The sequence below is a fragment of the Piliocolobus tephrosceles genome, chromosome 3 (assembly GCF_002776525.5).
Source record: "Piliocolobus tephrosceles isolate RC106 chromosome 3, ASM277652v3, whole genome shotgun sequence".
Lineage (NCBI taxonomy): Eukaryota > Metazoa > Chordata > Mammalia > Primates > Cercopithecidae > Piliocolobus > Piliocolobus tephrosceles.
In genome coordinates, this window is record NC_045436.1 from 50997464 (window position 1) to 51069552 (window position 72089).

The following is a 72089-nucleotide window of genomic DNA, read 5'->3' on the forward strand; positions in this document are numbered from 1 at the left end:
CTTCATAAGTGAAGAAGAAATAAAATCCTTTACAGACAATAATGCTGGGGATTTTGTCACCACCAGGCCTTCCTTACAAGGGCTCCTGAAGGAAGCACTAAATATGGAGAAGAAAAACTAGTACCAGCAGCTGCATTACATACCAAAATGTAAAGACCATCGACACTATAAAGAAACTACATCAACTAATGGGCAAAATAGCCAGCTAGCATCATAATGACAGGATCAAATTCACACATAACAATATTAAACTTAAATATAAATGGGCTAAATGCTCCAATTAAAAGACACAGACTGGCAAATTGGATAAAGAGTCAAGACCTATCAGTGTGCTGTATTCACGAGACCCATCTCATGTGCAAAGACACAAATAAGCTCAAAATAAAGGGATGGAGGAAGATTTACCAAGCAGATGAAAAGTAAAAAAAAAAAAAAAAAAAAAAAAAAAAAAGCAGGGGTTGCAATCCTAGTCTCTGATAAAACACACTTTAAACCAACAAAGATCAAAAAAGACAAAGAAGGGCATTACATAATGGTAAAGGGATCAATGTAACAAGAAGAGCTAACTATCTTAAATACAGGAGCACACAGATTCATAAAACAAGTTCTTAGAGACCTACAAAGAGACTTAGACTCCTGTACAATAATAGTGGGAGACTTTAACACCCCATAGTCAATATTAGATAGACAATGAGACAGAAAATTAACAAGGATATTCAGGACTTGAATGCAGCTCTGGACCAAGTGGACCTAACAGGCATCTACAGAACTCTCTACCCCAAATAAACAGAATATACATTCTTCTCAGCACCACATAGCTGACCATGCGGTGGTTATTTTAAAACTGACCACATAATGGAAGTAAAACACTCCTCAGCAAATGCAAAGGAATGGAAATCATAACAGTCTCTCAGTCCACAGTGCAATCAAATTAGAACTCAGGATTAAGAAACTCACTCAAAACTGCACAACTACATGAAACTGAACAACCTGCTCCTGAACGACTCCTGAGTAAATAAAGATATTAAGGCAGAAATAAATAAGTTCTTTGAAAACAATGAGAACAAAGACACAATGTACCAGAATCTCTGAGACACAGCTAAAGTGGTGTTTAGAGGGAAATTTATAGCACTAAATACCCACAGGAGAAAGCAGGAAAGATCTAAAATTGACACCCTAACATCACAATTAAAAGAACTAGAGAAGCAAGAGTAAACAAATTCAAAAGTTAGCAGAAGACAAGAAGTAACTAAGATCAGAGAAGAACTGAAAGAGGTAGAGACACAAAAAACCCTTCAAAAAATCAATGAATCCAGGAGTTTTTTTTTTTTTTGAAAAGATTAACAAAATAAATAGACCAGTAGCCAGATTAATAAAAAAGAAAAGAGAGAAGAATCAAACAGACACAATAAAAAATGATAAAGGGGGATATTACCACTGATCCCACAGAAATATAAACAACCATCAGAGAATATTATAAACACCTCTATGCAAATAAACTAGACAATCTAGAAAAAATGGATAAATTCCTGGACACATACACCCTTCCAAGACTAAACCAGGAAGAAGTTGAATCCCTGAACAGACCAATCACAAGTTCTGAAATTGAGGCAGTAATTAACAGTGTACCAACCAATAAAAGCCCAGGACCAGACGGATTCACAGCTGAATTCTACCAGAGGTACAAAGAGGAGCTGGTACTATTCCTTCTAAAACTATTCCAAACAATAGAAAAAGGGGGACTCCTCCCTAACTCATTTTATGATGTCAGCAACATCCTGATACCAAAACCTGGCAGAGAGACACAACAAAAAGAGAAAATTTTAGGCCAATATCCCTGATGAACATCAACGCAAAAATTCTCAATAAAATACTGGCAAACTGATTCCAGTGGCACACTAAAAAGCTTATTTACCATGAACAAGTTGGTTTCATCCCTCTGATGCAAGGCTGGTTTAACATATGCAAATTAATAAACATAATCCATCACATAAACGGAACCAATGACAAAAACCACATGATTATCTCAATAGATGCAGAAAAGGCCTTTGATAAAATTTAACACCACTTCATGCAAAAACCTCTCAATAAATTAGGTACTGATGGAATGTATCTCAAAATAGTAAGAACTATTTCTGAGAGACCCACAGCCGATATCCTGAAAGGGCAAAAGCTGGAAGCATTCCCTTTGAAAACTGGCACAAGACAAGGATGCCCTTTCTCACCACTCCTATTCAACATAGTATTGGAAGTTCTGGCCAGGGCAATCAAGCAAGAGAAAGAAATAAAGCATATTCAGATAGGAAGGAGGAAGCCAAATGGTCTCTGTTAGCAGATGACATGATTCTATTTTTAGAAAATCCCATCTTCTCAGCCCAAAATCTCCTTAAGCTGATAAGCAACTTCAACAAAGTCTCAGGATACAAAATCAGTGTGCAAAAATCACAAGCATTTCTATACACCAATAATAAACAGAGAGCCAAATCATGAGTGAACTCCCATTCACAATTGCTTCAAAGAGAATAAAATACCTAGGAATCCAACTTACAAGGGATGTGAAGGACCTCTTCAAGGAGAACTACAAACTACTGCTCAAGGAAATAAAAGAGGACACAAACAAATGGAAGAACATTCCATGCTCATGGATAGGAAGAATCAATATCATGAAAATGGCCATACTGGCCAAAGTAATTTATAGATTCAATGCTATCCTCATCAAACTATCATTAACTTTCTTCACAGAATTAGAAAAAAGGAGTTTAAATTTCACATGGAACCGAAAAATAGCCCGCATAGCCAAGACAATCCTAAGCAAAAAGAACAAAACTGGAGGCATCATGTTACCTAACTTCAAACTACGAGGCTACAGTAATCAAAACAGCATGCTACTGCTATCAAAACAGATTTATAGCCCAATGGATCAGAACACAGGCCTCAGAAACAATGCCATACATCTACAACCATCTAATCTTTGACAAATCTGACAAAAACAAGCAATGGGGAAAGGATTCCCTATTTAATAAATGGTGTTGGGAAAACTGGCTAGCCATATGCAGAAAACTGAAACTGGGCCACTTCCTTACACCTTATACAAAAATTAACTCAAGATGGGTTAAAGACTTAAATGTAAGACCTAAAACCATAAAAGCCCCAGAAGAAAACCTAGGCAATAGTATTCAGGACATAGGCAAGGGCAAAGACTTCATGACTAAAACACCAAACGCAATGGCAACAAAAGCCAAAATTGACAAGTGGGATCTAATTAAACTAAAGAGCTTCTGTACAGCAAAGCAAACTATCATCAGAGTAAACAGGCAACCTGCAGAATGGGAGAAAATTTTTGCAATCTATCCATCTGACAAAGGGCTACTATCCAGAATCCACAAGGAACTTAAACACATTTACAAGAATAGAGCAATTTCATCAAAAAGTGAGCGAAGGATATGAACAGACACTTTTCAAAAGAAGACATTTATGAGGCCAAGAAACATATGAAACAAAGCTCATCATCACTGGTCATTAGAGAAATGAAAATCATCCCACACCAGTTAGAATGGCGATCATTAAAAAGTCAGGAAATAACAGATGCTGGAGATGATGTGGAGAAATACTGTTTCTATTTTACAGTGTTGGTGGGAGTGTAAATTGGTTCAACCATTGTGGAAGACAGTGATTCCTCAAGGATCTGGAACTAGAAATAGCATTTGACCCAGCAATCCCATTACTGGGTATATACCCAAAGGATTATAAAACATTATACTATAAAACACATGCACACATATGTTTATTGCAGCACTATTCATAATAGCAAAGACTTTGAACCAACCCAAATGCCCATCAATGATAGACTGGATAAAGAAAATGAGGCACATACACACCAGGGCATACTATGCAGCCATAAAAAAGAATGAGTTCACATCCTTTGCAGGGACATGGATGAAGCTGGAAACCTTCATTCTCAGGAAACTAACACAAGAACGGGAAACCAAACACTGCATGTTCTTACTCACAAGTGGGAGATGAACAATGAGAACACATGAACACAGGGAGGGGAACATTACACACTGGGGCCTGTTGGGGGGTGGGAGGCAAGGGGAGGGATAGCATTAGGAGAAATACCTAATGTAGGTGACAGGTTGATGGGTGCTGCAGACCACTGTGGCACATGAACACCTATGTAACAACCTGCACGTTCTGCATATGTATCCTAGAATTTAAAGTATAATAAAAAAATTAAGAGCTATAAAAAAAGAGATGAAATAAAAAAGAAAGTAAAATCAAAGAAAAGAAAGTTAAACTCCTATCTTCCAATAGAGACAGGGAGGCATGGACCCTATTTTTCTTGATCATTACATTACAAAGGGATGGCTTCTAGGTTGTTGAGAAAGACCATCCTGGGTTGTAGAAGATAGACCTTAGAAGAAGAGAGAAAGAATGTACAATAGTAAGTTTTCTAAAGTACTTGCTGTCAGGAAAGGGACTCAGGGCCTGTAGTCAGGTTTTGGCCTGAACAAACAGTAAATTCTTTTGGCAGCATTGAACTGTCTTAGGAAGGCATTTTAAGGGGGCTAGGATTGTCATACTAGGGAAATGGCCTTGAGTTGATAGAAACTATGCTAGTGTTTGTTCAGGCCTCTTAGTGTGTATGTGTGTGTGTGTTGGGTGGAGGGGTGGTGGGTGGACAAATTGTGCTGAAAGTTGCAGTTGTTACAGGCCAAAGTTGAGGCCTAGTTGAGAAGTGGGCTCAGAGAAGCCTGACTAAAGTTTGGTCATGAAGAGGGTCTTTGTCAGTGGTCATCAGCTAAAACCCACAAAATATCACTGCTTTTTCCTATACCATCCTTTTGTCAAGGGGCAACTTTTGATGATTAAAGACAAAATTGGAGCTCCAAAAGGAAATAAAAAAAGAAAACCCTAGTTGCAAAGAAACATGCAAATTTCATCTTTTCTTTCAAGCTCATCTCTCTGTTTCACAGAGACTTTATTCCATAATCGTAGAAATGTATTAGGTTTGAAAATCATTATCAGGATGTTCAGAGTCGCCTCAAGGACACCTGAGGGGGGAACAATGTAGTTAAGTAGAAAAAGGAGATGCAGAGGACCAGGAGAATTTGTCTCTGGCATCTGTTCAAAGTCTTTTTGGTGTGACAGCATTACCTGTGGCACCCATTCCCTTACACTTTTAATATCCATTTCCATAAAAAGCAACATGTGTACTTTTCTGCCTCAAGTTACTCCTGACAGAGTTTGACTAGATCACTTGAACAGGGGTGAGTCAAAGCCATTTGTTATGTGAAGATGGAAGCAGCTGTTTACTACCAGAAATGTTATCCTGCCAGAGGAAGAAAACATGTCTCCTAAGTGAATATAAATAATCCAGGTTATGAAGAGCTTTATTTCCTGTCTATTTGGAATACCTAAACTACAGTGGACAAAATCCAGTAAGGTTGTTTTACTCAAATTTTGTTAAACAATTAATCTCAGTTATTGTATTTCTAATTTAAAAGAGCCACTATATGTGTTCCACAAGGTTTAGCTTGAGGTGTGGGGCACCAGCTGTGGCCTGTTGCTCATGTTCTGTGATTGCTGTGATTGACATTGTAGGAAAAAATTTAAAGAATATTGCCTTTGGTAAAGGTCTGATTCTGTATTCAAGAACCAGATACCTGAGTACTCTTATAATAACCCCCAGATGGCTTGCTAATCAGCCCTGCATTGACTCTGGACACTTCTTTTGTTCCTCTTTTCATAAAAAAAAAAATTTATTAGAGTAAGGATTAAGATGGTGGATAGGCGGTTGGACTAGCTTGCAGCTCCCACTCAGATGGACAGAGCAGCATGTGGAAACTCACATCGTGAACTTTTGCTCCAAGAACTACTGCAGGAACAGATTAGGAAAGCCGAGAGAATGTACAGACCCTTTGAGGGAACTGGATCACCACTGTGGGCTCCTTGAGATGCTGAAAACCTGTGTGTCAGCTTGCTTTCTTAGTGGAGAGGCTCGTGGTATGAGGCAAGTTCTCAGCCCTGGCCACCAGGTACGTGGAAATAGATTCAGTGGTGTTGTGGGGGGAATGGTGGGAGTGAGCCCCGGCTTTAGAACTGCGGGATGTATGGGAGCTGGGTGAGACCTGTGACTGCTGGCTTTCCCCAACTTCCCTGGCAACCTGTATGACTCAGCAGAGGCAGCCGTAACCCCCCTGGGAATATAACTCCATTGGAACGGGAACCACACCTTCATCCTCCACAGCAGCCACAGCAAACCCTGCCCAAGGAGAGGCTGAGCTCAGACACACCCATGCCTGCCCCCACCTGGTAGTCTTTCTCTACTTGCCCTGGTAGCCAAAGAAAAAGGTCTCTTGGGAGCTCCATGACACTGCCCACTGCCTGAGAAACCTGCATACTTACTCAGGTTTCCCTAGGGCAAGTTTCTGTCCTACCTATAGTACCACAGCTGATGTGCTCTTGAAAGCACCACTTCCTGGCTGGAGGCCAATTGACACAAAACCAGTGCATAAACAAAAACACAACCAAGAACCCTCACAGAGTCCACTTCACTCCCCTGCTACCTCCACCAGAGCATGTGCTGATATCCACGGCTACAAGATGTGAAGATGGATCACATCACAGGACTCTTAGCAGAAACTTCTCAGCCTGGAGCCTGGTAGCTCCACTGGATGGCTAGACCCAGAAGAGTGAAAATAATCACTGCAGTTTCGTTCTTAGGAAGCCTCATTCCTAGGGGAAGGGGGAGAACACCACATCAAGGGAGTGACTCATGGGATAAAAGAATCTGAACAGTAGCCCTTGAGCCTCAGATCTTCCCTCTGACATAGTCTACCCAAATGAGAAGAAACTAGAAAAACAATCCTGGTAACATGACAAAACAAGGTTCTTTAATACCCTGAAAAGATCATGCCAGCTAACCAGCAATTGGTCCACACCAAGATAAAATCTCCAAATTGCCAGAAAAAGAATTTAGGTTGATTATTAAGCTAATCAAGGAGGCACCAGAGAAAGGTAAAGTCCAACTTAAAGAAATGAAAAACATGATACAGGATAGGAATGAAAAATTCTTCAGTGAAAAAACATAGCATAAATAAAAAAAAATCACAACTTCCAGAAATAAAGGACACACTTAGAGAAATGCAAAGTGCACTAGAAATTCTCAGCAATAGAACTGAACAAGCAGAAGAAAGAACTTCAGAGCTTGAAGACAAAGCTTTTGAATTAACCCAATCCATGAATGACAAAGAAAAAAAGAATTAAAAAAATGAACAAAGCCTTCAAGAAGTTTGGGACTATGTTAAACATGCAAACCTAAGAATAATTGGTGTTCCTGAGGAAGAAGAGAAATCTAAAGTCATAGGTTATCTAAAGTAAAAACAAAGAAAAGAATCTTAAGAACTGTGAGGTAAAAGCATCAGGTAACCTTTAAAGGAAAACTTATCAGATTAAGAGCAGATTTCTCAGCAAAAATCCTACAAGCTAGAAAGGATTTGGGTCCTATTTTTGACCTCCTTAAACAAAACAATTTCAGCCAAGAATTTTGTATCCAGTGAAACTAAGCGTCATAAATGAAAGAAAGATACAATCTACCAGACAAACAAATGCTGAGAGAATTCACCACTATGAACCCAGCACTACAAGAACTGCTAAAAGGAGCTCTAAATCTGGAAACAAATCCTCCAAATACAACAAAATAGCAAAATAGAACCTTCTTAAGGCATAAATCTCACAGGGCCTATATAACAGTAACACAATTAAAAAAAAAAAAAAAAAAAAAAAAAAAAAAAACCAAAGTATTCAGACAACAAATTGCCTGATGAATAGAATAGTACCTCATATCTCAATATTAACATTGAATATAAATGGCCTAAATGCTCCACTTAAAAGATACAGAATGACAAAATGGATAAGAATTCACCAACCAAGTTTCTGATGTCTTCAAGAGATTCACCTAAGAAATAAGGACTCATATAAACTTACAGTAAAGAGGTGGAAAAAGATATTCCATGCAAATGGACACCAAAAGCAAGCAGGAGTAGCTTGTGGAAATGACCATACTGCCTAAAGCAATCTACAAATTCAATGCAATTCCCATCAAAATACCACTCTCATTCTTCATAGAACTAGAAAAAAAATTCTAAAATTCATATGGAACCAAAAAAGAGCTTGCATAGCCAAAGCAAGACTTAGCAAAAAGAACCAATCTGGGGGCATCACACTACCTGAGTTCAAACTATACTATAAGGCCATAGTCACCAAAACAGCATGGTACTGGCAGAAAAATAGGCACATGGACCAATGGAACAGAATGGAGAATCCAGAAATAAAGCCAACTATATATAGCCAACTGATCTTCAACAAAGCAAACAAAAACATCAAGCAAGGAAAGGACACCCTTCCTATTCAACAAATGGTGCTGGAATAATTGGCAAGCCACATGTGGAAGAATGAAACTGGATGCTCATCTCTCAACTTATACAAAAATCAACTCAAGATGGATTAGGGGCTTAAATCTAAGACCTGAAACCATAAAGATTCTAGAAGATAACATCAGAAAAACCCTTCTAGACACTGGCTTAGGCAAAGACTTCATGACCAAGAAGCCAAAAGCAAATGCAACAGAAACAAAGATAAAAAGATGGGACTTAAACTAAGAAGCTTCTGCACAGTAAAAGAAAACAATCAGAAGAGTTAACAGACAAGACACAGAGTGGGAGAAAATGTTCACAATCTATATATCTTTCAAAAGACTAATAAAACAAATCAGCAAGTAAAAAACAAACAATCCCATCAAAAAGAGGGCAGAAGACATGAATAGACAATTCTCAAAAGAAAATATACAAATGGCCAACAAACATATGAGAAAATGCTCAACATCACTAATTATCAGGGAAATGCAAATCAAAACTACAATGTGATACCACCTCACTCCTGCAAGAATAGTCATAATAAAAAGTAATAGATGTTGATGAGGATGCAGTGAAAAGGAAACAATATTACAATGTTGGTGGGAATGTAAACTAATACAACCACTATGAAAAACAGTGTGGCAATACCTAAAGAACTAAAAGTAGACCTACTGTTGATCTAGCAAATCCCACTGCTAGGTATCTACCCAAAGGAAAATAAGTCATTATAGAGAAAAGATACTTGCACACGCATGTTTATAGCAGCACAATTTGCAATTGCAGAAATATGGAACAAGCCCAAATGCCCATCAATCAATGAGTGGATAAAGAAAATGTGATACATAATACCATGGAATACTACTCAGACATAAAGTGGAAAGAAACAATGGTATTCACAACAACCTGGAGGGAATTGGAGACTATTATTCTAAATGAAGTAATTCAGGAATGAAAAATAAGACATTGCCTGTTCTCACTCCTATGTGGGAGCTAAGCTATCAGGACTCAAAGGCATAAGAATGATACATCGGACTTTGGGGACTTGGGGGAATGGGTGGGGAGTAGCGAGGGATAAAAGACTACACATTGGGTACAGTGTACGCTGCTGGGGTGATGGGTGCACCAAAATCTTGGAAGTCTCCACTAAAGAACTTATTTATGTAACTAAACACCACTTGTTCCCCCAAAAACCTATTAAAAATGTATCTATGGCTAGATAATGCAAAGAGGCTTTAATAACAAACCAATGAAATATATTAAGGATTTAAGAGAATTTATGGTATTACTTCTCCCATGGATATATTAATAGGAGTAGGGTGTCTAATTTGAAATTTTAGGCAAAAGATGCTTTTGGACTGGGATAGAGGAAGATTCCCTATAACCCTTTTATTTCATGTAGGTGGCTACCTTACTCAGCCCACCAATTAGATTGTCCCTGCTTTGGATGTAATATTCTAAATCAGGCCAGATTCTGTTTAGCTGGTCTCCTTCTAATCAAGCTCCAAATCAGGTCTCTACCACTGTAGATTTGGTGCTATCATATTTGGCTTTTAAACAATTGTGTCTAATTTCTTTTCCATTTTTACTTATACTCTTGATATATATCTTTGGCAAGTCACTGAAAAATGTTTCTTTGTAAATTTTGCCAAAGTCTCTGCCTCAGCTAAAGGGAATTGTTAGTTTAAAAAGACTTCTTGTTTTTTTGATGGTGATTCCTTTTGGACAGAGCAGGTAACTCACCTGGAAGAATTTCAGAAAGATCAATGGAGCATATGCTAAAGGAACAAATCTATTGAAGCATAAATCTACCATTTTTTTTTTTTTTTTTTTTTTTTAGTTTTGGATTTGAAATCTCTCTTTTTCTAACTCTTTTCCCATGATCTCTGTTAAAACAGCCAGCTCTTCACATCATTAGGAAACTTCATATTGGACTTTTATCTCAATGCTCAAGGCTAGAAGCTGCTGAAGGCTAGAAGACAGTGTGTTTTATTTTAAGTTTCTCCACATGGCCAATAGCAGGATGCTTTCTAACTGAACTAAATCCCTTTTGTCATTTATTGTTATGGTAATAGTAAGATCTGTGAACATTATGGAGTCTTCGGGATAAAAGAAAATATCATTTTTAACTTTCACTACAGTTGCCACTTGGGACCATGTGTTGTTCATTTTCTCTTAAGAAATCACCCACATAGATTAACTGCTCCATATGGCTTTGGAGAAATGGAAAATACTGATGGAAAAGGTGCTGGTGACCACAACAATACACTTGCAATTGCCATTTAAATTATCCCTTTGTAATCCTCTGTTTCACCTCACTGAGGCTGGTAATGTGGAAACCAAACCAAGTGCCCCCAGCGTGCAGCAGATGGATTGCTGAACTCCTTGCACCAACCCCATTGCCTCGCTCAATCCTTCTCATGTTGATGTGATCTTTTTATGGGCACAGAGTGCCACTGGGGGGCTCCTCATCCCTTCTTTATTTTCTGAGGCAGTGCAGATGTGGCATCAGCATTTGCTCTTGTCTTTCTTGTTGGAAAGAGCTCAGACATTTGCGGTTGTAGGAGATTGTGCTTAGTTCCTGCTAGTAAGTGGCCTAAATACTTGCTACTCAAAGCGAGGTCTCTACATGAGCAGAATCAGTATCACCTGGAGGCTAGTCAGAAATGCAGAATACCAGACTCTATCCCAGACCCAGTGAATCAGAATCTGTATTTTAATAAGATCCCTGGTAATTCGTACTCACATTAAAGTTTAAGTTAGAGAAGCACAGCCTTATGTTGCTTCGTTTATACGGCTTTGGTTGCCAGAGAAGACTCATAGGAAGTGCCACAGACATTACATTTCTGATTTGTTCCCTGGCCCTTGTGTCCTCAGGTAGGTAAGTGTGGTGGTCTACGTTCTGTCCTAGTTTGACAAGGTAAACCCTTCGATTTTGTGTTTAGGTGTTCTTACATGCCTAATAGGTGATCTTTGGGAAACAAAATCAATATTTGCCCACAAGTCATTCATTTTTGGGCCTGTTTCAAAAGAAGAAAAGGGTTGATGAATATGCTTAGCATCTGCCACAGCTTTTATAAAACTGAAAATCTTTTAGGTCAGCACAGACTCTGTGATGACTACTAAAGTGTACAAATACTCTTTGAAAAGGCACTGCAAAAAATTTTTACCTAAGGCATGCTGCTTTATTCCTTCAGTGAAGCAGCCAACACAAAGACCACTGGGGCAAGTCTTCAAAAGGGGAGGGTCTCTGCAGAAAGTGGCTAGTGGGATTTACAACAAAGGACTTCTCAAGATCAACAGCACTTTGCTGACATTGGAGAGGGTTGGAGGATTGAAAATATGATTAAAACAAAATTAAGACACAATAGCAATAGTGGAGAGATCCTGTGGGGCCTGTAATGGGGTCCTGTGGAAGGAGAGGAATACTCGAGCAGTTTTCCTGAGATTGGAATGGGAAGCTGTTGAAGTTGATGAACTGAAGTAGTGTTTCTTTCTTGCATGCTTGAAAATAATTATGATTTCCTCCCATAGATACCAGTACATATAATGTCTGTAATGTGACATATTTCTAAGAAGTTTTAAAATAATTGAATTGATTAGCTGTTATTGTATGCTTGAGTAAATATAGTTCCTTAAATTCAACTGTTTTTGCAGCTCCCCAGTTCAGTTAATATAATTTACATATGTAAACCCAGACACTGACACTTTAAGCAAACGAAATGACAACCTGAGATGTGCTCATTTAAGACTGGTTTTTATAATGCTTATCATATCAGTATGACAACATTCTCTACTTCCAATTTGGAGAATAACTTAAGGTATTAAAATTTTGAAGCTATTTGGGAAACAAAAATCAAAATAAGCCTGCATATTAAGACACAGCATCAGAATAGAAATACAAGTGATGGCAGATATCCCATAAAAACATTAGGGCCTCAGCATATGGTCACACACATTGTGCATTGCACAACTTCAGGGGTGACATTTACGTGGTCTCCATTGATGCCATTCCAGAGTTATAAATGTGGCATCTGTGAATATTATCATGATCCCAGTATGCTCTTCATAAATTTTCAGTCTTACTCATTTTTAGTAACATTTTAAGTTCTCTAATTAGTTTAGAGTCGCGTAAAGTTTATAAAATAGCTCCAAAACACTCTTTACATATTTTTCCCTTTAATATATGAAATCTAATGAAGTGAAAAACCAGTGTTTTTTTTTTCAAAAATGGAGGAATGTGCTGGAATGCTGTTTTGGAACCTCTTTCTCAGGATTACAATGTTCACTGGCATTTATACAAATACACAAGCTCAAATGGCATTATATAATAAAATATTTTATCAGTGCTACTCACTGTTGTGTGTTGATTGAGAGTATGGGGTATGGAGTCCATGCCTGAAATGGAATCTACCCTCTTTCACTAATGAGTTCTGTGTTCTTCTTGACCTTCTTTACTTGGAACATGAGGATGGTGATAGTATCTACCTACTTCATATAAGTTGCTATGAAGATTATATGTGATGATCCACATAAGCCACTATGAATAGCATCTGGGGTAGACTGTAAATAAACATTAGGAACTATCCATTTTAATCTAATAGCCTCAAGTTTGCACTAACCTATTCCTAATTTTGCTGGGAAGGTCTCAATCCAGCCAAGTTCACATTTAGCTTTATCATGGAAACAAAAGAGGACGAAATGATGATTTAAACCCTGCATTTACAGGTGGAATGTACTATGAGGGAAATGGTAACTTTTACTCCATTCATCCTCTTCTTCCTGGTGTGCGTTATAAAAAAATAGGATGAATGTCATTGAAAAGAGTTTGGGTATTTTCCGGGCCAATGTTTAAAACTTCTGCTTTCTTACTTCTTTCCTTTATCACAAGGTGAGTGGGAGCTGCCACCAAATATATCTGGTTATCCCCAGTTCACGGAGGAATTGTACTTCCCTGCCCACATGAACTTGGGTGATGCCATGTGGCTTGCTTTGGCCAATGTAGTGTGAGAACAAGTGATGTTTATGACTTTCAGGAAGAATTTTACTGCTTGATTAATTAAGCTTTCTCCCCACTTCTTCAGTGATTGTTTAAACACAAGCAAGTTGGATCCCTGAGAGGCTGTGAGGAGCAGAGGTCTATGATGGACACATAGCATGAGGCAGATATAAAACTCTGTGGTTTCAAACTGCTGAGATTTTGAGGGTTGCTTCTTATTGCAGCATAACTTGCCCAATGTGACTCCTTAGGGAAACTTGTGAGGGCAGTACACAGTGTTGGTTCTGAGGGATGCTGTGAATGAAAGTGGCAGATCATGTTCTGGAGATGGTCAGTGCGTGGCATTCCTTGTATATATTAATCTTCTGAGTTTTTTAACATTAGAAAATTTAGGTATTATGTTAATAAATTAATTTATATAGTGAGCCTTTAGTAATTAATATTACATATTAAAACATAATTCCATGTCTTAAAATTAAACATGGGGCCTCTAGTAAATTAATCTTGCCTAGTTAAGTCTAACTTTTTTTTTCTTGAGTTAAGAACAGAATAGTCTAACAGACTCTAGTTAGGTTGAATATTTGAATACATTTTAATATGTTTGAGGTTGAATATGTTTCTGTATATGGCCCTCAATCTCTTTCATTTCTAAAGAACTCCAAGTAAAACTGATTGAGGATAAAAAACTGCAAAAGCTACTAATTTTCTCAAGAGAAAATAGAAGAATATTAGAATACACACAAAGGAATTCTTTTTTATAATGTGACATTGAGCCAGCAATCAGATATAAATCATGATTGATTCTTATACATTATGTATGGTGTTGTGAGAAGGTGATGTACATGCAATGCAGCAATGATTGCTATATTCTGAACTGTTTTAAATCCACTCTAAAGAAAATAGAAAAGTGTCTCACAAAAAATCCTTTGAAAAGTAGGGAATTAAAAACATTACTAAAAGCCTAACAGGATTAGAAAAATATTAAAGAGTTTAGAAAGCAATTAAAGTATTGTGCATTTATTTCTAGGATAGAAAATTTGTATTTTATACACTTAAAATGTTATTCTATAGCTGATTGAAAGGCGTAAATAGACAAAACCATTGATTCATAAGCAGTAATTTCTCTGATAAACAAATTTCATTACAAACATAGACATAAATAATATGAAAAACTGAAGTTTTCAAAAGCTTAACTAAAAATATGAAAAAGAAGACAGGCAATTGATTTATCTGAAATTAAATTCTGTATTTCATAGGACATTTTAAAGTCCTGTATTCACCGATCATATCCATTTTGCTGTATTTTAAATAAAATTGTCTTAAGTTCCAATGTTGGTTTAAAAATTATTCTTAGCTGGGCATGGTGACTCATGCCAGTCATCCCAGCACTTTGGGAGGCTGAGGTGGGTGGATCACTTGAGGTCAGGAGTTCAAGACCAGTTTGGCCACTGTCTCTGCTGAAAACAAAACAAAACAAAACAAAACAAAACAAAACTACAAAAATTAACCAGGAGCAGTGGAAGGTGCCTGTAATCCCAGCTACTCAGGAGGCCGAGGCAGGAGAATTGCTTGAACCCAGGCAGCACAGGTTGTAGTGACCTGAGATCGTGCCACTGCGCTCCAGCCTGGGTGACAGAGTGAGACTCTGTCTCAAAAAATATAATAATAATAAAATAAAAATAAATAAAAATTATTCTTGATTATTCTGTTATCTCAGCAATAGGTGATAGATATATCTAGGGTTAGATGAATTTTTACTCTCACCAGTATATGCAGCTTTAGCTACCTATTAAGAATGGTACTAGCTTGTTTATTCAGTAACTCACATTGAGGATTTTCTGCGTCCCTGCTTAATAGTATGTTATTTATTTATTTTTGAGACGGAGTCTCAATCTGTCACTCAGGCTAGAGTGTAGTGGCACAATCTCGGCTCACTGCAACCTCCGCCTCCAGGGTTCAAGTGATTCTCCTGCCTCAGCCTCCTGAGTAGCTGGGATTACAGGTATGCACCACCATGCCTAGCTAATTTTTGTATTTTGAGTAGAGATGGGGTTTTACCATGTTAGTCAGGCTGGTCTCGAACCCCTGACCTCAGGTGATCTGCCCGCTGTGGCCTCCCAAAGTGCTGAGATTACAGGCGTGAGCCACTGTACCTGGCCAATAGTATGTTACTTTTACAAAGGGTATTTCATGTAATTATCCTTCCTCATTATAGGGGTGAGAAAACTGAATCTCAGAGAGAGTAAAGGAGGCATTGAAGGGCATTGGTACTGAAAAGCTTCTGTGGGCCATCTTCAAAAATGTGCAGCCTATTTCAGATCTTACTAGCCCACATATGTGATTTCACTGGATTAAGTGTGGATATGTAAAAAAAAGAGAGACAGAGAGAGAAATGGAACCCATCACCTGATGCCCTGTTCTCCTATCCTTTGACTCTGAGTAGAAGATTAATGCGTCTGGCCTTCCATACTCTTTGGGTGGAACTGTATTATGGCAGACATCATGTTAATGGCTCCTTTGGACTTCAGTCGGGGGTCAGACCCCTGTCTTTCCCATCCCAGAGACAAGAGATGGAATACTGGGTCCCAGGATAGCCTTCCAATAGGAGGCTCCAGTGTCAATTATGGCAGTCCAGCATCTGTGCCTCACTTGGTATAGAGACTTTTAAAAATTCAATTTCCATACAATCCACCTTTTTATTACGTTATACTCTCACCCTTCTTAATTGCCTTTCATTATTAAATTTGGACTCTCTTATGTCAGCTGACAAAAATTCAAGCTGTTGCATAGTGGAGCTGTGGGCTAGGTAACAATTCATTTTCAGCAGTATTGTCTTTTGTATGGTTGTTTGTCCAACGATTTGAATATTTGATTGCATTTTGTTTCATTATTATAAAAAAAGGAAAATGGAAGCCTAAAAGTGTTTAGCATAATTATAATAAAACAGAGATAGAAATTCTTTTACCTGCTGAAAGTGGAAATGTTAAATACTTATTGGCACTAAGATGATTTCTGTGTAACAACCCATATATTTGAAAAAATTAAAAAATGTACACTTTGTAAATATAATCATACTCCACTTAAAGAAGCCATGTTTTTTTAAGTGTGTGAAAAGGTGCCATGACCCAGATAGGTTTCTACCTCTCTTCCTCATGATAGCTGGTATGAATATAGAGTAAATTCCAGTGGAATTGTCTATACAAAATAAATTTGAAAAAATATTAAGCAAAGTGGCTGATCTTGATCATTTACAATTATTGAATGTAGCTTCATAAATACATTTATTTTTCATTTCTTCCTAATGAGAAAATAAATTCTGTAGGAGTAGAGGTGTTGTGTTGTTCGTAGTTATAACCACAGCACATAGAACAGATACTAGCCCAGATCAGGTACTCAGTAGACACTTGTGGAACTTGTGAGTGAGGAATTACTGTTTTACATAGTCATACTCATTATATGTGTCTTTGTATACACCCATACCTCCCTTACATTTTTTAATAAAAATATTATCCTCTAGCCTTAAAATAATTCTTTGCTTATTTTGCCATTTTTTTTTTTTACTCTGTGTTTTTAGGCACAATTACAGTGACTAGGAATTTATTGAACTTAAAAATGCACTAGATATTTGATGGCTGTGGTATACTGCCTTGCAATCTACTTTTTCCTACAGCCTTTCGTATACTTTATAAAATTCACCCAGACGTGTGTGATACTTTATAAAATTCACCCAGACGACGTGTTTAAAAAAAAAAAAAAAAAACAATTCCCTAGGTTTTGCTTCTGAATCTTTTTCTGAGTATTGTTATATCTGATGAGTCTGACTAAGCATTTCCTGGGTGAGTTCAGAGAGCATCCTGTCAGTTGGCTTTTGATTTTCAATAAAATTCAAGTTCTCACAGTTAGTTTTCTTCCTGTCCAAGGGCTTGTGGGCCAGTATAATTTCCATGGCCATTAACTGCTGTGCGGCTTCAGCAGCGCAATGTCATTGAGCGACAGTGCAAAAATGAGGTTTTATCACCTGTTCTAAGTTCTTTACTGCTCTAGTTTCTCAGGAGCATTCCATTTCATGGACAAGCAGCAAATTAAAAAAGCACACCAAAATAGGCCTCTGTGTATCTGTGCAGATGGGGAAAGGTTATACATATCACATAAAAAAGAACAATACAGCCCACACATTGAAATCTCATTGGCTTTCTATTAATTTGCCATGGAACTGTGGAGCAGATAAAGAAAAATATGAAAATAATGTTCTCAAATTTGAACCAGGTAGTTTGGATGCTCCAAAGTTGCTTTTTTGGTCCCATGAATCATTTTCAGAATTATATAGCATTGAATTGGCTACCTGAAATTGTTGGAATTAGATGAGGAAATATTATAGGTCAGGATATCATAGATTCTGAAGTTCAGCCTGACTTTTTCTTATTTCTCTCGTTTGAATTCCTTTTATGAAACAGAATTTTTTTTTTTTCATGTAAAACTACAGAAATCTTAACTGTACCCTCCCTGGACAATCTGTCTGCCTCTTTTCCCTGTGTCTCATTTTATCTTTGTTTCTCCTTTTTTCTTCCCTTTTCCATACAAGGCAGCCCATGTATGGCTGCTATTTTGCTGGGAAGATCATTGCATTGTCTATTTTCTTTTAACATTCAAATGCTCAACTTGAATTCCTGTCTGTTTAGACATCATGTAAGAATGGTACTCATCGGAGTTTCAAGACATGATTTCTTTTCTCTTTTCTCCACTCCTTTTCTCCGGCAGCCCTGCAAAATAGCTCATTGCTTTGCATTTCTAAGCATTCAAGTGTTTATAGACTCTAATGACCCTGATCTTTCACTTCCTTCTTATAAGCAGAAAATGATAGCTGAGCATGGCACAGGTCCCAGTGAACCTGCTTGGAAAGCAGCGGACAAGCAATGCCAGGGTGTGGAAAATAGCCGTAGGTATGCGCTTTGAAAGGAGCTGTCCTGTCAACTCAATTGCCACGTTTAATGGTATGAGGACTGTTCAACTTTATTTTCAAGGAGAAAAGAAATTTGAAAGATATATTTGAAAATTTTCCTGGTCAGTCTCTTTTTGAAATTCAGCCTAACAGCTCATAGAGGAAAAAAAAAAAAAAAAAAAGTAATACCTAATGAATTAAACAGCTGGGGCCAAAGGGGAAGGGAGGGTTACTGTAGTAGGATGATTATTCATAGAGACACAGAGCTAAATATCCATAGTAATTAGTATCTTATTTTTCCGTACACATTAACCCACAGGAACAGGCTCTTAAGAAGTACTGCTGTGGTAAGAAGAATGGATTAAAATCTACAAGATGCCAATTAGCATTAGACTTGTATTTCATTAGGGTTCAGGCTCACATTAGCTATATCATCCTTGGGATTCCTAGATGGGAAAATGTCAATGACTATGGCTATATTTGAAAAGTGTCCAAACTTGGAATCACTGTGGTGCAGTGGCTAGATAGACACATGGCTTAGATTCAGAATTGAAGATTGTGAAATCCAAATAAACACAGGAAGTGTGGAATTTGGGTCACTGTTGGGAGAGGAAAATCAGGCATAGATATTGACAAAAGTATACATAATCAGGACAGTATGTACATGCCAGGCTGGATTTTAAGCACTAGGCATGAGTTGCCTCAATCCTCACAACTTTTAGATGTGACGTTTATCCCCAGTTTACAGGTGAAGGAACATGCTTGGAGAGTTAGGTAACTTGCCAAGATCACACAGAAAATAAGTGGCAGGGCCAGGGTTTGAGCCTATCCTCTTAACTCCTACAGTGTCCTTTAAGTAGGTAAATACTTTGGCAATCCTTGTCTAGAGTTTAGAGAGTGACTGCCTCAGAGATTCATAGTGGAGGTGTATGAGTGAGGTCAGTTAGGAAACATTTGGAGGCCAGTAATGACTTACAATTTAAACTTGTTTACTGCTTCAGTAACTGCAAGTTCAGTGCTATTGTGGGCATCATGGCTGAGTCCATGATGGCTACAGGTTCAATTCCCTGTGATCCTTTTGGCTCTTCCCTTCTCTGAATGATGGCTGGTGGGAACGTGCTGCAGCAGTTCTGGATCTTATATCAGCAAAGAAGACTGGCCAGATGAAAAGTAAGGGTTGTTCCCTGGTGCCGTTCCGGAGGAGCAAGGCAGAACTTTTTTTATGCTTAGAGCAGACCTCTACCACAATTCAGGACTCTGAATCCAATCACATTGCTAATGGCAAATAGCGATTAATCCCATTGCTAATCCAGTTACTGACAAAGGGCATGGGATTATACGTGGACTATGAGGGGCTGGAGTGGGGCTAATCTTACCTGAGCCATATGAAGTTGGGGAAGTGGGGAGAAAACTTAGATAAATTTGCAGATCCCTAAGGGAGAGGAAGGAGGAATAGGAGTTGGGTGGCCACTCATTGGCTACTCTAGAGAGGCCAGATGTGGAACTACTGAGTATCACACAAACCCAGGGGCCCAGTTCTTAGAACTGGTCGATCTGGGTAGAGCTAGATTGAAAGTTCAGGTACTTGATTTGATACATAGCTCTAGAATGGAATAGAATTTCTTCTCTCTCTTCTGCCTGGGGAAAACTGGTTTGAGGTAGTGCCTTCCTATGACTACTAGAGCCAAGTTGATTATTACAAAAAGAGGCTGAATATTTAGCATGTCAAGTTGGCAGGACTGGTATACTTTGGATACCACATATAAATCTCTCTTTTATTTACTATATTTCTCAAAATTTATTTTTAACGTTGGCTTCTTAGGCTTTATATAGAGAGTGAAATTTTATCGATCAACTGATTTTTAGGGTTGTTCCTAAACTTAACTGTGAAGTTGGGAAAATGTTCCTTTGGTCTCCTATGTTGTGTTGTAGCACAATAATGACAAATACAGTGTCCTGTATGGCCACTGCTGCCTTTTACTTCTGTGGCAGATGTCAGTCATTTATCATGGTCCTGTTTCCTGCTAAGCATGGTTGTAGCTAGAAATTATTCTCCATTCAGTGATCAAGGGAGGCACTGCAGGGCTGGGAAGAGAAGTGAAAACTATTTTCCATAATTGTTTGAGGATCTCTGTCTCTGGGAGGCGGCATAGGAGAGTAAGAAGAACATGATATTTGGCATCAAACAGGCTTGGGTTTGAATCCAGGGTTTGCCACTAACTAAGTTGGCAAATTAACTTACTTTTCTAAGCCTGTTTCCTTCTTTGTAAAGTGAGATTAATAACACAAATTTTGTAGGCTATTTGTGATATTAAATGAGATGGAATATGTGCTATTCTTAACAGATTTCATGGATCTTAAATGTTAGTTCATGTTGCCTTTCTACTAAAACTTAGACCAAGGAGAAATTATGATGAACGTATTCTCAGCACCATGCACAATATTAGTGTTTAAAGGAGCATCCCTTTAATGAAAGGAATAAGCTGTCATAGTGTTTTATATATTACATTTAGAGGTTGAATATTTTGATCAGGGGCTTCACTCACTGAAACCACTCAGACTACCACTGATTCTGCCTAAGGACATGGCTTGATTTCAGTTTTCAAAATGCCAAACTTGGCAGAGACTCATGTTCTAGGGAATTACAGAGGGAAGAGAATCCATAAACTTTACCCTTGAGGAAGTCAAAACCGAGGTACACAATGACAAATAAACATACTGTAGAATGCAAATAACTGAAGCCTGGAAATAGACCTACATAGGCTAAATTATAGCTACATAAATGCATTCATTTCTAAAATATCTGCATAGGCAGGCAGATCAATGGAACAGAATAGAATCTTAAGTAGGTCCAAATACTTCAGGGAATCCAGTATATGATAAAGGTGGCATTTTAAATCAGTGAAGAAAGATGGATTATTTAATAGATGGCATTGAGACGTTTTCAGCCATTTAGAAAAAAAATAGTTCTGTGTCTACCTCCTTGCATTAAAGTACATTCTAGATTTGCTATTTTGAATTTCTACCAAAGCTTTAAGATAAAATGCAAAACTAAAAAATTTTATAAGGCATCATGAAAAAAATTTAAAGTAATCTTGGAGTGGGTAATATTTTCCTAAGTAAGAAAAAAAATCTAAGCAGATATTAGGAACAGAGGTAGAGGAATAAATTTTACTATAAAATATTAAATTTCTTTCATGGAAAACTACAGTAATTAAAGGCAAAAGGCAAAATTAAAAAAAAAAAAAAAAACCCTGGGCCAGATGCAGTGGCTCATGCCTGTAATCCCAGCACTTTGGGAGACTGAGGCAGGTGGATCATGAGGTCAGGAGTTCAAGACCAGCCTGGCCAACATGGTGAAACCCCGTCTCTACCAAAAATACAAAAAATTAGACGGTGTGGTGGCGTGCACCTGTATTCCCAGCTACTTGGGAGGCTGAGGCAGGAGAATCCCTTGAACCTGAGATGCAGAGGTTGCAGTGAGCCAAGATCATACCATTACATTCTAGCCTGAGCAACAGGGAGAGACTCGGTCTCAAAAAACAAAACAAAACAAAACAAAAGAACCCTGAACTTTGTACACATGCATCTTCATCTCCAACGGCATTCCAGAGAGGTTATACGAATTTGTACCACATCTGCACTCTATATGTACTATATCCTCTCTAGATATGTATAAAACATTAGTATAGGCCAACAAGAAAAATATAAATGGCCTTACAAAATAGGCAAAAGATATGTATGAAAGAGGAGTTCAGAAAGAAAAATAAATTTTTATGCATATTAAAAAAAACTAAATCTCATTCATAATTAAGAAATACAAATTCAGATCATGAAACAATGTTTTGCCTACCATAGTGGCAATAGTTATAAAACATGGAAATTCACAGTGGCTAAGGATATAAAGATACAGGTACATATACAATGTAGGTGCTGTAAAAATTAGTACACCCTCTTTGAAATGCAATTGGACAATATTATTAAAATTTAAAACATGCCAATATTGCAAGGCCTGCTAGCAAATGTAGCAATTTGTCCTCTGATTTTATTTTCACCTCTACACAGAGAGATCTGAAAAACAAAAACCAGGAAACAGCCATATGTCCATCAACAGGAGACTGACTAAACAAATTTTGATGTGGTCATAATAAATTGTTATATCATGATTAGAAATAATTAAGTGTATCTACATGCACTGATATGGACAGATCTTCAAGATATATGATTAAGTTAAAAGGAAGGTATTAATAATGTCTATAGACATATATTTACATGGAACATTTCTGGAAGAGTGTATAAGAAATGGTCGATGGCGTTTATCTACAGGGAATGGGATTCAGGAACTGGGCTGAGAAGAAGACTTACTTTACTTTGGATACCTTTTGGTGCTATTTTGAATTTCCAACCGAAATTCAAATTATGTGTTATTTTCATGATAAGTCGATGAACTGATAGAGACAGAGTGATGAGCAAATCAATTGCTTAGGAATCTTTCTGAGCTAATTTCTTTTGTTCACGTTGCAATTAGTGTCTCCTTCATATCATCAAATCAAAAACAAGAATGAATTATTATCACAGGATGGGAAATACTGAAGCATTTCTGAAAAATAGGAAAGAGAGAGATTCAAAGTGATACACCATGAGGGAAAGTTCTCCTGGGTAAGTTGAGCTATTTGCCAGTCCTCTCTCTCACAGTTAACAGAGAGCAGGAGGGAAGAGGCCTTGGGGCAATCACCAGGGACTATCGACTAGGTGGCACGGCTGGGGTGCTTGCCTCTTGCTGGACCCTTGCTTTATCTGAGAATGGGTCATAGCGATATGTGCTCACATTATGAGGTCACTGTGTGCACTGGATGTACAAATAAAGTCACTGTGTGTCCTGGCTATGCAGCGGTAGAGCGGTATCCTTGGTAGTTACCAAGATCAGGAAAATGAGGAATTCACCTTCACAGAAGAGACTCTACCAATACATCTCACTAGGTACCGTGTCTCACCATTCTTCCACAACAACCTTGGGCAGGATAGCGTAGCAAAGCCATAGAACTGGCATTCTCAAAAACAAAGGTGCTTGACTGGGCACAGTGGCTCACGCCTATAATCCCAGCACTTTGGGAGGCCGAGGCAGGTGGATCATTTGAGGTCAGGAGTTCGAAACCAGCCTGGCCAACACGGAGAAACCCCGTCTATACTAAAAATACAAAAATTAGTGGAGCATGGTGGCATACGCCTGTAATCCCTACTACTCGGGAGGCAGAGGCAGGAGAATCAACTGACCCTGGGAGATGGAGGCTTCAGTGAGCTGAGATCATGCCACTGCACTCTAGCTTATATGATAGAGTGAGACTCTGTATCAAAAAAAAAAAAAAAAAAAAAAAAAGGCACTCAAACAGCACTGACTCATTGAACACATGAAAACAAGCATCTCCTTTCCCCACCACCAAAGAGCGCCTTGCTCTTTGGCTTCCTGAGTTAGTCTGGTTGTTTGTGATCCCCTAGGCTGTGGCTGTGAACCGAGGGGCTCGCGCCAGGTCTGGGTTTCTATCTCATCTGTAGGTGTGGCCCTGATGGTGCAGCAGGCTCTGGACTCCTAAAGCTCTGGAGCGAATTTAAGATTTTATTCTTGAGCGTGGCATAGAAGATGAATTCTTCCACCTTCACCATGAGTGGAAGAGTCTGATGCTCTATCGGTAGTTAACTAGTTATGGGATATAGCAGCAGACCCATTAAACAGAAGAGCCGTCGTCCAGGATCAGGGATGTCTGCCTGGCCTTATTTTATTTATGGACTACCCCAACCCTCCAGTCATTCATTCGGCTTTGCTTGCTCTTCCATACTTGGGAGAATGCTGTGCAAACAGAGAAAAGATGAAAGGAGAACTGGGTATGATGCTGTGCAAACAGAGAAAAGATGAAAGGAGAAGTGGGTATGATGTTGAGCCTACAAAATGTCATACAGAAAACTGTAACTCTAGGAGGAACAAAACTTCTGGCCTCTGAAATCTATGACATACTTCAGTCTTCCAATAAGGCAGATGGTGATGAATTCATGTCGAAGGAAATGAATTCATGTCGAAGGATGAAATGAATTCAGATGAAATGAATTCATGTCGAAGGAAAGCTCAGTTGTTTTCTGGGAACTTCAAACAAATGTGCCAAAACAGTGGTTTTGCATACAGATGGCCTTGATGATATGTCTTGGAGAAATCTATGTAAGAGGCTTTGTTAAAAATTAAAGGTGTTATTAGCTTTACTTTTCAAATGACTGTCAAAGGTGTGGTGCGAATCCATTCAGATTTGAAAGCTGAGGCTTTGGCATCTGCGAAAGCATCAACCAAGTTTACGAAGGATCAGTAAGTTGTGACAAGTGAAAGTGGAGAAGAGATGCTGGTCCCATTCTACCACCTTCCTGTGGTAGAACAGAACACAGAGCTACCTGACTACTTGTCTGAAGATGAGAGTCCCACAAAGGAACAGGACAAAGTAGTGTCCTGGGTCAGCTCACACCCAGTGGGTGGAACCAGCTGGCTGAGCACAGCTGCAAACTTTTTATCAAGATCGTTTTATTGGTGACTTCAATTTGGGGCTCAAGGACTATGTGAACCAACCAGGGGTCAGTTTTCCATTGTTGTGGTGAACTGTCAAGTGCAATTTGCAATAAGTTATCACGAAAAGCTTTTAGATTACATGATCGCATATGCTGCATTTTATATTTTATTGGACATTTTACCCCACTGAGTGGTAAAAAGAACAGAGGCTATGGAGGGAATTTGCTTTGTTTATGAAAGTATTTTGTTGTTTTTTCTTTCATTTAATTGCCTCATATTTTATAAACCATGGATCCACCTTTAAAACCAAACATGGGAGGAGGTTCCAAGATGGACGAATAGGAACAGCTCCAGTCTACAGCTCCCAGTGTGAGTGACGCAGAAGATGAGTGATTTCTGCACTTCCAACTGAGGTACCAGGTTCATCTCACTGGGGCTTGTCGGACAGTGGGCGCAGCCCATGGAATGTGAGCCGAAGCAAGGGGGGCGAATAACCTCACCTGGGAAGCACAAGGGGTTGGGGAATTCCCTTTCCTAGCCAAGGGAAGCCATGACTGATGGTACCTGGAAAATCAGGACACTCCCACCCTAATACTGTGCTTTTCCAATGGTTTTAGCAAATGGCACACTAGGAGATTATATCCCTGATGAACATCGATGCAAAAATCCTCAATAAAATACTGGAAAACCAAATCCAGCAGCACAGCAAAAAGCTTATCTACCAAGATCAAGTTGGCTTCATCCCTAGGATGCAAAACTGGTTCAACATATGCAAATCAATAAACGTAGTCCATCATGTAAACAGAACCAAAGACAAAAACCACATGATTATCTCAATAGATGCAGAAAAGGCCTTCGACAAAGTTCAACAGCCCTTCATGCTAAAAACTCTCAGTAAACTAGGTATTGATGGGACATACCTCAAAATAATAAGAGCTATTTATGACAGACCCACAGCCAATATCACACTGAATGGGCAAAAACTGGAAAAATTCCCTTTGAAAACTGGCACAAGACAGGGATGCCCTCTCTCACCACTCCTATTCAACATAGTGTTGGAAGTTCTGGCCAGAGCAATCAGGCAGAAAAAAGAAATAAAGGGTATTCAATTAGGAAAAGAGGAAGTCAAATTGTCCCTGTTTGCAGATGACATGACTGTATATTTAGAAAACTCCATCGTCTCAGCCCAAAATCTCCTTAAGCTAATAAGCAACCTCAGCAAAGTCTCAGGACACAAAATCAATATGCAAAAATCACAAACATTCCTATACACCAATAACAGACAAACAGAGAACCAAATCATGAGTGAACTCCCACTCACAATTGCTTCAAAGAGAATAAAATACCTAGGAATCCAACTTACAAGGGATGTGAAGGACCTCTTCAAGGAGAACCTCAAACCACTGCTCAACAAAATAAAAGAGGACACAAACAAATGGAAGAATGTTCCATGCTCATGGATAGGTAGAATCAATGTCGTGAAAATGGCCATACTGGCCAAAGTAATCTATCAAGAACTTAAATAAATTTACAAGAAAAAATCAAACAACCCCATCAATAAGTGGGCAAAGGATATGAACAGGCACTTCTCAAAAGAAGACATTTATGCAGCCAACAGACACATGGAAAAATGCTCATCATCACTGGCCATCAGAGAAATGCAAATCAAAACCACAGTGAGATAGCATCTCACACCAGTTAGAATGGCAATCATTAAAAAGTCAGGAAACAACAGGTGCTGGAGAGGATGTGGAGAAATCGGAACACTTTTACACTGTTGGTGAGACTGTAAACTAGTTCAACCATTGTGGAAGACAGTATGGTGATTCCTCAAGGATCTAGAACTAGAAATACCATTTGACCTAGCCATCCCATTACTGAGTATATATCCAAAGGACTATAAACCATGCTGCTATAAAGACACATGCACACGTAAGTTTACTGTGGCACTATTCACAATATCAAAGACTTGGAATCAACTCAAATGTCCACCAATGATAGAGTGGATTAAGAAAATGTGGCACATATATATCATGGAATACTATGCGGCCATAAAAAAGGATGAATTCATGTCCTTTGTAGGGACATGGATGAAGCTAGAAACCATCATTCTGAGCAAACTATTGCAAGGACAGAAAACCAAACACTGCATGTTCTCACTCATAGAGGGGAACTGAACGATGAGAACACTTGGACACAGGGTGGGGAACATCACACACTGGGGCCTGTCGTGGGGTGGGAGGAGGAGAGATGGGGGAGGGATAGCATTAGGAGATATACCTAATGTAAATGACAAGTTAATGGGTGCAGCACAACAACATAGCACATGTATACGTATGTAACAAACCTGCACGTTGTGCACATGTGCCCTAGAATTTGAAGTATAATAATAATTTTAAAAAATATATGTACAGCTTTACATTTTATTTTACATGAAGCATGTCATTAGGAACACTCATTTTCTCCTCAAACCTCAGGACCTACCTGAAGAGAAGTTTTCTTGTAGCTCAAGTTGTGCAAGAATTACCAAATATTTTACTCTATGAAATATACATACTTTACTATGAAAGATACATGCTTTGGTATTCTTCACTGAAAGGTGAAAATATTTCTTGTTACCCTCTTTTGTTCCTTCTTATTTTGCCAACCATGTTTATAGAAAGGACTTTACTAATGATATTTTGCAAATTAAAAACATTCACTTGAACATAGTCCTCTAGAAAAACAACTCCACAAAAATTTTGCAGCCTTATTCATTATAATTTTAATAAAATTAACAAAATCAGTTAAGAAGAAGGAAACATGTATGTTAGCAAAGTATTTTTGGAGACTATTTGAATGTGACGACATAAATGTGGTTCTAGTTGACTTCTTTTCACTTTGGTTTATATCAGCTCTTGAGAGTTAAGTCTGACCATGATATTGCAAACAACTGTAAATGGTCTCTAGGCCTTACATTGTGATTATATGTTATCTCCTGCTAGAAAAATTAATGGTAGTAAAGAACTGACAAACTGAAAACAACAAAAATCAAATGCCTATAATACCATAACGCCATTTTGGTGTAGAGCCTAACTTTAAACCATGAATTGCTTGACAGAAGCCTATTCAGTAGATGTTTCTTTGTATTGCCTTTTGTGAATTTATTATGAAAATGCTGCAGTTGTATTGAATGAAAAAGATCCAAATTATTGCTTATGAAGAAATAAAGCCAGCATTGATCACTTAATCTGGTTTTTCATGTCTAGACAGAAAAAAAGAACTTCAGTGAAGGTAAGATAAATAAATACATTTACATAGAATACTTTTTGGCAGATAAGTGCTAATTACATATATGTAATGCTTTATTAAATTTATGAAATATTGTAACTAAAATTTTCTTTTTGGAATTAACTAAATTCAGATACATGTTAATATGATATGACTAAAAACAAATAGGAAGAAATTGAAATTCCTTTTCATCCACATGTAGAGCTGCTATTTTACTATTTGGAGAATGTGATGTGAAAATTGGACCCCAAAGGATTTTCTTATGTTTTCATTGTAAAATACCATCACCAGTGAGAGTCTTGAGTTCACTAACATTGTGACCTTCTGCAGGGAGAGTTGTTGGGGGTTATTGAGGATGGTGTTTTTTTTATGTGTCTCGTTTCTGATTCAAGTGACATGCACAAACTGAAAAAAAAAAAAAAAAAAAAAGAAAAAAGAAACTTTCAGGGCACCTATTGCTCTAAGTGCATAATATAACTTGCTGCCAGAACCAGATATGTTGAAAAAAAGAAAATAAAACCACCTTCTTTCTATAGCCACTAAAGCAAAGTTTACTCTTCTAACAGATTTGTATTTTATTTTGCATTGCCACATATGTGCTTATTTAAAAACTACATCCCTTTGGTAGTAATTGTTCAGGATAAGTAGGTATTACAGCTTGATGTTTGTGTGTTCTAATTCTAAGTGTTCTTTTATTCCAGATCATATAGAGCAGTTAAGGCAACTATAACAGCATTTTTTGGAATACATTGTAAAATAATAAAAGGTAACATAATTAAAATTGAATGGATATTAAAAAGAAGAAAACAAGCATCAGTATGTGTGAGACACTAAACACACTAGAAGAACTAGTATCTAAGAAAAAGAGTTAATATAGCAAACAGAAATATTAGAGTAAATATAATTAATACCTTCAGGGCTATGCAATGGAATTTCAAGGATATTGCAACCATGAGCCATAAAGTACATTAAATTGAAATACATTTGTTGAAATAAAATCATATGGTAAATTTTTCTTACTTAGTTTTATGAGTAATTAATTTTTTCATTAATTCAACAAATATGTTGACTATACTTCTTGTCAGGCACAGCAATATCTTGTTATGTGTAATAATAGTATACTTTTCTATACAGTTTGCAAAGGATTTTTCTCATTAGCTCCTGATAACATCCCTATAAAGTGAATAGGGCAGGGCAGGGCAGCTTTTATAGTTCATTTTACACATCAGGGCATGTGGGTTGGAACAGAGTTAAATGTCTTGCTTACAGTGAAACAATCAGTGACAAAGCTGAAATTCACATCCAGGATTTAAAATTTCAAATACATAGCTCTTCTAAATTACATGGCTACTGCAGGAAATGTAATGCTTATTCTACCTTATAGAGTGAAATAGCCACTATGACATTTTCTGAGGTCAGGGTACAATGGCGCTGAGAAGATGTGCATGTGAAGAATTATTAGATTTTTGCTTTCTACTCGTATTTTTTAAACATCACCAAGCACAAGATTTCTAGAGGCAGCTTCTATGTATACATAACAACTTGGATTTACGGTCTCAGGAAATAACACAGTAGAAAACTTAGGGACATGACTTTTTAAAAAGTTTTGTAGGTTGTCTATTTCAGCCTGAAAGAAGTAGGTCATGAGGGTGACCACAGATTTATCAAGGTATTTAAGATTTTTTTTTATTTTAGCTGAAACTGCTTATCCTCAGATTTTGACAGTGATGGCATGAACTAGGGCTAAGGAAAAGCTCCTGATCCACCCGTGTTTGTGTTTTAGGACTTATTCAATGCCTGAAGCTCCAGTTTGCAAGCTTGCTGGGGTAGCAGTTCAACCTGATCGCAAATGTTCTTATCCCCATGAACATCTTCCAGGAATAAAATAGTTTCCTCCAATTCTATCTGGATTCTGAGAGCTTGTAAATAGACCCAGCCTCTGCAGGTGATGCAGCACAATGGATGAGCTTGGTGCCATTGAACTGTAAAGTACCATGAAGAGTGTCTGAAAGTTGAAATTAACTTTTTATTAGCATGACACAGCTGTGGGCTCTTTCATCTTGTCAGCAGCAAATTTCTGGTTCTCTCACTTGCCTTTTCATAGACCTCACATTGGTTCACCTCCAGCTATTCCTGCCGTTCTAACAGGCACTGTCCTGCTCCTTGTCCGCTTTTTCTAGTCCTACCGCTTCTTTTTGTGCCTTTTTGATGTTTCAAAAGAAGCGTGGAATGTGATAGACCTTTCATTTTCAAATGTGCTTTTACTGGCTTTGATGCTGCATCAGAGCAACAGCCTGGAAAGACTGGGTGAAGGAGAAATGGGGGACCAGCTCTCCGAAGGGCTGAGTGAATAACCTCAGATATGCTATATTTTCCTATCTATGTCAAGAATGTGGGTTAAACAATATGTCTTCGCTTCCCTACATTTTGCAAGCCACCTGTCAGGTTTGTTGTCTGGATACCTGACAAAACATAGACCTCCAATGATCAGACTTGACCAGATTTGAAGTGGAATAATCCTTGATTTGGCAGCATAGCAATGCACACTTTCTTCTTTGTTTCTCTATTCTGAATAATTAGGGTTAGGGAGGCAGTTCATGCTTTGTTTTCTAGGTACCTTGTCTTTCTCCATTTGGCCACTCTAATAGGCATCTTGCTTTTGCCTGTGAGCATTTTAAGCCATAATCTTTTGAAAGAAATAACCCGAAACAGCTGAGAATGTATGAATATTTGCTCTGTTATGCACTTTTGATTTCTGGAACATCATGTTTCAAATTGCAGTGGAAACAAAAGGCCTCTTATGATATCCAGTAATCGTACATTTTGTTCTCAAAAGATTTGTTAAACTTAAGTATAGAAGGTCATTTAAAGATTAAGGTAGAACAACAAAAAAATGAAAAATTCATCCTACGTTATCAATATTTTTGGTTTAAAATATCCAGTTATTTGTATTTTCTGTGATTTAGCTATGTGGAAAAGAGAAGTATTGCACTCTGCCTTGTGGAGCTGGGTTAATGAGAGTGAAAAAGTTCTTCTCTAAAGGATATAAAGACATCTGCATTAATACCATTTGAATTTCATTATTCGAACAACTGTAATCTCACACAGTACATTCATGAAAAAGTCGAATTCATGATTAAAACTAGAGGCAAAACTCATGGGCCAAAATTACTATAAGCGTAGGAGAGTTTAGATTGTCTTGTATTTAGACTTCAACCATCACTTCATTAGGTTGTCCCAAGTTCATTGAGTATTCTTGTCACCTTATAAACAATGGCTCATTTATTTCATAGGAATCTAGGAAGAATATACATCAGGCAAGTTAAATGAAAACACAATCTAATTACCTAAGGAAAATATATTCAATTTATTTAAATTACTGTTTTGTCCTCCAGGCATTCTAAATGAGGATATGACATAGAATTGAGATGAGAGTCTTTTAGTTCCTTTATTCCTTGTTGAAAATATCCTAGAACAGTTAATCTGGTGAATATGTGATATTAAAAATATGTATTTAATAAACATAACAGAAATATGTTCTAGAACCTGCTGTAAATTAGATAGAATAGGTTTGCTTGTGAGAAATGCAGCTCTTCAGAATATACCAGCACTGGAGTCCTTGATATCTTTATTTTTTAATGTCACCTCACAAGGTGGAGATGATAAGGATTTGTAGATCCGAGTTTCTCAGGGTATGGACCCCTCCATCACCTAATGGCTTTTCCCTTACTAATTAAGGCTATCCAATTAAAAAAAATCCCCTGAATAGTTGTATTGTTGACTATAAGGCAGAGAGATCTGGTTATATATAGTGTTTTTGTTGAATATTTTTGTTAGTTTTAAATTCTGTTTAACATTTTAAGGACTGAGTTTCACATTTATGGCACATTATATAGCAGATATAATGGACATTAAGGAGTTAGGTACAGACATTTTATAACTGGAAGCCTGGTCGTTCACCTTGTGGAGTTAGAGATACAGAATATGAAATAAAATACCATTACTATGGAGAGGAATATCAATTGCAAACGATGTTCTGCTCCAAAAAATATGGAGACAATTATGCATTTGGGCTTTTGGTTCAGATTATTCCATGTTTAACAAGTGAGCTAGCTTGTTTTCCCTAAGTGCTTCTAGGAATTCTCCTTAAAGAAAAGCACAAAATTAGGAATATACGAGAGTGTAAGGACTTAGAGGTCAAATATTTAAAACTGAAAATTAGTTAACTTAAAAATGGTTCAATAAATTCCATTTAGAATGCTGCCCTTGAGATGTGGCTTATTCCATTTACTTTTAATATTTCAGATTATATGTTGAGAAGTGACATTGACTTTAAGTTCTAAAGGTGAATGCGTAATTTAGTTATGCTTGATTTCGAAGAATGTGCCTCATAACTTGAGAGCTTCTCATATGTGTTTTTAGTTCTTTTAAAAAAAATTACAATGAAGTCATACCTTGGAGATATTGCTGGTTTGGTACCAGACCGCCACAATAAAGCAAATATTGCAATAAAATGAGTCACCTGAATATTTTGGTTTCCCAGTACATATAAATTTGTGTGTAAATTATATATTCACACTATATCGTAGTCTATTAAGTGTGCAATAGCATTATATCTAAAAAAAAGTACATATCTCAATTAAAAGTACTTTATTACTAAAACTTGCTAATGTTCATCTGAGCTATCAGTGAGCTATAATAATTTTGCTGGTGGAAGGTGCTCCCTTGATGTCGATGGTTGCTGAAGGTTGGGGTGGCTGTGGCAATTTCTTTCTTTTTTTTTTTTTTTTTGTTGAGACGGAGTCTCGCTCTATCACCCAGGCTGGAGTGCAGTGGCCGGATCTCAGCTCACTGCAAGCTCCGCCTCCCGGGTTCCTGCCATTCTCCTGCCTCAGCCTCCTGAGTAGCTGGGACTACAGGCGCCCACCACCTCGCCCGGCTAGATTTTTGTATTTTTTTAGTAGAGACGTTTCACCGTTTCACCGTGTTAGCCAGGATGGTCTCGATCTCCTGACCTCGTGATCCGCCCGTCTCGGCCTTCCAAAGTGCTGGGATTACAGGCTTGAGCCACCGCGCCCGGCCAGCAATTTCTTAAAATAAGACAACAATGAAGATTGCTGAATTGATTGACTTTTCCTTTTATGAAAGGTTTCTCTGTTGCATGTGATGCTGTGTGATAGCATTTTACTCACAGAAGAACTTTCAAAATTAGTCATTGTTCTCAAACCCTGCCACTGCTTTATCAATTAAGTTTATATACTATTCAAAATACCTTGTTGTCATTTCAAAAAGTTCACAGTAACATCATCAGGAGTAGGTTTCATCTCAAGAAACCATTTTCTTTGCTCATTCATTACAAGCAACTCCTTCTCCATTATTTTATCATGAGATTGCAGAAATTCAGTCACATCTTCAGGTTTCACTTCTAATTCTAGTTCTCTTGCAATTTCTACCACATCTGCAATAACTTATTCTACTGATGTCTCGAACCCTTCAAAGTCATCTATGTGAGTTGGAGAAAACTTCTTCCAAATTCCTGTCAATGTTGACATTTTGACCACCTCCCATGAATTACCAGTGTTCTTAATGGCATCCAGAATAATGAATCCTTTCCAGAAGGTTTTCAATTTACTCTTTCCAGATCCATCAGAGGAATCACTATCTGTGACAGCTATAACTTGATAAATGTATTTCTTAAATAATTGAATCCCTGAATAGACCAATAATGAGTTCTGAAATTGAGGCAGTAATAAATAGCCTACCAACCAAAAAAATAAAAAAGCCCTAGGACCAGACAGATTCACAGCAGAATTTCCATCACAGGCACAAAGAAGAGCTGGTACCATTTCTGGTGAAATGATTTCAAAACATTGAAAAGGAGGGACTCCTCCCTAACTATTTCTATGCGGCCAGTATCATCCTGATACCAAGACCTGGCAGAGACACAACAACAACAAAAAAGAATACTTCAGGCCAATATCCTTGATGAACATCAATGCAAAAATCCTCAATAAAATACTGGCAAACCAAATTCGGCAACACATCAAGAAACTTATCCACCACAATCAAGTTGGCTTCATCACCAGGATGCAAGATTGGTTTAACATACACAAATCTATAAAAGTGATTCATCACATAAACAGAACTAACAACAAAATCCACATGATTATCTCAATAGGTGCAGAAAAAGCCTTACATAAAATTCAACATCCCTTCATGTTAAAAACTCTCAATAAGGTAGGTATTGAAGGAAAATACCTCAAAATAATAAGAGCTATATATGACAAACCCACAACCCACATCATACTGAATGGGCAAAAGCTGGAAATATTCCCCTTGAAAACCAGCGCAAGACAAGGATGTCCTCTTTCATCACTCCTATTCGACATAGTATTGGAAGTTCTGGCCAAGGCAATCAGGCAAGAGAAAGAAATAAAGTGTACCCAAATAGGAAGAGAGAAAGTCAAATTGTCTTTGTTTGAACATGACATGATCTTATATCTAGAAAACACCATTGTCTCAGCCAAAAAGCTTCTTAAACTGACAAGCAACTTTAGCAAAGTCTCAGGATATAAAATCAATGTGCAAAATTTGCTAGCATTCCTATACACCAACAACAGGCAAGAAAGTAGAGGGCCAAATCATGAAAGAACTCCCATTCATAAATGCTACCACAATAAGATACCTAGGAACACAAGTGAAGGACATCTTCAAGGAGAACTACAAAACACTGCTCAAAGAAATCAGAGAGGACACAAACAAATGGAGAAACATTCCATGCTCATGGATAGGAAGAATCAACATCATGAAAATGGCCATACTGCCCAAAGTAATTTATAGATTAAATGCTATTGCCATTATACTACTATTGATATTCTTCAGAAATTAGGAAAAACTGTTTTAAAATTCATATGGAACTAAAAAAGAGTCCAAATAGCCAAGACAATTCTAAGCACAAAGAACAAAGCTGGGGGTATCATGCTACCTGACTTCAAATGATACTATAAGGCAATAGTAACCAAAACAGCATGGTACTAGTACAAAAACAGAAATATAGACCAATAGAACAGAATAGAGACCTCAGAAATAAGACCACACACCTGCAACCATCTGATCTTTGACAAACCAGACAAAAACAAGCAATGGGGAAAGGATTCCCTATTTAATAAACGGTGCTGGGAGAGCTGGTTAGCCAAATGCAGAAGATTGAAACTGGACCCCTTCCTTAAGCCATACACAAAAATTAACTCAAGATGGATTAAAGACTTAAGCCCAAAACCTTAAACTGTAAAAACCCTAGAAGAAAATCTAGGCAATAGCATTCAGGACATAGGCACAGGCAAAGATTTCAAGTGTAACAAAAGCAAAAATTGACAAATGGGATCTATTTAAACTACAGAGGTTCTGCACAGCAAAAGAAACAATCATCAGAGTGAACAGATTACCTACAGAATGGGAGAAAATTTTTGCAATCTATCCATCAGACAAAGGTCTAATATTCAGAGTCTATAAGGAACTTAAACAAATTTATGAGAAAGAAACAACCCCATTACAAAGCGGGCAGAGGACATGAACAGACACTTCTCAAAAAAAGACATACATGTGGCCAACAAACATATGAAAAAAAACTCAACATTACTGATCATTAGAGAAGTGCACATCAAAACTATAATGAGATACCATCTCACACCAGTCAGGATGGCTATTATTAAAAAGTCAAAAAACAACAGATGCTGACAAGTTTACAGAGAGACAAGAATGCTTTTACACTGTTGGGAGTGTGAATTAGTGCAACCATTGTGGAGAACAGTGTGACAATTCCTCAAAAACCTAGAAGCAGAAATACCATTTGATCCAACAATGTTATTACTAGGTATATACCCAAAGGAATGTAAATCATTCTATTATAAAGATACATGCACGGGGGTATGTTCATTACAGCATTATTCACAATAGCAAACACATGGAATCAATATATATGCCCATCGGTGATAGACTGGATAAAGAAAATGGGGTACAAATACACCATGGAATACTATTCAGCCATAAAAAGGAAGGAGATCATGTCCTTTGTAGGGACATGAATGGAGTTGGAAGCCATTATCCTCAACAAACTAATGCAGGAACAGAAAACCAAGCACTGCATGTTCTCACTTATAAGTGGGAGCTGAATGATGAGAACACATGGACACATGAGCAGGAATCACACACAGGGGCCTGTTGGTGGGGTGGGGGTGGGAGAGCATCAGGAAGAATGGCTAATGGATGTTGGGCTTAATACTTAGGTAATAAAATGATCTGTGCAGCAAACCACCATGGCATATGTTTACTTATGTAACAGACCTGCACATCCTGCACGTGTACCCCTGAACTTAAAAATAAAAGATGAAGAAAAAAAAAGTTAAAATAACTCCTTGATCCATGGGCTGCAGAATGCATGTTGTGTTAGCAGGTGTGAAAAAATTCTCCTTGTATATCTCCTTTAGATTTTTTTATGACCAGGTGCATTGCCAATGAATAGTCATATTTTGAAAAACATTTCTTTAAGTAGTTGGTCTCAACAGTATGTTTAAAGTATTCAGTAAATATTAAAATATTAAGCCATGCATAAACAGATGTGTTATCAAACAGGCATTGTTGTTAGGTTTACAGGGCACAAGCAGAATAGATTTACCATAATTCTTAAGGGCCCTAGATTTTCAAAATGGTAAATGAACATTGTCTTCAACTGTAAGTCACCAGGTGCATTAGCCCCTAAGAAGAGAGTTACCCTGACCTTTGAAGCTTTGAAGCCAAGCATTGACTTCTAGCTGTGAAAGTCCTAGATGGCATCTTCTTCCAATAGAAGGCTATTTTGTCTACATTGAAAATCTTTTTTTTTTTTTTTTTGAGATGGAGTTTCATTCTGTCACCCAGGCTAGAGTACAGTGGCGTGATTTCGGCTCACTGAAACCTCTGCCTCCCGGGTTCAAGTAGTTCTCCTGCCTCAGCCTCCCAAGCAGCTGGGATCACAGGCACCCACGACCATGACTGGATAATTTTTGTATTTATTTAGTCGAGACAGGGTTTCACCATGTTGACCAGGGTGGTCTTGAACTCCTGACCTTAAGTTATCCACCCACCTCAGCCTCCCAAAGAGCTGGTATTACATTCATCAAAAATCTTTTGTTTAGCATAGCCACCTTCATCAATTATCTTAGATTTTCTGGATAATTTGCTGCAGCTTCTGCGTTAGCACTGCTGCGTCACCTTGCACCTTTACATCATGAAGCAACCTCTCTGCTAGTTGTAAACTTTTCTTCTGTAGTCTCTTCACCTCTTAGTCTTCACAGAATTCAAGAGTGTTAGGGCCTTGCTCTGGATTAGGCTTTGGTTTAAGGAGATGTTGTAGCTGGTTTAATCTTCTATCCAGACCACTAAAATGTTTTTCTTATCAGCAATAAGGTTGTTTCTCTTTCTTATCATTTGTGTGTTCACTGGAGTAGCACATTTAATTTCCTTTAGGAAATTTTCCTTCGCATTCACAATTTGGCTGTTTGGCACAAGAGGTCTAGTGTTCAGCTTATCTCAGCTTTTGACATGCCTCAATCATTAGGCTTAATCATTTCTAGCTTTTGACATGTCATTCTTCCTTTTATTTGAATACCTGGAGGCAATTGTGTGGTTATTAATTGGCCTATTTTCAATATTGTTGTATCTTAGGTAATAGAGAGGCCTAAATAGAGGGAGAGAGATAAGGGAAGAGCCAGATAGCATAGTCAGAACACACACATTTATTAAGGTCACTGTCTTATATGGGTGCAACTTGTGGTGCTCCAGAGCAATTATAATAGTAACCTCAAAAATCACTGATCACAGATTACCATAACAGATATAACAATAATGAAAAAGTTGGAAATATTTCAAGAATTACCAAAATGTAACACAGAGACAAGAAGTAAGCAAACGCTGTTGGAAAAGCGGTGCTGATAGACTTGCTTGACATGAGTTGACACAAATCTTTAATTTGTAAAAAAAAAAAAAAAAAGGCTGTATCTGTGAAGTACAATAAAGCAAAGTGAAATAAATCGAGGTGTGCCTGTATATGTGTTCTCATTGTAGATGATATATACAATGAAGAGTATGCAAAACAAAATGCTAAGCCTCTCTTCTGCTTTCCATCCTTCTATTCTATATTCTTTCCTAACTATAACTCCTATAACTAGCGTTACAGATTCTTGCATCTTCTTTCTATTTATGATTATGGATTCATACACATTATGTTATATGAAAACTTCTACATACACATATATGTCTATTAGAGTTCTCCAGAAAAACAGAACCAATAAAAATACACACACACACACACACACATGTATGTGTCTGTTTATATATGTACATATATGTGTGTATATGCATATATATGTGTGTATGTGTGTGTGTGTATTTAAAAAACAGTCACGATGTTTTGTTCAACAATGGACCACATATACAACAGTGGTACCATAAGATTATAATGAAGCTGAAATTTCCTGTCACATAAATACTTATCATTATGTTACTATTTCCTTACACGATTCAGCACAGTAACATTTGTACAGATTTGGAGCCTAGGAGCAATAGCCCATCACATGTAGCCTATGCTATTGCTCCTAGGCTCCAAATCTGTACAAATGTTACTGTCCTGAATAGTATGTAGTAGGCTATATCATCTAGGTTTATATAAGTACACTCTATGATGTTCATACAATGGCAAAACCACCTAATGATGCACTTCTGAGAATGTATCCCTCTCAGCTGATGTGTGTGTGTGTGTTTGTGTGTGTGTGTGTGTATACACTAAAGCAATTTATAAGGTATTGGCTAATGTAATTATGGAGGTTGAGGACTCCCATGATCTGCTGTCTGCAAGCTGAAGACCTGGAAGGCCAGTGGTGTAGTTTGAAGATTTGAGACCTAGAGAGCCAATAGTGTAGATTTCAGTTAATGTCTGAAGATGTGAGAGCCAGGAGTATTAAGGGCAAGAGGAGATTGATGTTCCAGCTCAAGCATTTAGGCAGAGAGGGCGGGCCAATCATCCCTTCCTCTACCATTTTTTTCTATCCAGAGCCTCAGTGCATTGGATGATGCCCATCCACATTGGGCAGGGTAATCCTCTTTACTCAGTCTACAGATTTAAATGCTAATCTCTTTTGAAAACACTCTCATAGACACACCCAGGAATTATGTTTAACCAGATACCTGGGCATCCTGTAATTCAGTCACACTGACGGTAAAATTAACTATCACGACATAAATATTTTAAAAATACATGGGATTAAATATGTAAATTTTGGTCTGTGATTTGCAACTTGCTGTTTTTTTTTTTTTTTTTTCTTAGTATCATGCTGTATTTTTCTGTATTGACCTATTTAGGGTCACCTCTTTTTTTTTCAGTGATTGTATAGTGTTCCATGACATGAATGTGTCGTAATTTATTTAACCACTCCCTTTTTTTGTGATCATTAGGATGTTTCTATTTTCTTTTCTTTTTTAGCATTTCAAAACAATGACAAAATTAACATAAATGTGTGTGCATCTTTTATGTATTTAAAAGAGAATTTCCTTTGGATAGATTCCTAGAAATGGAATTGCCCAGTCAAAGAGCACACACGATTTAAGACTGGATAAATTCTGCTGGAGTTGATATTCAGCTGGTGTATACTGGGGACAGTGTGTTGGCAGGACCGTAACAACTGGTGGTAGCTGACACCTGTTAGAGGAGCTAATGCCTGTGCCAAACTGGATGTTAAATTCTTGAATTTTATTCCTGACATTGCCTTTCATAAAGATTTCATTAATGTATACTCATTTCAAAAGTGTACAAGAATGTCTGTTTCTTGCATTTCTCACACATAGTTAAGTTTTTTTAACTGTTGCCAATCTGAGAGATAAAAAATGATAAAAAGGGTGTTGCTGATCAATAGGTAAGTTTCAGTTATGCAGGATGAAGAGCTCCCAGAGATCTGCTGTACAACATTGTGCCTGTGGTCAGCAATACTGTATTGTGCACATATAAATTTGTTAAGAGGGTAGATGCCATCCTAAGTGTTCTTACCACAATAATACCCACCCCCTGATATTTTATTTTAAAACTTTATATTTCCCTAATAATCGGTGAGGTGGTTTCATCTCATAAGTTTGTTGGTCATTGTTGGTTCTTCTGGGAATTGCCTATTCATTTGTTATGTTATTTTCTACTGGGCTGTTTGGCTTTCTTTAATAAAAGGTCAGGTAATTTTTATATAGTATAGATATTAAGCTTTTGTAGAATATGCTACAGATGTTTTTTCTCTGTCAGTCACTTGTCCCAGAGTCAGTTTTTAGTCTTTTGTCATAAATAGGCTTTTAATTTTTATGAGCTAAAAACTCTCAGTTTATCCTTTAGGACATTTCTGCTTTATGGCTTGCTTAGGGAGGCCTTTTACGTTCTAAAGTTATAGAAACATCCTTCTGAATTTCCCCTTAACAAATACACACAAAAGTTTAGTTCTTTAATCCATCTGTAGTTTGTAAATGCTGTACGCAATGTTACAGCCCTAGTTGTGGAACTGGGATCTAAATTTATTTTTTCCTTACAAACAGTTGATTGTCTTATGCCATTTATCGAATAGTCCATTTCTTCCCTTAATTTGAAATATCAACTTTATTATAAATTTTATAACTAAAATTCCCATGCATGTGTGGGTATGCTTCTGGTCTCTATTCTACTGAGTTGTTTTTTGATTTCTGCATGATACCAAATTGTCTCAATTAGTAGAATATGTTAGTATGCTTTGCTGTCTGGAAAGCGGTATCTGCGGATGCTCAGTATAAACTTGGACTTTTTCTTGATTTAATTGTGTCTTCATATCTCAATTCTCAAAAACAGTGCTTTTGTTTTTTCCACTATTTTTCAGTTTTCTAGCTTTCAGCAGCTGAATTCTGATTGTACTCACTTGTCCCCAATGCTTCAAATTTTTCATTGTTTTCCTACTTAAGTTGATATTTCTGGGCACAAGTGACTGCCTCTCCTCTGGCTAAGTCTTTTATTGGTGGAGATATTAATGAATTAAGTTATAAATAAGAATATTTTTTATAAAATATTATGAAATACTATAATTGTGTATAATATTTTATGATGTTACAAAATATTATTAGTTTGAATTTTTAGGTTCACGTGATTCTTTTTGCCAGCCATGTAGTATTAAGAATGAGTCATAACTTATTCATCCACTCTACTTTTAGTGATTGTTATATTTGCCTCCATTTTTCAAAATTTTATTTTCCAAATAATGATGAAAAAAATCAATGTACATACATCTTTGTGCACTTAAAATGAGAATTTCTTTGGGATAGGTTCCTAGAAATGGAACTGCTGGGTCAATGAAATAAATGTCTGCATTATTCAAGAGCAATTCAAGAGCAATGCTAATTACATTTAAGATGGCTAAGTCTTTTCTTCCTCGCCCTCTCTTTTTGAGAAACTAGCTCCCAAGTAACAATGAGGTTGAAGACAAAAATGCAGAAATTTACTTATGAAACTCTAGGACAGAAGTAGAACCTGAAATCACCCTAAGTGAGGATGAACAGGTGATGGAAGGGTGGAGGCCGAAATGGTAGAGCCAGGGAAGACAATGTGGGCAGGGAGAATGGTGGCAAGAGAAAAGCTGAGTCCTCGAGGCTTTGAGAGGCACAAGGAGAACTGAGCCAGAGCAGCTCCAGGCTTGCAGCTCAGGCAAATGGAAGGTGGAGGAGATCCTGACTGAGCACAAGGGGACTAAGTAACTGGTGAGGCCCCCACCACCTCCCAAGCGGGCTCCCAGAATGCCTGCAGTTTGCTGCTGGCAGAGGAGATTGTGGTGTCCTCAGAGTGAGCTGTCCTAGGAGAAAAGACCTGACAAAATAGGCATTTGAAGTCTTGCATGCACTGACACCTCCACCAAGTTTCAGACACGTGTTTATCCTTACATATCTCAAAATCCAAATCTGTACTCTATTTTGCCTCTTAAATCTGCTTTTTATACCCATTTTGACAGTAATACTGCCATCGGGCTAGTCTCTCAAGCAGGAAAACCCGGTCAGCATTGATTTCCTCTTTGTACTTCTCAATAATGGAGTCTGCTAATTTTCAGTCCCTAAGAATCCTCCACATCTGTGAGGACAACTTCCACTTTGGTACATGGTACAGAATCTCTCTGCAAGCTGATTTAACTAGTCTCCATCTTTCAGTCTGGCCTCATTAAATCTGTACTCTGTAGCCTGCAGGCTGCTGTACCTAAAATGAAAATCTGATTGTCATCCCCAGCCCTGCTCAGAACCCTTGGGCTGCTGTTCTTACTACCTATGGTGCTCCCTCCCTCAAGCCCTGTGAAGGGTTCTAAAATTGTATATGCTCCAGTATAACCTGAATAGTGATCTTGAAATGCATATTCCTGGGCCCATTTTAATTCAGTAAACGACCCTAGATGATTCTTCGCAAATGTTCTTGGCTTATAATAAGAAACTGGGGACTACAGCATCCTGTCTAAATTCCTTAGCATGACATACATGGCTTTTAATACCCTGCTTTTGCCCACCATTTGTCGTCTTACTTTCCATTTGTTTGTGTTTCAGGGTTATCAAGCTGTTATTTCTCCTCCAGTCATACCATTTTGTTTCATATCCTTGTACATGGGACCCTGTTTTCCTTGCTTCAGACCTTCAGTGTCTAACTCAATCGCAAGTACATGAAACAGGGGTTCTTAACCCTGAGTAAATGGCTCTGAGAATCTGTGATGTTACTGAAATTAATATGCAATATTTTGTGCATTTGAGTGTGTGAATATATATAAATGCATCAATGCAAATATCTAATTTATCTATAAAGACATTCTTTCAATTGTCATCAGATTCTGAAAGTGGACCATAGGCCCCCCAAAAAAGAGTAAAAGTTCCTGATGGAAGGATATAAATAACATTTTCTTGAATTCATTTGAAAAAAATCCATTTGAATAATTAATTTTTACTCAAGCTGACACAGTTGATGACTAATGTGTGTGTGTGTGTGTGTCTGAGAGGATAAAACCAATATAGTTCATTTAGATGAGAGTAAGATCTGTTCACTGGTAGCTTTAATGGCATCTACTTATTCTGGTTTCAGTGGGGAACTAATGTGTATTTTAGAATAAATCAGGCCAAAAATACTTGCACATGTCCGATATCCATTAGAGAATAAAAGTTTTATTTTGTTTTTTTAACTTAAAGTCCCTAAATAATTGATTCTGCTCTTTTCCTCAGTGTGCGGACTAACAGGATTGATTCTTTTGATTGACTTAACTCTGTTCCAGATCAATAGAACAATACAATTGGCGTTTCCACCACTGCACTGACTGAATTCACTGGCTATTTTGGTGCTGGAGAGAAAGCCCCAGTGTCTCTAATCCAAGTCTTCCCTGTTGGAGTATAGTCTATGCTGGAGGTTCAGTTCAGGAACATTGAGCTTCATGTCAATAAAGTTTTTAGCTTTGTGGCCTTGGGACAATCTCCCAAAATTATCTAGTCGATCTTGGCTTTTTAAAAGTGTGCTGGCTCTGGTTGCCATTCAGCCCTACCAATGTACAGCATTGGGAAAATAATGGTTTGGGGGAAAAGCGATGTGATAATTCAATCAGTAGATTAAGAAAATAGGTTCAGTAAGGCATTCCCATGCATCCCCTCTTCATTAACATTACATATTTAAATGTAATTCATCAGTCATTTCAGTGAAAATGGAAAGCTAATTGGTTTTATCTTGATGAATTTGAATACATGCTAACACTAAAGATGCTTCATAGAGTTCAAAAGATGTAGTGAGTTGTTAACCAAATGCCAAATGGAGTAGATAAGTCATGTTTCTATTCTTTTCAGATTCCCTGTTTCTTACTACAGTCAGTGTCAACCCAGATATGATATCATCCTGGCACTTCATGTCTGTTTGTTTGGTAGGGAAAAAGCAAGGAATAAATAGATGAGCAGTAATTTTCTCTACCTAAACTCAGGCATCAAGAAGGTGTTGGAGGGAATGTCCCAATGTCATTTATCTTGATAATATCACAAACTAATAAAACATTGTGTTGGCCTCTTCCTCTCCTGTTTTCTCTCTGTTGGTATTCTCTGGATGATGTTGGCTTTGACATGTGTAGGCTTTACATCATACCCAAGAGGAGATGGAAGGAGTTTGGTACTCTTTTGAAAAGTCTGTCAAAAACAGAATTTTAAAATTATATCTGGATATTTGAAAAGGTGTATAAATACACGTATTCTGTTATTAGGTTTTAACTTTAAACTTTGTTGATCTATATTTTATGTTTAATTATACTGGTTGCTGCTAACGAGGTTTTGGCTTGAGTAATTCTGAGACAGGGACTTTTGCTTTGAAATCTGCTCTAGTGAGCCACCAAGCTCCAGTATGAGTGCAGGAGTCTTAACAAATATGAAGACTCTCAATTTGAAAACATCTTTCAATTAAAAATAAAATTCCCGTTTGATTGTGAGCCCCATAAAGTTAGAGACTTCTGTCATGCCCATGTATCTCTGCACTTCGTTTAAAGCCTGGTGTATATTTGGAGCTCAGTAAATATTTAAGCTCATAGAAGAATAACAGAAAGAATGAAAAAATTCCCTCAAACAGAGAGAGTGGGTATCCTAGAATCACTTTCAATGACTGATGTAAATAATTACCTTGTGCCAAGCACAGAGGTTGCCATATAACATGATGTAGAAAGAGAACCTGAAACTTGACAGGTTTACATAATTTGATGCTACGGAGCACAGGCAAGATTTAAACCCAATGCATTTCCCAACTTACTACAGAGTTACCATACATGCATTAATAGAGATTCAACTTTGTAACTTTTGATGGGAAGAGGAAGAAATTATCACTAAAATAGAATTCTCTTCACATATTTGAATAAAACATGAAGCTGACAGCAACATATGAGTTTATTCTAGTCCAATAATCTAAATACCAATTGCTGACCCTCCCTCCCCTATCTTACTTCCCTCCACACAGCATTTATGACATTTCTCTGTTAATACAGGCACACCTTGTTTTGTTGTGCTATACTGTGTTGCACTTCCCAGATTCTGTGTTTTTTACCAATTGAAGGCTTGTGGCAAATCTGTGTTGAGCAAATCTCTGTGTCATTTTTCCAATAGCATATGCTCACTTTGTATCTCTGTGTCAATTTTGCTCAGTCTTGCAATATTTTCAACTTTTAAATTATTCTTATTTCTGTTATAGTGATCTATGATCCATCTTCTTTGATGTTATTATTGTACTGTTACAGTATGCCACGAACCACACCCATCCATATAACATGGTGAACTTAATTAATCAATGTGTTCTTGCCTCTCTTCCTATTCTCAGGCCTCCCTAATCTATGAGGCAAAATAATATTGATAAAAGGCCAATTTACAACCCTACAATGTCATTTAAGTGTTCGAGTGAATGGAAGAGTTGTATCACTTTAAATCGAAAGCTAGAAAATGATTACTGTTAGTGAGGAAAGCATGTCAAAAGCTGAGATAGGCAAAAAGCTAGACCTCTTGTACCAAATGCTTAACCAAGTTGTGAACATACAGAAAAAGAAAGTTCTTGACGGAAATTAAAAGTGCTACCTCAGTGAACACACAAATGATAAGAAAAAGAAACAACCTTATTGCTGATAGGGAGAACATTTTATTGGTGTGGATAGAAGATCAAACCAGCTACAGCATTTTCTTAAGCCATAGCCTAATCTAGAGCAGGTCCCTAATTCTCTTCAATTCTATGAAGGCTAAGAGAGGCGAAGAAGCTGCAAGAAGAAAAGTTTGAAGCTAGAGTTTGCTTCATAAGATTTAAGAAAAGAAGCCATTTCCATGACATAACATTGGAAGGTGAAGCAGCAAGTAGAAGCCGCAGCAAACTATGCAGAAAATCTAGCTAAGATCATTGATGAAGGTGGCCACACAAAACAACAAGATTTTTCATGTAGACAAAGCAGGCTCATATTGAAAGAAGATGCCATATAGGACTTTCATAGTTAGAGAGGATAAGTTAATGCCTGGCTTCAAAGCTTCAAAGGACAGGGTAACTCTCTTCTTAGGGGCTAACACAGCAGTGGCTTTAGGTGAAGTCAGTGCTCATTTACCATTCTGAAAATCCTAGGCTTCTTATGAATTATGCTAAATCTACTCTGCTTGTGCTCTATAAATGGAAAAACAAAGCCTGGATGACAGCATATATGTTTACAACGTGGTTTACTGAATATTTTAAGTACACTCTTGAGATCTACTGCTCAGAAAAAAAGATTCTCTTCTAAATATGACTGCTCATTGACAATGCACCTGGTCATCCAAGAGCTGTGATGGAGATGTACAAGGAGATTAATGTTGTTGTTATGCCCTCTAACACAACATCTATTCTGCAGCCCATGAATCAGAGTAATTTTGACTTTCAAGTCTTATTACCGACGAAAGACATTTTATTAAGGTATAGTTGCTATAGATAGTGATTCCTGTGATATGTATGGGCAAAGGAGGATAAAAACCTTCTGGAAGGGATTCATCATCTTAGGTGTCATTAAAAATATTCATGATTCATGGGAGGAGGTCATAACATTAACATTGACAGGAGCTTGGAAGTTTATTCTAATCCTTATAGATGACTTTGAAAAGTTCAGTGGAGGAAGTAACTGCAGATATGGTCGAAATTGCAAGAGAAATAGAATTAGAAGTCAAATCTGAAGATGCAACTGAATTGCTGCAATCTCATGTTGAAACTTCAACGGAGGAGGAGTTGCTTCTTACAGATGAGTAAAGACAGTGGTTTCTTTAGATGGAATCTTTATGGGGAAGATGCTGTGAACATTTTTGAAATAGCAACCAAGAATTTAGAATATGACATAAACTTAGTTGATAATGCAGCAACAGAGTTTGAGAGGATGGACTCTAATTGTGAAAGAAGTTCTGGGGGTAAAATGCTACCAAACAGCATTGCACGCTACACAGAAACCTTTCATGAAAGGAAGAGTCAACTGATGAGGCAAATTTCATTATTGTCTTGTTTTAAGAAATTTCCACAGCCACTCCAATCTTCAGCAACCACCATGCTGATTAGTCAGCAGCCGTTGACATGGAGGCAAAACCCTCCAGCAGCAATGAGATTATGACTTGCTAAATGATCAGATGATAGCATTTTTTTTTAGCAATAAAGAATTTTTAACTTAGTTATATACATTGTTATTTTATACGTAATGCAATTGTACACCTAATACACTACACTATAGTGCAAACATATTTTTCATAGGTACTGGGAAATCAAAACATTTTTGTGACTTGTTTTACTGTAATATTCACTTTTATGTGGTGTTCTGGAATCAAACCGGCAATATCTCAGAGTTATGCCTGTGCACCACATATGTTAACTGAATATTCCACTAGTTTCCAGTAACTTGACTTACATTACTCCTTATGAGAAAGAGACAGCACAATTTCTAGTAAACTAACAGCTATCAGAATAGACCCTAGGAGCAATAGGATGAAAAACTAAGAGGTAAGTAGTGGGAGGGAGATATAAATGATCTTTGAAAGCAAAAGTGAATTATAGTATTCATTAACTCCTGATTACTAAGAAATTAGAAACTGGATATTTCATTTCTATTTCCGTACATCCTATGCACAATGATTTAAAATTCACTATTGTTGTTCTTTAATTTCAGAAAACCATTGTTCTATCATTTATATTCACGGAATTGATTTTCTTTGTTATTTTCTCCTCATACTTAAAGGATTTTTACATTCAACCTTAAAAGCTTTTCATTTGGGATTTATCTCATAGAGAAATTTGAGCAGGAAGAATACCCATAGTTAATCTCTTAAGGTAAGAATTGTTTCATGGGAAGAAATAATGATTATGGAAATTATGTTGATGCTAACACTTTTCTATACAAGCAACCTTTCCTGTAGCTAGAGTTTCATGGTTCAGCATTTTTAGATGTAAATATTCTTTTCCTGACCAGGGTATAAATAAGTTTAGAATAGTACAAAGGTATATTTGGCTTTAAAGTAAGTGACCTCTCGTTTAAAGGGCTGCCTGAAAGATGCAGCAAAAGGGGGAGTTGGAGTGTGAGAAAGTGGTGGTGTTTAGTATTTATCAGACTTCTCTGGTATCCCCACTGGGGTATACAAGCCTGACTGTCTCTGCACTTGTCACATTAATCACTTTCTCTTTAAATTCAGGAGCATCATGCTTGGTGTACAGGGTCAAAGACAAGGTAAAACAATGAGACGGTCAATTATGGTAAATAAGCCTCTGATAGTAAGTTAGAGGTAGTTCCAGGATGATTTTGGCATCAGCCACTAAAAACAGCCTGCTTGCAATTTAAATCATTATAAATAACTGTATTTATAACCTCTATTAGTGAAAATCTATGCCCATTAAGGTGATAAAGTACCACTCTTGGTTCACTCTGAATTATTTGAAATGTAAATATGCAGAATCCCTGGAGATATTAGATACTGTGTTTCTACAGGAGTAATTTTTGTTTCAAGAATGCAGATACTTGCCTGAGGGTGATACCTCATTTCTGTGCTTGTCCCATCAATGACACTCAGGTTTGTCTGTTGTGTACAGAATGGGGTCCTTTCAGGAAGGATACATAGCATAGTAGGTCTGTGTGTGTTTTCCTCTTTGTAAAATTTTGTTTATTCTCCGTATAGATGAAAGAATAGGAACTCAATTTTGTACAAAGAAATCTAAAATCAGAAAGTAAGAGCAGGCAGTAGTTTCTAATATTTTCAGAGATAAGGACTTTTAACATCAACATATGTCACCATCCCTCTCCTCATGACAGAAAGCTGCTAGACATTTAGTAACATGTTCAATGCATGTCTGCATCATTTTCAAGATTTACACGCATTTGGACAATTGTGGCCATGTGTGTGAAACAGATTCAGTCTGTGAGTAGTGCGACTGTTGCACTTGAAATCCCTCTGAGTTCTCATTATTCAGCCCCCGCTTATAAGTGAGAACATGGGGTGTTTGGTTTTCTGTTCCTGTGTTAGTTTGGTGACGATAATGACTTCCATCTCCATCCATGTCCCTGCAAAGGACATGATCTCATTCCTTTTTATGGCTGCATAGTATTCCATGGTATATATGTACCACATTTTCTTTATCCAGTCTACATTGATAGGCCTTTGGGTTAATTCCATGTCTTTGCTATTGTGACTAGTGCTGCAATGAACACATGCATGCATGAATCACAGGGAGGGGGACAACACACGCTGGGGCCTGTCGGGGGAGGGGGCAGGGCTTGAGCATCAGGAAGAATAGCTAACGCATGCAGGGCTTAATACCAGGTGATGGGTTGATAGGTGAAGCAGGCCATCATGGCACACGTTTACCTATGTGACAAATCTTCACTTCCTACGCATGTACACCAGAATTATTTTTTTTAAAAGCGCTTTTATAAAAAAAAAAAAAAAAGCAAATCCTCTGATCCTCTGGCTTCATGTCATTCCCAGGATTTCCTCTTCTTCCCTGCTGCTTCTGTGTCCTCTCACAGCATTCTCCCGATGTTACCACCCCCAGCGCCATAGGGGCATCCCTTCTGGAACATGCCCAGCTCACTTCTGCTTGGGGCCTCTGCACCTGCTGTTTCTCTCCTTGGAATTGTTTTCCCCCAAAATGTTCACAAGATTGGCCCCTTCTTGTTATTCTGATTTCAGTTCAAATATTTCCTCCACAAAGAACCCTTCTGTGGCCACTCATTCCAAAGCAACACTCTCCTCTGCCTATCCCCCCCACCGCCAATCACTCTGTTATGTTAAGTGCCTTATTTTTTCCACAGCACTTATTATAATCTGGCATTATATTATTTATTAGTTATGTTCCTCTGCTAAACTATTCTCCATGAGAGCAGAGACCTTGCCTTTCTTGTTGCCTGTAGTATCCATAGGTGCTCCTGAAAGGAGTTCACTAAGTGTTTGTTGACCGAATAAAAGAGAATACAAATCAGTTTGCAGAACTCTTAATAAAGTCCTAATTTTTCAGCTGACAGACTGGGAAACACCGGCTTAGATTCTTCTCTCCCCATGTAGTTCCAATCAACCCCAATGGGTCATATAAATGAGCATTTAATGAGTGTTATCCTGTCATCTAAGAATTTCTTTTTTTTTTTCTTTTTTTTTTTTTTTTTTTTGAGGCAGAGTCTCGCTCTGTCGCCTGGGCTGGAGTGCAGTGGCCGGATCTCAGCTCACTGCAAGCTCCGCCTCCCGGGTTTACGCCATTTTCCTGCCTCAGCCTCCCGAGTAGCTGGGACTACAGGCGCCCGCCACCTCACCCGGCTAATTTTTGTATTTTTAGTAGAGACGGGGTTTCACTGTGTTAGCCAGGATGGTCTCGATCTCCTGACCTCGTGATCCACCCGTCTCGGCCTCCCAAAGTGCTGGGATTACAGGCTTGAGCGACGGCGCCCGGCCCTAAGAATCTCTAATGGCCACAAAGTTGAGAACAAAATGTTCTATAGGGCGGTTTTAGACAGATCCTCAAAACAAGTATTAAAAGGTAGCCAAAATATCAACCCTGCTTTCCCAGCTTCCGCCCACATAAGTAAAGGTATATGGAATGGGAGCAGAAAGAGCAGTGGATGAGAGAGGGGAGAGGGAGATACTTTTCCCACAAGGCAAGTGGGACCCCTGGGAAAGCTGTGTGCCAGCAGGCAGTCCTGTGTCTTACTTCCTGCCTGGAGGCTTGCTGAGCTACCTGTTGTGTATTTCTGACACTGCCGTTTGTACTACTACCAAAGCAGAGAACTAGAGAACTCTTTATAGATCCAGATGTGAGCTCCCTGAGGTGTGGTAGGCACAGCGACTAGTGACTGCCTTTGTCTGGGAGAAGTGTGAAAGCTAGAGGTGGCTGGAGCTGCCTTCGCTGCTGGGCAGAATAAGACAGTAGAAATTCTCCTGGATCACTGGAACCAGTATAGGTAGCCAAACTAAAGCCATCTCTAAATAATTCCACCCAAGGGCATTCCACGGGAATTGAGGGTCCCCAGCAGAAAGATGCTGTGTGTGGTTAATTGCTAGAGGGAAATTGGAGAGTGTTCTAGCTGTATCACATAGATATTCAAAGTAGGAATCCGTGAACAGCCACCCAGGCCCACCACTGCAAGGAGACCTGCCTTTGATGCTTTACATAACAGGGGGAATTCAACAGCTGGGGGGAATTACATAACACCAGCTAAGTAAAAAGACTTTGCCCCTCCATTACTTACCCCCACCGGCAAAGCAGATGAGGGAGGGAAGAGGGAAGGAACAGATCTCACACCCCACCATTGGTCTAGTGCCGTGTTTCATAAACTTGTTTCATTCCGCTCTCTCAAAGTGCTATTTTTTGACCTTTCTTCTCACTGCCTTCCCCCTCCTCTGTGGATTGTATGCCACAGGCACACTGTGTGCTGGGTAGTGTGGTCTTTTGGTGTCCAGAAATCACTGGAACACATTTTTTTTTGCCCCCCAGGAGCCAATTACAATCCCCGTGGGGACAATATCATCCTTATTAAGAATGGATAGTCTAGAGCAGTAATTCTTCACTGGGGACAAGTTCGCCTTCCAGGGGACATTTGGCAATATCTGGAGACATTTTTGGTTCTCACAACTAGTGGGTGATACTGGAATCAGTTGGGTAGGGACCAGTTTTATGTTGAACATACTACAATGCACAGGGCAGCTTCCTCCAACAAAGATTTATCTGATATTAAATATCAATGGTGCCGAGGTTCAGAAATTCTCAAGTAGAGTCTAGAACATCTAGACTGAATATCCAGAGTAAGGCTTATGCTGAAAAGAGGAGAGAAGCTTTGAATTAGCACAGAGACTAATGCTTTGGGATTGATTGGAGTTTTGAAAGTGATCTGAAAACTGTGGAGTCTGAACCCCATGCTGCCAAGGAACAGAAGAGGGAGACTGGATGCATGAGCCAAAAGTCAGCTTGGCAGAATAGAGCCATTTCTTGATTTCACCCTCCTGAGTTCACTTTTAAATTAATTGACCACTAACGGGTGTAGCAAACCAACACGGCACCTGTATACATACGTAATATACCTGCACGTTGTGCACATGTACCCTAGACTTAGAGTAGAATAAAAAATAAAATAAAATAAATTAATTGGCTACAGGTGTTACAAAATCAGCTTGTAAGTTAGTGGTTTGGGACTTATAATTAATACAGCATATGTGAGTTAGGTCTCAGACCAGCTCACCAAAGCCCACCATGCAGTGCACCTAAATGGTTGTATTGTTAGAATGTGTGATACGGCCATCCAGATGCTGGGGCTCTTGGAATAGGAACGTGTCTTTCTAGTATTCTAGCTCCAATTAACGGACAAATTTCTTATGACCTATGGCAGGCAGGTGGAAGGAAAAGAGGAGAGTGTCAGAGGTATAGACAGAGGGAAGGTGTCAGAGGTATAGAATGGAGAGAACGGGATCTTCCGTTGAGGAGGGAGTTGTTGTCTTTCCAGAATGACTCCTTTCTTAAAAACACTTTGAGGTTTTCAAGACATTTACTTGCAGCATAATACATTGCATATTCAAGGAGACGAAACAAGAAAAAAAATTTTCCTTAAGCTAGAGTCCTGCAAGGGATTGATTTTTATACCAGAATCCTGACTTTGGTAGACACGGAGGATGCATCAGTTTTCTACCCCAAAACCTAGTGGCTTGTAAATAATTTAATTGCTCGCATTTCTGAAATGTTTACTAGGATCAACAGGGTGTCCCTTCTGAATGTCTCACCAGTGACATTGATGAAGCTGCTGTCAATTGTTATGTTGACTGGGAGTTCGCTGGTTCCAGATAGTCTCGGTAACATGACTGGGACCTCAGGACGGGGGGCCAGACTTTTTCACAAGGTCTCTCTCATGGCCCATCTCCAGGAGGCTAGTCTGGGCTTTTTTATGTGTCTGTCTCAGGGCAGCAAAAGGGCAAGAGAGGAAGCTGTAAGGCTTTTTGAAGTTGAGGCTCTGAAGTTACACAATATCACTTCTGCTGCAACTATTAGTTATAGGAAGTCACAGGACAGGGTTAGCCTATATCAAGAGGAGGGAAAATAGTTCCATCTGGAGAAGAGTAGCAAAGTCACCTTCCAGAGACATAGGCTTCTAGGAACTGGAGAAATTGATGCACCCATCTTTGCAAACAATCTCTCAGAAAGGATTTCCCATAATCTATCAATATGTCTATAGGTAACAATACTTAGAATTTATTTATGGTTTTAAGAACAGGTCCTGCTAAGAATGACTGAACAGGCTATAAGAAAAACAACAACATTTACTGCATGTATATGGTGTTTATATTTTATAGTATAATGCAATATATAAGATATACAGTTTCTGTTGTCTGTCTCCCATTCCTCTCCTTTAAGAAATGGGATCACTGGTTTTAGGGAATATGGATAGTCCAATCTGGATTCAATTGTTTTCTCATGTACCACATTTTTCTTGTCCTACACAGTTAAGCTGTTGGCAGAGCCATTTCAGAACCCTGTTTCTATAATATGGTCTTTACTTAAGCACTTATTTAAATTCCATCTTTGAGTACCCAAAGTAATACCATAATGCAGTGGCACTGTAGTGTTAAAATCTAACCTGAAAGTTTTGTGTGGATGTTCTCTGTTGGGATCGGATTATTGTGCTCTGCCACAGCTTTCTTTTTTCATATTATAAAAAACAGGAGTGATTTTAAAAGATTCTGTGATGTGAAGAATCTCTTCCTGTTTGGAATCTGAGCTGCAAATAAATCCTGCCTTTGCCCAGAGCTGTGACAATTCCATTGTGTATCTGATATAATGCTTTGGGCTGCAAGTAACAGAGTACCTGGTTCAGATGGGCTTAGACAATAAGGACATTTATCATCTCCTATAGCCTCAGGTTTGATTCATTTAAGAACTGAATGGTGGGCTAAGTTTCTGTCTCTCAAAGTGTTAGCTCTAATCTCTTGTTTTTATCTAGCAGGAGAGAGAGAGAGAGAGAGAGAGAGAGAGAAAACTTCTCCCCTAGCCATGGTCTTCTTTCATTCGGTCATCTTAGGTCATGCATCCACTCCTAAAGTATCAACATGTCCCTGGGAATGCCCCAAGCTGATTGAATACTGCTGGAGCTGGGAATGTCAACTTGCCCAGCATCGTGAATAGGCAGGGGATCTCTGAATAAAATGTGGGTTCTGGTAGGAAGACAGAATAAGGAAAGGAGGCTGAGGAGGTAACAAAAAGTGTCTTACATAGTAGGTAATTCTAGTAAACATCCTTTGGAGAAAAGTAGCTCTGAATGATGTGGCAACTGTAGAAACTAAAATCAGAATGGGGATAATAATAATTATTAAAGGGCAAATCACCACATTTTAAAAGATACTTCAAAAGATGAAAAAAACCCTGATATTCCTGGATTCCACTTTTTTATTATGTAAAAATTTCCAACATATGTCTCCTCTGTCTTCTTTTTCTGTCTCTCTTTCTTTATGCTCAATATTACATATGCAGCCACAAATGCACACAGATGATGTGGTGGGTGATTAGATCCCTTTGAAGTGGTATGTGACTCCTCAACATTTCAGAGGAAAGCCCTGACTTATTCTAAAGTGTTTTCCTTCTGAAAGAAGGCTATTGTTGGCGCCTACTGAAGCCCACCAATGAGGGTGGTTGGGGATGGAGAGATGCAGTCAAGGGAGAATCTAAAAGTGGATTAACCTTTCTTGATCTCACCTCTTCCTCTCCCTTAACCTTTATAGGTACTTGAAGTTAAGCTCCCAGAGAGCAGTGTCTGTTTGGTTTACTGTTGTATCATTAACAGCTAGAATAGCACCTGGCACAAAGTAGACACTCAGTAAACCATTGCTAAATGAATTGTTGCAAACCCTCCCAGGAATAGCAGTGAAATGAGGCCAGAATTAGGAACAGAAATCTTTCAACATGTATGAGCAGCAAGGGGACAGAATGGGAAGGAAACACTACCTGCTCAGTTGTTTGTTTGCAAAGTCAGGACTGCTTGGACTGCTTCCCCTCAGATTGCTAAGTTCTTTTTTATACTATTAAGAAATAAAACTAAGCAGTTACTCCTTCAGAGAGTAAAACATCCCTAGTTAATGTCTAATGATGGTGTTTTAAGGTAAAATTTAATTAGGGTTCATGGATTTTGTCATGTTTCATGTAGCCTTTAGCCTTTCCTCCGGAAAACATGTTAGACATGAAGTGAGTGTAAAGCACCCCTCTGTGCTTTGTTAGTTGATGTTGGTGTGAATGGCTGCCCTTTGATGCTAGTACTGTGGAATTTGGATATAAACATTTTGTTAACGGCTAAATTCCCAGCATCTTCACAACCCTTTGATGCTTCAACATTAAGTGATTGAGCTCCCTTGGTACAGGGCAGAGATGGCAGATAGGATGGCTGCTTCACTTTGTCAGAATGACTCCATTGGATGCCAGAGCCATTTCTTTTTTGGAGGGGGGCCAGGGGGAAGTCCACTGATTATTGTTGCTTGTATTAAGCCAACACCCCAATTCCTGGGCTGCCTTAAAGGAGGTGTAGTTTCTTGGGATTGTTAATGGTGACAACCCAGAGCTCTGTATATGCATCTGTGGGAGCGGAAAGGCATTCCTTATGAGAATTATCACAGCTCTCCTTAAGCGAGTAAGGGCAATTAGTGACAGGTCTCTGCTGGGCTCATCATATACTTTTTTGAGTAATTTTTATAAAAATGCTACAAAGTAGGTGTTTATTTTACTTCCATCCTTGCCCTCCTGTAGTCTATTATTATTATTATTTTTTGAGGTGGAGTCTCGCTCTGTTGCGTAGGTTGGAGTGCAGTGGTATGAACTCGGCTCACTGCGAGCTCCGCCTCCTGGGTTCACGTCATTCTCCTGCCTCAGCCTCCCAAGTAGCTGGGACTACAGGTGCCCACCACCACACCGGTTAATTTTTGCATTTTTAGTAGAGACGGGGTTTCACTGTGTTAGTCAGGATGGTCTTGATCTCCTGACCTCGTGATCCGCCCACCTTGGCCTCCCAAAGTGCTGGGATTACAGGCTGAGCCACCGTGCCCGGCCTCCTGAAGTCTATTATTAACAGCAGCCAGAGTGTTCATGCTCAAACGTAAGTCACATTATGTCACTCCTCTGCCCAGAACCTTCCAGTAGCTTCTTGTCTATCAGAATAAAAGCCAAAGTCCTTGCTTTAGCCAACAAGTCATATGATTTTCCTCTTCCCTTTTTCATTTTCGGAGGGGGCCAATGAAATCTCTGATTTCATCTTCCTTCCCTCCATTCATTGCTTGGTGAATCACACTGGCCCTGTGCAGTTTTCTCATCACTCCTGCCTCAGGGTTTTTGTACTTTCTGTCCCATCTGTTTGAAATGGTCTCTTCCAAGATGGCAACAGAGGGAGCAGACCACCTTCTTCAGGTATTTACTTGAAAGCCACCTTCTTGCTAAGGACTTTCTTAGTAATCCTAACTAAAATTTCACCACCTGCTCCAACACTCAAGATTTCATATCCTCCTTTCCAGTTTTGATTTTTTTTGGTATCAAATTTGTCCATTTGCTTTGTTAATTGTCTTTTCCATTAGAGTATAAGCTCCACAAAGGAAGGGATTTTTCTCTGTTTTGCCCCACCCCCACCCAGCAACTAGAAGAGTTTCTGGACCAGATGAGGCTTACAATAAATCTTTATTGAATGTGGAATGATTTCATTCTTTCAGTCATCAAATATTTATTTTGCATTTACCAAGATATGGGTATTATTCTGGACACATGGAACACTAAAATGAATCAGAAAGGTAAGGACTGTAACCTGGTAGAACTTAAAATTAAGAGAGAAAATAATTAAGCAAGTGCCTGTTTAATACATGTAAACTGTAAACTTCATAGGAATTAACTAAATTCCTTAACATTCACTGTTCTGAAGTGTCACTGCGGGAATAAACACCCAGAAATTTTAAATTACAATGTTAACCCTCTTTTCTTTATGCTTTGCTAGAATTGACTTAAATACTCTTCTATGTAAATTACTAATTCACCTCTTTGTGCTTACTCACAATGCCCTTCATTGAGCCAGAATGTTGCTGCTGTTTGGATCTATTGAGATTGTTCTCTAAGGTATTAAGGATTATCATTAGATGAAGCTCATCAATCATTATTATAGTAGATAAGCTTCATTTGATCTGCCCTTCAAGAACATCAAAATAAGAATAACAACTATTTCATCTCACTTGTTCTAAATGAAAAAAAATACTTTAGCTTATTATTTGCATAGGACAATGTGAAAATAAAATCTGCTAAGTGACTTATTTCATGGTTCACACTATAAGTTCTTTTTGAAAAGGTTAGGTTGCCTATGACATTTTAAAAGTTTTAATAAATAGCTTTAAAAGAGTAATTATATATTTTTAAGTTTGATTTTTAAAATCAGAACGGATACTTAGCCGAGTGCAGTGGCTCATGCCTGTAATACCAACATTTTGGGAGGCTGAGGCGAGTGGATCGCTTGGGTCCAGGGGTACAAGACAAGCCTGGGCAACATAGTGAGACCCATCCCTTAAAAAAAAAAAAAAAAAACTAAAAAAAATTTAAAAAATATAAAAAAGAACGGATACTTGAAATAGGGATCTATTCAATTTTTAATGTTAACTCTCTCTTTTTTTTAGATTGGAGATTTTCACAGAGAAAGTAAAGCTTTTTAAAAACTTATTTTTATGTATGTTTTAAGAAAAAAAAAATACATCTCCCAAACAACAGCATCTAAATTTTAGACAGACGTTGATTGGTGTCTCAGGAGACAATTGTATATGTTATTATGTATATGTTGTTCTGCAAGTATGGCGGAAATCTCTACATTTGGAAATACATTATATCACAAAGGAAGATTTGTCATCTCTATGGCTATTTGATGGTGTAGACTTGAGGTCACGGCTTGCTCACTGTCATGAGAAATAACAGATGCTATTGATAAAAGTTCTGCCAGGTTCATGCTATGCCTTATTGAATGCAAAAAGGCCTGGCTCTTATCTGATCATTGTCCTTTTCGTACTTTGTGGTTTTTGATGAACATGCCTATGAATAGAAAATGATTATCTATCTCTTCATTTCTATACTTATTTAATCGTTTCTATTTCAGTCTTGGTGAGGAGGGATCTTTTAGTGTATAAATGCTGTGAGCATTAGTAGGAGATAAACTTTTTTTTTTTCTTTTGGTAAATGTTGGTCTCTGAAGAAGAAAGACCTGTTGTTCTTTTCTCAGGTTGAAACTAGGAAGGGTCAAAAGGCTAGATTCAGGATGTTAAAAGAAAAACTTCAGTCAAATTAAATTTAAATATATTTAATTGAGCAATGAATGATTCATGAATTGGGCAGCCCCCAGAATCATAGCAAGTTCAGAGAGACTCCAGGGACACCTCGTAGTTAGAACAAATTTAAAGACAAAGAAAGAAAACTGGTGTACAGAAATCAGGAGTGAGGTAGAGAAACAGCTGGATTGGTTACAGGTTGGCGTTTGCCTTAATTTGAACACAGTTTGAACACTTCACAGTCTGTAAATGATCGAAGTATGGCCACTAGGATTGGCCAAGACTCAGCTATTGTTACAGGCACAAGCTCCTAAGTTAGGTTTTCAATCTTGTCTGATCATTAAGCGAGGTTACAATTTGTCCACAAGAACCCAAATATAGAAATATGAAGTCTTTCTCAGGCCATATTTAGTTTGCTTTAGCAAGGATAAAGCCAGGACCCTGGAGGAGGGACAAGGAAGTGGGAAAAGAGGAAACCAATGGAACGAGACTTCTAATCGGCCCTCCTAGATTCTGTCCATACATGCAGAGCCTATGTCAAAGACATTACATGGTGGTATACTTGTTACTACCCTGTCCTTAGGCTCCCAGTAAAGACATGGTAATCACATAACATGAAACTTAAGGGCTGGGGACTTTAGGAGGCTGAAGCAGGAGGATTGCTTGAGCCCAGGAGTTCAAGATCAGCCTGGGCAACATAGTGGGACATGACCTCTACAGATTTTTTTTTTTTTTAAATATCAAGACATAGTGGCATGTACCTGTAGTTCCAGCTACTTGGGACACTGATGCGGAAGGATCACTTGACCCCCCTGAGGTCAAGGCTGCAGTGAGTTGTGATTGTTCCACTACACTCCGGCCTGGGTGACAGAGTGAGACTTTATCTCAAAAAAAAAAAAAAAAGTTATGTATACTTCTTAAAAACCTGGAAGACAAATGCAAATGCATTGGCCTAATCAGGACAATAGCAAGTTTAAAATGATGACAGAAATAAATGATAATTTTATAAGATTTTTTCCCAAATCATAGTAGTTCCATGGAAAGTAGTAGGAAAATTGTAAATGCTTAGGGATGGGTGAAATATTCATCCCATGTTTCTTCATTGTCATTAGCACTATCATCAAAAATATAAATGACCAGATAAGTTCTATGGAGTGCTAGGTGAATACAGAGTGAGATATACAGCCCTGGCCTTCATGGTGCTATACAGATATGAGACTGCTGAGATCATCCCTTCTCTAGGTGAGAAAAAGCACAGTAGCACATTTTACTTTTTTAAAATTAGTCAGTTTGTAAGTATGTTGCTCTTGGAATGAATGTCTCCAAAGTCTTCTGAATGAAACAGCATAATCTCTCATTAATGCAATCTTACACATTCAAAGAAAATGCAACACCAAATTTAAAACAATATTTTTTAAAAGATAAGACATTCTGACTGGGCACATTGGCGCATGCCTGTAATCCCAGCACTTTGGGAGGCTTAGGCAGGCCGACTGCTTGAGCTCAGGAGTTCAAGACCATCCTGGGCAATATGGCAAGGGTCCTGTCTCTATTAAAAGTACAAAAAAAAAAAAAAAAAAAAAAAAGACCGGAGTGGTGGTGAGCACCTTACCTACTCCAGAGTCTGAGGTGGGAGGATTGCTTAACCCTGGGGAGCCGAGGTTTCAGTAAGCCATGATTATGCCACTGCATTCCAGCCTGGGTGACTGACCGAGACCCTGTCTCAAAAAAAAAAAAAAAAAAAGATGACATTCTAAATTGAATTCTAAATCATTTCAAATGATCAACTCTGAATACAGAGAATGGAAAATCTGAATTATTACAAATGTTTAAAAATAAGAATAAATGCTCTCTGAGAGGAGGATCTATTTTGTCACACCTACTTTAGTTCCCCTGAAATTGGTCTTTTCTGCCTAATTTTGGTTTTGTTAGGTATTATTTCTGGTTGAATAAGACAAAGGCATAGCTGAATTCTGCGTAGGTAAATTGTTTCTGTGCTTCTTCATGTTAATTAAATTCATCTATATATTTTTTCATTACTTTATTGGAAATAAATTTAACCCATTATGTAACATTAAGCTGTCTAAATGGTATACACAGGATTCTCAACAAAATTTGAGATTATAATACTTGGAGAATCTCAGGAGATCAGTCCTGCTAAAAGATTTTCCAAGCACATGTTTTCTAGAGTAGCCTATGTCCAACATTCTCATCACTGTGTACGCATCTATGTATTTTTAGTAACTTATAAATCTGAAGTCTGTAGTCATCCCGGTCCTGAAACAATTATTGATGTCTACAAAACTATCAATTACTACCTGAATAGCAGAATCACAGCATGCTGCTTACATTTAACTCTCTCTTATTGCCCTTGAAGACAGATGTTAATAGTTGTGTGTGTGTGTGTGTGTGTGTGTGTGTGTGTATGTGTATATATATATTTCCATAACCAAACAGGAAGGGGACAGAAATCATTTTATACATCAAAAGCTTTGTTTGGCAGTCTTAACTGAGACATTGCTGGCAAGAATGCTTTCAACTTCTTCCCCATAATACCTAGATAGAGCCAAACTTAGAAACCCTTCAACTCTCTGATGAGTAAGGTCGTTAAACAGATGAAAAATAAGAAAGCATCTGGAAATGATATCATCCCTGCCAAATGTTCACACGAGAGGAAGAGTAATTCATGTAACGTCTCTGTATTTTCCTCTTGAGATACAAGAATGAAAGAGAAAACTCTATATGGCTCTAGGGATGTAGAGATCATAAGAATTTTACATAATGATATACACCCAATGGCAACATAGATGAGCATTCCTGAATCAGCTGCGGACCATATGTTTTTAATAAAGAGCATTTTCATAAAAGAGTATCCTTGAGAAAACTTTAATTTCTATTTTGGAAAGACAACAAATTCATGTCTTGGAGGTGGGTGTTTTGAAGTGGAGATTTCACCCTTCCTCTCTAAGGAACTTCTACTTCATCTAGTCTCTAAGGGTTTTCTTAGAAAACACTGCATAAATGTCTTTCACCCCATTGCTGGATGTTTTCATTGAGAAACCAAGCTTATCCATCAATGGTTTAGTGATTTGAAATGAACCTGGAGGCACCTGCTTTAGAACACATCCTTATTTAATTTCTGAGTGACACACAGCTTTCCCCAAAGTGTAGAGATTTCTTTCTATACTTTCTATTCATTAGAATATTTGAGGCCTGATGCAGTGGCTCAAGCCTGTAATCCCAAGACTTTGGGAGGCCAAAGCAGGAGGATTGCTTGAGCCCAGGCGTTTGATACCAGCCTGGGCAATATAGTGAGATGACATCTTTATTTATTTATTTTTAAAGAACATTTGAAAAGAGCTTTACTTACTGGAGGTGCACAGGATTTGGAACCAGAAAAACCTAAGCAGAAATGCTGTTTTTACCACTTCCAGTCAATTATTGAGCCTCTGTTTTATGATCTCCAAAACAGATGTAATAAGAAAACTTACTAAAAAGGGCTTTGTTACTGTAACACATTATCACCGTGTTGTTGTGTCCCACCCCTTCCTCCTAAGATCTAGTTTTTACAGGTGTTTTTCCTTCCTTTGTTAGTGCTCTGAAATTGTAATGCATGTTTTCTTTTGGAAAAGTATTTCATAGTTAAGGTTACCTTAATAGATGTGTTGGGTAGGTAAGTGTATTAGTCAAATATTGCCATAATAATGCTGTGTAACAAACCACCATAAAAATCTCAGTGGCACAGATGAAATCCTATTGTTCTCGCCCATGAGATCCGCTGGCTAAAGCTGATTTATGATAGGCTCAGTTGGACTTGGATTAAGGTTAATGGTTGAGTCCTGGCTTGTGCGTATTCCTTCTCGTTTTTGGGCCAGCAGATTCCAGAGGTATGTTCTTCTCATGGACAAAGGCAGAGTACGAGAATGCAAGATCACTTGCATCACTCTACATTTGCTATCATCCTGTTGGCCACAGTAAGTCACATGGTCAACCCCAAACCAAGGGACAGTGACGTATATCTCACCTGCTATGTTGTTGTAGGTAAGATGTGTACTGTTTATTTCAGTGGATGAAGGAATTGAGAACAGTAATTCAATTTTTTGATTAAGGTCTTTAGGTTACTTTCTTCCTCTTAAAAAGAAAGATAATGCAGTTAGGAATAGACTTTTTTTTTTTTTTAAAGTTACAGTAGATCTAGCTATAAATTTGTATTACAACTTTAACATTTATTTTTCCTGTAAGCTGTAGGCACCACTTCTCCAAAATCAGGCTGGAGTTTACAAATGAAACTTGAAATCTTGACAATATATGGATCTACTGATCATTATTTTGATGCCATTTCCCTTGGTGTTTTATCTTTAAACTTGTAGATCAACAAGAGGAGAGAATATGAATATTTGAATAACAGTAAATATTCAGCATTAGCAATTTCTATTAGATTTTGAGTCTCATTCCCATATGCTCTGTGGTAAACCTAATCAGTGGTAAACCAGTCTAGATCTCTGAAACATATCCTTTGGTGATTTCTCACATTCCTGTAAGCACAGAATCACAGAATGTCAGAGTGGAAGGAAATTTACAGAGTGCCCAGGACAGTACCTAAGAATTTGTGAATGGCATGGTGCGTCCAGATGTCCAAAGGACCTTGGAAGGTGATGCAGCTGATGTGGCTCAGTGAGTCCTTAGAGTGAATGTCTGCAGCATACACATTGCTGCAATAGCAACAGGAGTGAGGTGGATAGAGTTCATGGTCTTTAAAATTCTGTTAATATTAAATATATTTTTTTTTCAAGTTTTAGGTTTGGCCTTGAAGACTTTTAATTCCAGAAAAGTAGAATCAGACAGCTGCTGGAATCCTAATCTGTACAGCAGTCACATCTTTGTGTGATATTCCTTGCCAGGAAGAAGTGGGACAAAGTATATACAAAGAATGAGAGGCAGCTTGAGAGAAGAAAAATCAAGTACTTGCTAGGTTTCCCTTCTCTCTCTCTCTTTTTTAATTTTTGTTTTTTGAGATGGAGTCTTGCTCTGTCACCCAGGCTGGAGTGCAATGACACGATCTCGGCTCACTGCAAGCTCCGCTTCCCGGGTTCACGCCATTCTCCTGAGTAGCTGGGACTACAGACGACCGCCACCACACCCGGCTAATTTTTTTTGTATTTTTAGTAGAGACGGGGTTTCACCGTGTTAGCCAGGATGGTCTCGATCTCCTGACCTTCTGATCCACCTGCCTCGGCCTCCCAAAGTGCTGGGATTACAGGCATGAGCCACCGCTCCCGGCCTAGCTTTCCTTTCTCTTATGCAGGTCAGTGATTATTGATTGAATTGATTATGGGAAGATATATCTCAGGAACATAGAGATGAATAAGTGAAACACTAGTTTTGAGTCGGAAGTCTTGAATTCGAGGCCTACCTCTAAACATTATTGCGTATGTAATCTTGGGCGGTTCTTGAAATACCCCCACACTTTGAGCTGCACTTTCTCTAGATTTATTTACTTTTACCTTTATTTCTAATATTTGTTGTCTCTGCCTCTCTGTGTTTTCTTTCTGTACCCTTGATCATTTTTGTCTAGAGGTTACAACTTTTGTCCTTATTGATCCTCTTCCATTTTATTTTCAGATTTTCAAAATATTTATTGTTTCTACACTTATTTTTATCTCTTTCCTTATACTTTCTTGGTTTTATTTTTCTAATCCTTAAAGTTAGAAACTTTAGTTATTAATTTTTCCAACTTAGTTGTCTCTCTTTTTAAGTTAGTTATCTAGGTTATTAATTTTTGACCTTCTGTCTATTCTAAATATGTCCTTTAGGCTTTAAATTTACATCTAGATATTACTTTCATTAATTCCACAAATTCTATGTAGTCTTTTTATTTTAAAATTTTTATTATTTTAGTTTTGAATAGCTAATATATGCACATAACCTAAAAATCAAAACTATAGAATAACTGTAGAGTGAGGAATCTTGTGCCTGCCTTTCCTTACCCACCCTATTCCCTGACATTCTATGGGTGATGACTTTTATTAATTTTTCATGCATTCTTCCACTGTTTCTTTATGTAAATACAAGAAAATATGAACACCTATTCTTGATTTTTCTCTTTCCTACGGAAAAGGGAAAATATACGTAAACTTCTTGCCCTTGTTCTAGACGGAGTACCTTATCTATAGAAAATTTCATATGAAGTTCCTAATCCTTATTATGGCTGCATAATATTCCATTGTGAGGAAGAGTGAAAACTTGTTTTACAAGTTTTCTATTGAGAGACCTGTGCTACTTTCTATCTACAGTAACAGTAACTAGTTACAGTACTAGTTACAGTGCTACAGTAACTAGTACTGTAATGAATAATCTTGTACATAAGTCATTTTGTACATGAGCACATGCATAAGAAAAATTCCTAGAAATGGAATTATTGGGTCAGGTGGTAGATTTATATCTATTTTTATTAGTATCACTAAAATTGCCTCCATATGGGAATTGCTTTGTTTTAACATCATCAGAGTATGAGAGAGTCAGTTTCCCAACAGTTTCATCAACAAGGTGAATGTTTGGAATTTTTGAAAATTGAAATATACTTTTAACATTTGTTAAGATTTCTTATTTGTTCCTAAGGTATTTAGAAGTGTTTGATTTCCCAATATACTTGGGTATTTTTCTTGTTCACGTGCTTATTGGTTATTGATTTCTAACTTAATTGCCCTTTGGTCAGTAAACATGGTCCATATTGTACCTTTTTACAAAAATTGTTGAGACTTGCTTGTTACAGAATATACATTTTTCCAAGCACAAAAAACATTGGCAAATATTAATCACAGTATGTTAAAAATGTATGTTCTGTAATTGTTGGGTTGGGAGTTATATCTCTGCCCAATTACATCAAGCTTGTTACTTCTGTTATTAAAATCCTTTATATTTGTATTGACTTTTTTGTCTGCTTGATTTCTCATTATTGTGAGATGATTATTGAAATCTATCATAATAGTCGATTTATCAATTTCTTTGAGTAGTTCTATCATTTTTATATTTTGAGGCTATTTTATTAGATACATCTTTCTAGTTTTCAGTAGTTTCACATGAAAATTATAAACACACATAGCTAAGAACGTAAAAACTACAGGAAACGCAAAGAATAAACATTACTTTTCAATCATTCTGCTACTCCAAGGTAATCACTATTAATTTAACATGATGGCATGTTTCTCTTTCTTTATCTTTGTAATGATACACACTTATATTGAAAGACCCATAAAAAAAGAGAATATTTTCGCTCTACCATTCCAGATAGAGATGTTACAGGCCAGAGGTTTAGTTCAACCCCTTAGTACAGTTGTGGAAGCTCTTTCTTATGACTCCATAGGATATCCAAGAGCTCTTTTGGTTTCATATTGATCCTACAGGATGGTGAAAAGAGATATCATTATGGAGTAGAACTGATAGGAGTTGAAGGATGGTGGAGTGGATGGGGGAATGTGAGAAATAGGAATCTGAGAAAATATCTAGATTTTTGCCAAGACCAGGACAAGGAAGCCAGAAGAACATGTATGTTGGGTGGTTGTAAATTAAGAAATCTGTTTGAGATTTATTAACCTTGAGATTGCTGTTGGATTTGCAAGTGGAGATATCAGGCAGGCAGCTGGATGTGTGAATATTGGTTTCAAGAAAGAGATATGTATGGAGACATAATTTGGGGAATCATTAGTACGGAGATAATATTAAATCCATGGCACTAGATAAGATCGCCAGAAATAATGAATACTCAGTACATGGCAATTCAAAGTCAGATAAAGATTAAGGAACTAGCAAATAAGACTGACAAGAAGTCAATTAAGTAAGAGGTACATTGGAGTGATAGATACTAGAGAAGATCTCTCAATGAGAAGAAGTATAAATTGTGGTATAAATTTCTTGAACAAGGGGAGTGGGAATTAGGGTCTGGAATAAGGGAAGCAGGATTGGCTCTAGCCAAGAGGAAAGGTAGAACTCTAATTGCCAGAAGAGAAGAATAATCAGTAAAAGTATGATGGAGTTGTAGATTTGTTGGCAAGAAAATATGCCTTATAATTTCTGTTTTCTCTGTGAAATAGAAGGCAAAGTCAGATACTAATTTTAACTTAGAGGAAGGGAAGTTTGGAAGAGTGGTTGCCAGAGTTTTGATGACAGTGGAGAAGGATTATGCCAGTCCTTCTCCATTATGCCAGCCAGAAGAATTATGCCAATTAATACTCCAATTAGCAATACAAGAATGTCGATGACACCCACCCTTGCTAACATTGCATATTGTCATTTAAAAATATAAACTTTCTGTTTGAATGAGGAAAAAACACTGCATTTTAAAAATACCGTATTTCTTTGATTACTAGTAAGAGAAAATATTTTTATGAGTTTATTAATGAAATAAATATGCTAATCTTTTTCAATTGTCTTTCAAGCCCTTTACCCATTATTCTATGGAGTGTTGAAATTTTTCTTATTGATTTACATGTGCTATTTAAAATGTATATTAAATATATAAACTGTTATCTATGTTTCAAATATTGTCACCCTTTGTTTTTTTGTTTTAACTTTGTTCAAGGTGCATTTGGGGGCATACAAATGTCTTAAATTTCTGTATATTTTAAGATCATGTATCATTTCCTTTCAGGGAGTTCTCTCCAATTGTATGCTTAGACAAGGCACCCTCTTACTGACTACAGAAATATATTCATCTGTATTTTCCCAAAATTCTTTTGTGGCTTTGTTTTTTATGAATAAATATTAAAACTTCCCTAGATTCATTTGAAGATAAAATGTGAGGTATTGTTTAACTTTGTTGTTTTTGGTCATAAACTGTCAAACAGCTATCTCAATATGACTCATTGAATAATCCATTTCACCCCACTGACTTAAAGTAATAAAAGCTAATATTTACTGAGTAATTATTGTGTGGCAGGCTTTGTGCAAGTGTGGTACAGATATTGTCTCATCTATCTTCAGAAAAACCCATGAGATTGTATTGTTATTATTACCCCTGTTATAAATATGAAGACAGGCTGCAGCTCAGGGGTCTCCAAGATAACCTTCATGTTGAATGATATGCTAGAAGAGCCTACAAGCCTTTTAAAAGCTGTTATCCAAATGTTGATAGTTTATTCCAGCAAAAAGGTAGAGATTAAAATTGGCCAAGGAAAGGGACACATAGGGCAGGATCCAGAAGGCACCAGGTTTAAGCTTTCAGCTCTCCTCTTGCAGTGGAGTCATGTGGACAGTGTTTATTTTTCCTAGCAATGATCTGTGGCAATATGCATGGTGCGTTGCCAACCAGAGATGCTCACTTGAGCCTTGGCATCCAGCGTTTTTTTTTTTTTTTTTTTTTTTTTTTTTTTTTTTTTTTGACACGGAGTCTCGCTCTGTCGCCCAGGCTGGAGTGCAGTGGCCGGATCTCAGCTCACTGCAAGCTCCGCCTCCCGGGTTTACGCCATTCTCCTGCGTCAGCCTCCGGAGTAGCTGGGGCTACAGGCGCCTGCCACCTCGCCCGGCTAGTTTTTTGTATTTTTTAGTAGAGACGGGGTTTCACCGTGTTAGCCAGGATGGTCTCCATCTCCTGACCTCGTGTTCCGCCCGTCTCGACCTCCCAAAGTGCTGGGATTACAGGCTTGAGGCATCCAGCGTTTTTATTGGAGGTTGGTCACATAGATATAGCTGACTGCCGACATGGGTGACCTTAGTTCTAGCCCCCTCAGAGGTCAAGCTGATAGCACATAGCCCAAGTTCCTCACCATAAATAATCCTGAGACATGGACCAAGACCTCTGGGTAAGCAAAGATACTCTTAACAGGCAGAAAAATCTTAGACATTAACTCCTAGGAGCTGGGCAAGGAGTACACTTTTCGTTGGGCAACCTTAATTCTTTAATCCATGGAGATCTAGAAAAGGGAAGGATGTTCCTCAGTGTTATGCAGCCAACATACAGAGGCAGCATTTAAACTTCAGCCTTTTCTAGGTCCAGAGCCTGAGGTCTTAGCCACTGGGATTTAGCCACTGGGAGAAAAGAGGTGAGAATCATTTTACCTTTGGTAGGTGAAATAAATAATTAGGCATAGAATTAGATGTGTGAGGGTTTGACTGTCTTTTGAAAAATCGTATTGCTACTTCATCATCATATGCCTGTATACCAGTGTTTTATCATTTGCTAAATTTTTGTAAATAATTACCTATCTCTCTAGATTTAATATTATGTTTATTGTTATTGGTGTCTATTCTTGTGCCATTTCATACTTCTGTAATGATTGTAAGTTTATGGTATGCTGTAAAATCTGATAGAGTGAGTTGACAGCTAGACTTCTTTTTTTCCCTAAGTTTTCTCACCTACTGTCATTTACTTGTTTTGTAGCACTTCAGAATCATTTTGTTAAATTCCAAATAACTTCTTTGGAGTTTTATTCTAATCGCATACCACTACTTGGTTGAACTCTGGGGAACAATTTAGATATTTACATTACTAAATCTTCCAGTCCAGGAACATAATCTTTATTTTCATTTATTTAAGACATTTAAACATTTTCCACAAGGTTTTATAGTTTCTAGTGCATTTTTAATTAACTTCATTCCTTCATAATTCCTTTTTTGTGGATATTTTGAACTGTATTGGGAGCATGACTTTTAGCTGATGTCTAGAATGCATTCTCCCCTTCTTCCTTAACAGAACTCTTGATTTTTTTAAATAGCTGTACACATGACTATTTTGGATAAAGACATTTCTTACCCTCCTTTGACGTTCAGTGTGGCCATGTGACTAAATTTTGGCCAATAGGATATGAACAGAATGCCATATGTCACTTTTGGACAGTGATTCTTAAGCTTTGCTGTCTGGAATGCAGTGATTGTGAGATCCAGGAGCCAACCTGACCAGGCTCCCTAGGAATGGTAGAGTAGAAACCTGGAGGAAGCTAGCTCCCTAAGGATTTTGTGGCCTTGTCATCTACCTCCACACTCTTTATTTGAGAGCATAATCTTTGCATGTGTAAGCCACTGCCTATTACAGTTGCCTTATCATTTGCAGCCATATGCAAACCTAACAGCTACAGTGTTTTTTCTTTTTTCTGTTCAGGTCTTTAAGGTAATTTTACTGAATTATATATATTGAGCAATAATGCTGCGCACAAAGAAAATAATTTTTCTCTTTTCCTTTGCAGTGTTTGTATTTCATTAGCTAGAAATTTCAGAACAGTGCTATATAAGGATGACAAAAGCAACATTTTCCTCTTATTCTTGACTGTAATGGGAATGCTGCTACAGTTTTACTATTAAGTATGGTGTTGCCTGTGGTGATTTTTCAAATTTAAAATTGGGATAATGACGTCTGTTTTACTTTGTAAAATTGTTATAAGGATCAAATGCACTAATAAATATCAAAATGCCAACTAATTGTAAAAAGCTATACCACATTTGTCTGGCATATAGCATGTACTCCACAAACTTTTTCAGTATTATTATTGTTGTTAATAATTAATAACCTCCTGTGTTTAATGGCATAAGAAACAGAACTATGTGTTCTATAAAATATCTCATTGGTGCCACTATACAGAAATAAGTGGGTCTAATGGACCATTGAATAAATTTTTATTTCTTATTATTTAGGTCAAAAGTTAGAAAAGTGACATGCTTTTCGTTACAAAGAGAAGTGACATATAGATTGAAAGGTTGGGAAGAAATGATCATTTGAAAGTAGAGATAGTTCCCATGAAATGAGACATGCGGAAACATACATATAATTTAGTCATCAGGAAGCCCTCCTTCCACATGCTTCTCCTCTTTCTCCTCTGACAACTGCATTAAAAACGTGTCCCTTGTGGATATATATAAGTCATTTCATTTGTCCACATTTCCAGTCTGTTCTTGGAGCAATACCTTATATGTGTCTACTGTTTTCTGCGGAAGCCAGACACAAATTTATATCAAAAAATATTTTGCTGTAATTTAAAAAGTGCTCTTGTTTTCCCAGATTTCCATAGTAGAGTTGCTTATTCTAAAATTAGTCCATTTCACTCCTTGTAATCAGTTCCAGAAGAGGACTGTGGAGAAATAAATTGAATCTGTTGACTTTAATACAATTTTGATGTTATCCATTGATTTGTCACCTCTGAAATAGATGAAATGTATGATCTATAGCTTGCCATATAATATATGGAATATTATTTATATTTAGTAATTTTACATATTATTTTGCTTTTCTTTTATTTTTTGTTACATAGGTATACATGTGCCACGGTGGTTTGCTACACCTATTAACCCATCATCTAGGTTTTAAGCCCTGCATGAATTAGGTATTTGTCCTAATGCTCTCCCTCCCCTTCCCCCCCAGCCCCTGACACGCCCTGGTATGTGTTGTTGCCCTCTCTGTGTCCATGTGTTCTCATTATTCAGCTTCCACTTATGAGTGAGAACATGTAGTGTTTGGTTTTCTGTTGCTATGTTAGTTTGCTGAGAATGATGACTTCCAGCTTCATCCATGTCCCTGCAAAGGACATGAACTTATTCTTTTTCATGGCTGCATAGTATTCCATGGTGTACATGTACCACATTCTTTATCCAGTCTATCACTGATGGACATTTGGGTTGATTACATGTCTTTGCTATTGTAAACAGTGCTGCAATAAACATACACATACATGTGTCTTTATAGTAGAATGACTTATATTCCTTTGGGTATATACCCAGTAATGAGATTGTGGGGTCAAATGGTATGTCTGGTTCTAGATCCTTGAGGAATCACCACACTGTCTTTCACAGTGATTGAACTAATTTACATTCCCACCAACGGTGTAAAAGTGTTCCTATTTCTCCAAAGCCTCACCAGCCTCAATTTTTTCTTGACTTTTTAATGATCACCATTCTGACTGGTGTGAGATAGTATCTCATTGTGGTTTTGATTTGCCTTTCTCTAATGACCAGTGATGTTGAGCTTTTTTTCATGTTTGTTGGCCACATAAATGTCTTCTTTTGAGAAGTGTCTGTTCATATCCTTTGCCCACTTTTTGATCGGGTATGTTTTTTTCTTGTAAATTTGTTCAAGTTCCTTATAGATTCTGGATATTAGACCTTTGTCAGATGGATAGATTGCAAAAATTTTCCCCCATTCTATAGGTCATCTGTTCACTCTGATGATAGTTTTTTTTGCTATGCAGAAGCTCTTTAGTTTAATTAGATTCCATTTGTCACTTGTGGCTTTTGTTGCAATTGTTTTTGGTGTTTTCATCATGATGTCTTTGCCCATGCCTATGTCCTAAATGGTATTGCATGGTTTTATTCTAGGGTTTTATGGTTTTGGGTTTTACATTTATGTATTTAATACATCTTGAGTTAGTTTTTGCATAAGATGTAAGGAAGGATTCAAGTTTCAGTTTTCTGCATAGGGCTAGCCAGTTTTCCCAGCACCATTTATTAAATAGGGAATCCTTTCCTCATTGCTTTTTTTTGTCAGGTTTGTTGGAGATCAGATGGTTGTAGATGTGTGCTGTTATTTCCGAAGTGTCTGTTCTGTTCCATTGTTCTATATGTCTGTTTTGGTACCAGTACCATGCTGTTTTGGTTACCATAGCCTTG

At 37.7% G+C, this 72089-nt stretch overlaps 1 pseudogene; it reads left to right on the forward strand.

Moving 5' to 3' along the window:
• Positions 1-23990: 23990 nt before the first annotated feature.
• On the forward strand, positions 23991-24921 carry LOC111551893 (annotated as a pseudogene).
• The last annotated feature ends 47168 nt before the right edge of the window (positions 24922-72089 follow it).